The sequence below is a fragment of the Eurytemora carolleeae genome, unplaced genomic scaffold (assembly GCF_000591075.1).
Source record: "Eurytemora carolleeae unplaced genomic scaffold, Eaff_2.0 scaffold1216, whole genome shotgun sequence".
Classification (NCBI taxonomy): Eukaryota; Metazoa; Arthropoda; class Copepoda; order Calanoida; family Temoridae; genus Eurytemora; species Eurytemora carolleeae.
The window spans coordinates 1-52077 of record NW_019397106.1 but is presented as its reverse complement, the minus strand read 5'-3'; the positions used below and the strand labels follow the sequence as shown (position 1 = coordinate 52077).

The 52077-nt window shown below is 31.4% G+C and overlaps 5 protein-coding genes across 18 annotated transcripts; 1 reads left to right on the top strand and 4 right to left on the bottom strand.

Annotated features, from left to right (window-relative positions):
- The first annotated feature begins 4650 nt into the window (after nt 1–4650).
- On the top strand, nt 4651–14423 carry LOC111711894 (uncharacterized). Of its 5 annotated transcripts, none has more exons than XM_023486357.1 (14): nt 4651–4732; nt 5111–5152; nt 5212–5244; nt 6208–6241; nt 6631–6655; nt 7037–7098; nt 7778–7851; nt 8972–9071; nt 9164–9211; nt 10429–10518; nt 11156–11169; nt 12184–12276; nt 12777–12859; nt 13924–14423. In XM_023486357.1, exons 1-14 carry the CDS (start codon nt 4652–4654, stop codon nt 13961–13963), a joined length of 819 nt encoding a protein of 272 aa, XP_023342125.1. In that variant the 5' UTR covers nt 4651; the 3' UTR covers nt 13964–14423. The 5 variants fall into 5 exon arrangements, with proteins under 5 accessions (XP_023342125.1, XP_023342124.1, XP_023342126.1 ...); XM_023486356.1 differs by having other exon boundaries at nt 11156–11202; XM_023486358.1 differs by lacking the exon at nt 13924–14423 and adding an exon at nt 13068–13172 and having other exon boundaries at nt 11156–11202.
- Nucleotides 14424–14478: 55 nt separating this feature from the next.
- Nucleotides 14479–30379, bottom strand: LOC111711893 (solute carrier family 35 member G1). Of its 6 annotated transcripts, none has more exons than XM_023486349.1 (15): nt 30089–30379; nt 28334–28425; nt 27468–27541; nt 26074–26166; nt 24528–24606; nt 23967–24064; nt 23835–23888; nt 23517–23620; nt 23340–23415; nt 22469–22587; nt 17503–17602; nt 16923–16982; nt 15893–15962; nt 15097–15194; nt 14479–14655 (listed from the first exon to the last, which is right to left on the bottom strand). In XM_023486349.1, exons 1-15 carry the CDS (start codon nt 30122–30124, stop codon nt 14576–14578), a joined length of 1233 nt encoding a protein of 410 aa, XP_023342117.1. In that variant the 5' UTR covers nt 30125–30379; the 3' UTR covers nt 14479–14575. The 6 variants fall into 6 exon arrangements, with proteins under 6 accessions (XP_023342117.1, XP_023342119.1, XP_023342123.1 ...); XM_023486351.1 differs by having other exon boundaries at nt 22469–22581; XM_023486355.1 differs by lacking the exon at nt 30089–30379 and adding an exon at nt 28864–29150.
- A 5365-nt stretch (nt 30380–35744) lies between these two features.
- On the bottom strand, nt 35745–39844 carry LOC111711897 (uncharacterized). 4 transcript variants are annotated; one of them, XM_023486371.1, is made up of 7 exons: nt 39668–39731; nt 38778–38879; nt 38211–38319; nt 37130–37182; nt 37002–37064; nt 36786–36894; nt 35745–35970 (listed from the first exon to the last, which is right to left on the bottom strand). In XM_023486371.1, exons 2-7 carry the CDS (start codon nt 38864–38866, stop codon nt 35866–35868), a joined length of 528 nt encoding a protein of 175 aa, XP_023342139.1. In that variant the 5' UTR covers nt 38867–38879; nt 39668–39731; the 3' UTR covers nt 35745–35865. The 4 variants fall into 4 exon arrangements, with proteins under 4 accessions (XP_023342139.1, XP_023342137.1, XP_023342138.1 ...); XM_023486369.1 differs by lacking the exon at nt 38778–38879 and having other exon boundaries at nt 39668–39819; XM_023486370.1 differs by lacking the exon at nt 39668–39731 and having other exon boundaries at nt 38778–39168.
- Nucleotides 39845–39972: 128 nt separating this feature from the next.
- On the bottom strand, nt 39973–42899 carry LOC111711892 (uncharacterized). Its single transcript, XM_023486348.1, has 4 exons — nt 42886–42899; nt 42742–42767; nt 41812–41931; nt 39973–40903 (listed from the first exon to the last, which is right to left on the bottom strand). Exons 1-4 carry the CDS (start codon nt 42897–42899, stop codon nt 40671–40673), a joined length of 393 nt encoding a protein of 130 aa, XP_023342116.1. The 3' UTR covers nt 39973–40670.
- Nucleotides 42900–42932: 33 nt separating this feature from the next.
- Nucleotides 42933–49587, bottom strand: LOC111711899 (uncharacterized). Of its 2 annotated transcripts, none has more exons than XM_023486376.1 (9): nt 49437–49587; nt 47559–47649; nt 47089–47137; nt 45845–45912; nt 44423–44527; nt 44284–44363; nt 43918–43954; nt 43794–43832; nt 42933–43036 (listed from the first exon to the last, which is right to left on the bottom strand). In XM_023486376.1, exons 1-9 carry the CDS (start codon nt 49490–49492, stop codon nt 43010–43012), a joined length of 552 nt encoding a protein of 183 aa, XP_023342144.1. In that variant the 5' UTR covers nt 49493–49587; the 3' UTR covers nt 42933–43009. The 2 variants fall into 2 exon arrangements, with proteins under 2 accessions (XP_023342144.1, XP_023342143.1); XM_023486375.1 differs by lacking the exon at nt 42933–43036 and adding an exon at nt 43472–43572.
- Between the last annotated feature and the right edge of the window lie 2490 nt (nt 49588–52077).

The following is a 52077-nucleotide window of genomic DNA, read 5'->3' as shown; positions in this document are numbered from 1 at the left end:
TAGGGGTTTTAGACTCTCTTTTCATCAGATATTTCAAACCCTAATAAATTCAATCAAATCTCGAAGAAAAGACATTTCATGGTTTAAGATTCGCAGACAGGAAACTATGATTTTGCGTGGTTACGAAGAGGGTTGTGCACTGTGTGGGGGGGGGGGGGGGATAAATGAAAGTAAGATGCTGCACAATCAGGCCAGTAGGTATAAAAAGCCTTTTTTTTTCAAAAAAAAGGTTAGGCCATTTTTTTCTTAAATGTTGCGAAAAAGCTCTGAAACCGAAAAGTGTTTTAAAATAGGAAAAGAAATTGTTCTTATTTAAATAAAAACTAAAATTATAATCTCAAGAAAGATTTGTAAATTCAAATCATCATCTACATTTTTCTGAGAAAAAATTAAAAACTTTAAGTAATTTTNTGCACTGTGTGGGGGGGGGATAATAAATGAAAGTAAGATGCTGCACAATCAGGCCGGGCCAACAATACAGAAGAGAGGATCGACTAACATTTTTAGCCTCCATAGTAAAAGGTGTTAACAAATCTTAACCGGGGGGAGATGCATTCGTTTTTTCTATTTGAGTTTAATCACATGTTGGTCTGTAATACAACAATTTTTAAACGTACAGAGATGTCAAATTTTTATCTATTATAAATCGCACTTTATCTTCATATTTATCAATCTTTTAATATAATTGATCAAGGAACTCATATTTTTTAAATTCATGGTATTCTATATTGATTATCTAAACGAGGATTAAGTTTCGAAGAGGAACCATTTTTAGAATTTTAACAGATTTCCATGGATTTAATTTTCGCGGATGAATTCGAATATGGCGTTTGGCGAGGATCCGTAAGAAAATATTTGCTATATCTATTAGACATACGTCTTAATCCTAAGGTCTACATAAGATGGAGAAATGGAGACCAGAAAAGACCAGAAAAAGCTCAAACAAAAACTGAAAAACAGTCGAAGCGCCTTATAAAGCCTAGTTAAATAAAACTGGTAAAAAAATCTTGGTTAATCTTCGTTGTTGAAAATTTACCTTAGAAAACAGAAAAATCAATTATTGCTATGTTAATCAATTATTGCTATGTTAATCAAAATGTAAAACAAAAAGCTTGGGAAAAGATCAGCATCCCTGCAGGATCATTACCCTTCAAGATTTACCTCGATGATTACCCTCTCAAGATCTACCTTGATGATTACCCCTCAAGATCTACCTTGATGATTACCCCTCAAGATCTACCTCGATGATTAGACCTCAAGATCTACCACGATGATTAGCCCTCACTATCTACCTCGATGATTACCCTCTCAAGATATACCTCCATGATTACCCCTCAAGATCTACCTCGATGATTACCCCTCAAGATCTACCTCGATGATTACCCCTCAAGATCTAGCTCGATGAATCGATCTTTGATGATGGAAATGAGGAATTGAAAATAAAGGTAAGATAAAGCTGGTCGATTTGCTTCACGTGTTCATGACCTAACCAAACCTGATTTGCAGGGTTTCCCTCAAAGTATGATACAGTGATAACCAGAAAACTCTGAAATATGAAGACGACTTCTAAAATTAAATTACACCTGAAAATTGTACAAAATTTAATACGTATCAAGAGAAACTATTTGCTTTGTGAATATTACTGTAATGTCGTCTTCATATTCCATTGTTTTCTGGTTATCACTGTAATATAATGACGACCTTCAATTATTTAAATGTAACCACACAAATGGTTGACTTTGATCTCTTGCTTCGAAAAGTATAATTTTGTTTAAGAATGTATAAATGCTGCAGGAGCAATGTAACTGCGAATGTTACGCAAACGGAATAAATTCCGTATATTTTACAATAAAGTTTTTTTGGGGGTAATCTTGTGTTTCATGTTAACAGGATTTTCTGTACGATCAAGAGTCCTAGGAGTCCTAGGACCGAAGCTAATGAATTTAAGCTACGTCGGTAAATTGAGTCGACGGTAGGCAGTTCAAAATCATTAAATTCGGTCCTAGGATCTGTAGAGTTGTAAGAAGTATACAATAATTACTGTAGTTAAACCGCTCTGCTAGCTGGCTACAATACATTCTTTGCAATATCATCTTAGTCTGGCAGATGCGGGGGAAAGCGAAACAGTAAAAACCGCAGAAAGGAAGTGTAAAGAAAAAGAGTGAATTCTGCAGAAAAGAAGTGAAAGTGTAAAGAGTAAGAGTAAATTCTGCAGAAAAGAAGTGAAAGTATGAAAAGAAAAAGAAAATTATGCAGAAAAGACGTGAAAGTGTAAAGAGAAAGAGTGAATTCTGCTGAAAAGAAGTGAAAGTGTAAAGAGAAAGAGTGAATTCTGTTGAAAATAAGTGAAAGTGTAAAGAGAAAGAGTGAATTCTGCTGAAAATGAGTGAAAGTGTAAAGAGAAAGAGTGAGTTAGGCTGAAAAGAAGTGAAAGTGTAAAGAGAAAGAGTGAATTCTGCTGAAAAGAAGTGAAAGTGTAAAGAGAAAGAGTAAATTCTGTTGAAAAGAAGTGAAAGTGTACTGTTCTGCAGAAAGGATAGAGAAGCAATGAGTACCGCAGAAAGTAAATGTAAAGAGAAACAGCGAGTATGAAAGGAAATATAAAACAAAATAGTAAAGACCACAGAAAAGAAATGTAAAGAGAAACACTGAATACTGCAGAAAGGAAACATAGAACAAAATAGAAAAGACCACAGAAAGGAAGTGTAAACAAAAATATTAATTACTTTTTTAACCCTATTCCTGCTGGGGGGGGGGTCAATTTGACCCCCCCCCCTGTAGTTTTTTTACATAACTCAAAAAGTATTGGTCTGAGGCTGTTGAAATTTTCTGACTTTTCTTACATACCCAAAGCCCTCCCTTTAGGCCTAAAACCGGGCTTTAATTCTAACTGCCTGAGTCCTCAGCTGGCACTCTGCCTGAATGACTGCTTTTGCCTGAAACAAACTAAATCTTTGTTTTGACCCACTTTCACTTGTCAGATTTTGATAAAATTTAGCTTTTTGGAAAGCCTATGACATAAGAAAACGGATTGCACAAGTTTTGTGAAAAAAAATTGCAAATTTTTTGCAAACAACCTGTCAAAGGAAATTTGCACATTTTTAGTTTTTCTTGATTAAAAAACAGGTTAATTAAAATTTTGCAAAAATTTTTGCATATTTGAAATGGCATGGTCAAGGGCTTTTCAAAAATGTATAATTTGTCATTTTTTGGACAAATTTTTTTTGCAAACATTTTTACTATAAAACTGAATTTAGCGATAAAAAATTCAATTTTCGCAAATTTGCAAATTTTTTTGCAGATTCTAAAAGTAGAGCACAAGAGCTTTCTAATGATGTATCATTTGTCATATTTGGACATAAAACATGGGATTTAGAGGGGGGGTCAAATTGACCCCCCCCCCAGCGTATCCTGGTTTTCAAGTACCCCAGCAGGGATAGGGTTAAGTAGTTTAAAGTGAAAATTAAAGATCACAGAAAGAATTGTAAAGCAAAACAGTAAAGACCACAGAAAGCATTGTAAAGTAAAATATTAAATACTATTAAAATTAAAGACCACAACAAATGTTTTAAAGACAAACAGTAAAATCTACAAAAGAAATTCTAAGACAAAATATTAAAGACCTTAAAAACCCAAATCGTTGAAGGAAATGAGTCTTTGCCACAAACTTTGCTTTTCTAATCCCTATATTTTTGCAACTCAATGTCACAACATTTGATATTTCAAACGATGCATTCTGCTAAATCCATAAATATAATATTAAAGGTTTGCATTATCAGGTTGCAAAGATATAGGGATCACAAATTTTTAGTTTGTGGCACAGACTCAATTCATTTAACAAAGGAAATGAGTTTTTCAACAAGCTCAAATTTTCTAATTCCTATATTTTTGCAACCTGATGATGGAAACCTATAATAATAAAAAATTATGTTATTAGATCTAACAGAATTCATAGTTTGAAAAAACAAATGTCTACGACATCGGGTTGCAAAGACACACGGATTAAAAAATTGAGTTTATTACAAGAACTCATCTCCTTTCCCAATTGAAAACGCAGAACATCTATAATTCTAAAAAAACAATGCTGAGATAATGTTTTAGACGCCCGTTGACTAGAAGACTTGATATAATTAAATCAAAACCGAAATTGTGAATCTACAATACTTGTATTCGGCCTGTACACCAATCCTTACAATCCTTGTATTCGTTCTGTAAACCAATCCTTGTATTCGGCCTGTAAACCAATCCTTGTATTCGGCCTGTAAACCAAGCCTTGTATTCGGCCTGTAAACCAATCCTTGTATTCGGCCTGTAAACCTACAATCCTTGTATTCGGCCTGTAAACCAAGCTTTGTATTCGGCCTGTAAACCTACAATCCTTGTATTCGGCCTGTAAACCAATCCTTGTATTGGGCCTGTAAACCAATCCTTGTATTCGGCCTGTAAACCAAGCCTTGTATTCGGCCTGTAAACCAAGTCTTGTATTCGGCTTGTAAACCAATCCTTGTATTCGGCCTGTAAACCAAGTCTTGTATTCGGCTTGTAAACCAATCCTTGTATTCGGCCTGTAAACCTACAATCCTTGTATTCGGCCTGTAAACCAAGCCTTGTATTCGGCCTGTAAACCTATTTTTACTTATTTTCAGATAAAATGCAGCGGCGGGGTTTAGTGCTTCAAGTTCTCGCTTCATTATTTTGCTTCTTCATTATATCAAACAGAATTAAATTAAAGGAATGAACAATTGGCAACAAAAATTCAATTCTATTATTTCCAACATTTTTTTTAATTTTTGATCAAATTTCGTGTCCAACCACAACAAATGGTAAAAAATTTGTAAATTTTTGAAAAAGTTAAATATTAAACCTTTTTTGTATTATTTTTGTTTGATCTTTAATATTTTTAAAGATTATTATGATCTTTAGTAATTTTAATACAATTTTAAAAAAAGCATTCCTAAACGTAAAAAACGTTATTTTATTAAACATTAAGAAAGAGACTTTCCTACGCTCCTCTAATTTTTTTTGACTTTCTGAAATGGATTAATTAATAAATTTGTAGCAGTTATAAAAAAGACATAGAAATGTTGTCATGAAATCATGATATTTTAAGGAGATTGAATTTTTTCCTGGTTCAAGTGATGTGGATAATAAGGTTTAAAAAATTACATTTTTATCCATTTTTAATGATCTTTGCAATCAGATTTATTTCAGTGTTCTTGTGGTGAAGCTCTTTCTGGTACTCAGGTTAATTTATCAATAATAATTTTATTTTTATTTTAAAATAAACTTCTAAATAAACTCCGCGATTTATAGATATATATATATATGTTTAGACACTAGGCATGAAATATACGTTATCAAAAAATACGCTTCATCTATATTTTTGAGTTTACTGACATAATTTTTTGCTTAAAGATTTTGGTGAGATTTACCAAGAGTTACGTATTTTCATAAATTGAATGTTTGTCCAAAAAGGAATTGAGTTTTTGATACCAACATGAAATTTTCTAATTTCTAGAACTTTGCAACCTGATGGTCCATACTTTTTATATTTCAAACTTAGATTATCTGATCTAATAGAATTCATAGTTTGAAATATTATCTAATTTTACAATATTGGGGTTTAAAGATGTATGCAGAGATCAGAGTTTGTGGCAAAGAATCAGTTCCTTTCTGGAGTATAATTGATGAATATCTAATGGCTAATGGGAGTGTTTTTCTAATGTGAAATTGATCAATTTTAATTCAAATACAAGAATATTTATATTACATATAGTTTAAATCATACAGTTTAAATCTAGAATTTCTCTAATCTTCAGCTTATAATGGCATTGTAGAACTCTATAAAAAACAAGTCATTAGAGCAGAAAAGTATTATTTCAATGAATCCCATTTATAGACATTTGAACCAAATAACGACTTTAAATTCAAACTCTTCTTGATGTCTCAAGATAAACGGACTACTAGGTGTCTGAAAAACTGAATTAGTGACAAATTTTTATATTGTGTTTAAAGAAAAAGACAAAGATTCAGTGCCGTTTTTATTCGATCTCATTTCATGGTTTTTGAGAAACCTTTCATGTTAAGCTTAAATATTTGACGTCTATATTTAATTTCTCTTCTTAATTTAACAAAAGTCCATTCTGGTAAAGTTCTACAACTGAATAATTTGAATATATTTGTATTTTATAGTTTTGAATATTTCAGCTTGATGCTATAGGAGGCTGGATTTTAAATGAAGGAAAATCAGAATCAATAATTTAATAAAATAAATTGTGTTTTCCAACAGAGCAGATCGAAATTGCTAGTTCAAAATATCTCAAATCTTTTTCTAAATGGAAATAGACAACCTCATTTTTAAGATTCCTTGCTTTAAGCTTATTTCTAATTCAATTTCACAATTTGGGAAACATTGCGTACGAAAAGCTATTTCTAAGTTTTCTCTAAAACTCTAATTATTTATTAAGAAATATCGACTGATTACATATCGTCGTTTTAGTTTTAATTCTAAATGACATTATGAGTATACTCGTATTTTATTCAGACCCAAGAAATGTTTTAATTTAATTTAATTTAATTAATTTTGATCCATTTTTTCATTTATCTAAAATGATTGATCCTGGTTTACAGAAACAATTCGAAAACATCATGTCAGGTCAAAAAATACATTTTTAATGAACGATTTTATTTTTAAAGAACTTTTGACGGAATTCCATTTCCAAGTTACTCTCCGTGCAAACTTATAGGCTTGAAAAGAAAGCCTAGATAGTTTGAATAATATTAAACAAATAATAGGTATTCTAGGTTAATTTATATATTTAACAAGAAAATTTACCAATGAAGTTGATTCATAACGGTCCCATAACAACAGGTTTATCTGAGTAGTTTTTCTACTCTCTATCTACTTTCTATCCTCTTCCTTTCACTCAGTGAGCTTGTGAATCGGACATGCCACTCTAAACATGAAGCACATTTAATATAACATCTATAGGTTGCTGTCAATGAAATATTTTAACTAAAATCAACCAATATTTAGGTTTGATGATGGTCTTGGTAGAGAAATATTAAGAATTGTTAGAGAGAAAACTCCTGGAAAAGGTAAATTATCACATTTAGATAAGATATTTAGATAAGTAATAGGCTTGACATAAAAGTTTTGATCGAAATTATTGTGTGCAATAAAACACTATTTGAGGAAATGTTTCTGACACAAATCATTATGCTAAAGAATGTGCCCGACATGAAACATTATGATAGAAAATATTTTGTGACATAAAAAGTTATGACGTAGTATTATTGTCGGACATCATAGCTAATCTTTCAGACATAAGGTATTCTGATAGGAAATATGCTTGACATAAAATATTATGGTAGGAAACATATTCGCCATTTTATAGTAGGGAGTAGGGACTGTTATAAAAAAGAGCTATAGAACCTTTTTAATAAGATAGAAACAACTTTTCTATTTCTGAATCGCCTAGAGTTGGAAGGTTTGGCCGGATTACAAGCAAGAGACGGAGTTTAACTCATAGAGCTATAAACAACTTGTGTCCAAGGTTCTTTATTAAGGTTACTAACTCTCGATGCGCTCCAATGTACGGAAAATGTCGTCTCCTGAGTACATGGACAATGAAATCCGGAAATTACATCACTAATTCTATATAACTAGTTAAGCAATAAATTAAGCAACCTTGATTGTGTCCATTCTAAATTTCCTAGTTCAGATTCAGTTAAATAAAGATCAAACTTCGTGTGATAGATTACCGTGTTCTTCTAGAGTATGGAGAGCGGATACGACTAGGAGATATAGGTGCCGGAGTAGGACAGTTTGGAGAATGGATCAACTCACAGGTTCAGCTCAAAAACGTATAGTTTATACTAAAATACCCCAAGCTGATTAAACTTACATATACATGCCATTTTTAATTAAAAAATTTAACTGTGTAAATCTGCATTTTTCGGAAAAGGTAAATTCTTTTTAAATCGAAAAAAAAATATTTTTCAAAGATGGATATTTAAATAAACCAGTCTCAAGCTAAATATACCGAACTGTCACATCGATTTCCTTGTCCTGTAATGTGTTAAAACCTTACGCTATCAGTTTGCCGTGAGTTATAAAGATGTCGGTTGATCTAGGAACATTATTTATGTTAAGAGGGACTGCATTTTATGAATTGAACTGCCTACCGCCGGTTCAAAGTTGAACCACCGATTAAAACCCTTCCCGGCAGTAGATGGTTCAACGACGTTGTTCAATTCATTAAATTTAGTCCCAGGATCATAAAATAATGTCTGGGAGCTTATATTCTTTTTTTTTCAGGGGGCTTATAGCACTGGTTTGGGGGAATATCTATATACCTATAGTTGTTGACCATAAATACAACTTATTAACCCCCCACCCCCAACCTCCGTAAGTCGTCTTTATCAAAACCTTCATCAGAGAAAAACCAAACCAAAGTCTCCGTTCAAATTTATTTATACTCTCCAACAAAGAAACAACAAACAGTGAAACGTTTTATTAAGCGAAAGATCAAATTCTCAAATAACTTTTCAATCTAAAAGTTAAATTATAAATATTTAACTGCGTTAATGCATTGTTATTTAATCTATTATACCTGCATTCTATTGTAGGTTTGAAATATAGGGATTTTCATGTATGTTTGCAACTATCTGTGTCCTGAGTTGAGGAGATTAGTCAACAAGGCAGCGAGCCTACCTATCATTAAATCAACCAGACTATCAGTCTATTTTCACCGACGCCTGTAAAACAATAGTTTATTTGTATTCTCTAGTATGTAGCTGATCTGATAGTACTAGAACAATATCTAACTAAATCTTGCTTTTGACTAGTTTTGAGAGTAAAACTTATGCCATGATAAAATGAACCGTATAAAAAACCACTGCACGCACGCACTGTATCCAAGGTAACAGTATCTTTGTACACTCTGCAGTACAGTACATATTTATGTAGGAAAATATCTCCGTAGAGTGGACTGGTCTGGATGGTGGGAGTAATGTAAACACATTTTGTGGAAAAAATGTTTCTCTCCGGGACCAGAAAATATTCAAAGGTATGTTTTTTTTTTGTAGACAAATTTTGTTATGGTTTTCTTATAAAAAATGTTTAATTTTTCACATTTTTTTAAAGCTATTTTTATTTTAGTTCCAAAAGTTTGTTTTTTTGATGCAAGTATACACGCTAAATCTGAAGGTGACCTTATTTTAAATCTTACTAAAGTGATAGTAAACACGTAAATTCAAGTGAACCCTCCAATGATAGAGTTCAGGATCAAGTACAGTGAAACTCTTAATAACGAATACATCGGAAGACTTTATCAAATGTCGTCTTGAAAAATTTTCAATGAGTTTTATACTTTATTACGTAAATTTCAGTATTTGCGAAAATAAATAAATATCCATGAATATGCGGGAACAGTTTCAAAGAGTTCCATATAGTCATTTAATTAAAAAACTAAATATCTGCAACATTCCATTATCAGAAAGTGAAGAATACGACATTTGATGAATTCTTTCGATGTATTCGTTATTAAGGGTTTCACTGTAGGAATTTTATATTCATATTTTTCTTGAAAACTGATTTTCAATCCAGAAAAACGAGGTTATTTTCACTATTATTAATCAAATTGTGGTTTTTAGCCGGTCCCGTTTTGAATCGGGCCCTTCAAGGAAAGGTCACTTGAAATTACGACCACAGTCCCTTTAAACAACAAAAAGGGTCATTCAGGGGGGTATCAAGTCCTGTACAGGGGGGTATTTAAGGCCTGTACAGGGGGTTATTTAAGACCTGTACAGGGGGGTATTTAAGGCCTGTACAGGGGGGTATATAAGGCCTGTACAGGGGGGTTCCCCCCCCCCCCAGCGGGAATAGGGTTTATACAGTTGGACTTTTGTTTTCATTTTATGGGACAGGGTATCCCACGAAACATGACAGTAGGAAAACGATTTGAAAGTCGTTCTGGATATTTGAATTTATTTATGACATTTTGCATGTCGTCAACCTACTTTAACATGCATGATTCTTAAAACAATAACCACAAAATTCTGCTAGTCGTGGCATTTTCCAAAATGTGGTCTGCCATTTTTGTGCTGTCAATATTACTAAAGATATTATGAATTTCGTTTAGATTTCAATATTATCAAATCAAGCCAAAAGTGCTGAAATCTGAATGAATATCTTCATATCTCAGGTAATATTGAATTCAGAAAAAATGCCAACCCACTAGTAAATGCCTGGACTATAAGGGTATTTTGTGATTATAAACTCTATTGAATTCTACTTCTAAAATAAGGTTGACAAATAAATGCAGCAAATTATTTCAAAAATCAAATTGCTACTGTCAAGTTTCATGGGACACCCTGTATATTATAGTTAATTTTTTTTTAAAGACTTTGAAAATGTTTGCCTAGATTTGGTTAAACTCGGAGCTCCGTTTGATTGGGTGATAAGTATAGAGGTTGGAGAACATATACCTTCTCAATACCAATTAGCTTATATAGGGAATAATTATAATTTTGAATCATCTTTTAAGCATTTGTTTTTAAATGTTGTGAAACAATTAACAAATTAAAAATTGAACCAATGAAACATCTTCTTCAATTTGTGGAATATAGTTAAATTGATTTCAAAGCATAATACAGTTAAACCCTAAATGAGCCATACATCGAAAGAATTAATCAAATGTCGTCTTGAAAATTTTTCAATGTTTATTTTACAATTTACGTAAATCCCAGTATTTGCGAAAAAATCCATATAATCATTCAATTAAAAAACTAAATATCTGCAACATTCCATTATTAGAAAGTGAAGAATACGACATTTGATTAATTCTTTCGATGTACGGCTAATTTAGGTTTTAACTGTATATTAAATAAAAGATTTCTTTAACGAAAAAAACAGCAACAAGTGTTTAATATCTACAACAGTTGATGGAAGAAGACATTCTAAACTATTCACCAACAGTCATTTTTCGATAACACCCACCCTGTAGTTGCTTATTTACCTGACGAGTAATTTGAGAACTTTCGTAATTCTTTCATTATTTAATCATTAATGCTAAAACTCAAAATATAATAAGTTGTTTATGTTCAATAAAAATCTAAATACGCAAAATAAAAACATAATTTTTCGATACAGATAACTTGATACGGGTAAGTATTTTCGATACAGATAACTTAATACGGGTAAGTATTTTCGATGCAGATAACTTGATACAGGTACGTATTTTTTGGCCCATTAATTGTCAATTAACAATAGCATTGAGCGAGGGAGGGGTGGCTGCTCTCGGGGTTTTGGAATCGCTCCAAGGTTATTGGAGTTGCTCCTAGGATTTTTGAGTTGCTCCCAGGGTTTTAGAGTTAAATGTGAAAATGTATCCGGCCTTTTAAGAAAAGTCCATTAGAAATGGTAATTTTAAACCTAAATTGAAAAAAGGGCTCTGCTACCCCTTTATTACTGTCTTTGTTCAGTTATTTGAAGGGCAAAATGGCAAATTTCAGTCCAAGTAGATCATATAGTTTTGATTAGGCAAACGGACGATTTTTTTAGCTTATACATTAAAGATTATTTGTAAATGTAAACTAAATATGTTTTTAGCTTGATACATAAAGGTTTCATTTGAGCTTGTTTAATACATCTCAACATCTTTATAAGTTATCTTATTTCCAAGTTTTTTAAAAGAAAAATCCAATTTTTCGCTCAAATAAATCTTTAATAGATTGGTGCCATTAAAAATGCCCTCAGGGTTTTGGAATTGCTCCCAGGGTATTGAAGTGCTCCCAGGATTTTGGACTTGCTCCCAGGGTTTTGGAGTAAGATGTGAAAATTTATCCGACCTTTTATGAAAAGTCCTTTTAAAAGGGTACTTAAAACCCCGTTTTTTAAAGTCTTTGGAATTGGAATAATTTTGTCCTGTTCTAGATGAGTAAGATTGGAATAATTTTGTCCTGTTCTAGATGAGTGAGATTGGACTAATTTTGTCCTGTTCTAGATGAGTGAGATTGGACTAATTTTGTCCTGTTCTAGATGAGTAAGATTGGACTAATTTTGTCCTGTTCTAGATGAGTGAGATTGGAATAAGTTTGTCCTGTTGTAGATGAGTAAGATTGGACTAATTTTGTCCTGTTCTAGATGAGTGAGATTGAAATAATTTTGTCCTGTTCTAGATGAGTAAGATTGGAATAATTTTGTCCTGGGCAGTACCAGGACAAGGAGGACAAGGTCATGTTAATGAAAAATCCAACAAAGCTGTTGTTAAGGTACACAATATAGTTACACTAAACTAAGACTTCGTTGCGTACTGCAACGATCTGCAATACACTGACCGAATAAAGAATGAGTGTAGTTTTTAATATACTTTCATAAATACTTTAACTAAAGGATACTTAAACTGCATGCAAAACTAGCCAGTATTAAATATGCCCGGGCTGTATTAGAATAAACCAAATCATTTTTTTAAATGTCATCCTAAATACATTCAGAGAAACATTATGATTATTTTTTACTTAAATACTTAAAACGTAGAGCTAAACAAGAAATTATTAAAGGACAAATTTGAAAAATCTATGTTAAAGGGTTCGAAAGATAATCATGAATGTTATTTCTGGCAAATTAATACCGTTAGGTGCAAATATAATGTTAAAGTTTGAATATTTTCAGTTATTTGAAAAATCTATGTTTAAACGGTTCGAAAGATAATCATGAATGTTATTTCTGACACATTAATACCGTTAGGAACAAATATTTTGAATATTTTCAGCTATTTGAAGATCGAGGTTTGTTTTATTTACACAAAGTGTCAGACAGTGTAAGGAGACGGGTTGACCGGTTAAACTGGCTCAGGTAAAATGCAATAAGGTTTTTTTAGATTGAAATTTTTCATGAGGTTAAGGTGATTATAATGATGATGAGAGTTTATATTTTTCATGAGGTTAAGGTGATTATAATGATGATGAGAGTTTTTATTTTTAACACAAACCTTAAAACAAATATTTATAGATTACAAAATATTTTTCCATGATTTTTGATTTATTATTACAATTTTTTTAAGATGGTGAGAGAGGATCTGTTCCACTCATAATTTTAACTAGCTGGGGTGCTCGAGGAATTAAAAAAAAGATCTAAAGGAATTGAGTCTTTGCCACAAACTCTGCTTTTCTAAAGCATATATCTTTGGATTCCAATGTCGTAGACCTTAGATATTTTAAACTATGAATTCTGTTAAATCAAATAATGTAAGTTTGAAATATCATAGATTTACGACATTGGGTTCCAAAGATAAAGGGATTATAAATTCAGAGTTTGTGGCAAAGAATTCCTTTCGAGTTTTAATGAAAAAAATTCTGATTTAAAAAAGATCTAAATTTCGAGTTTTGATAAAAAATTTCGAATTTTGAAAAAAGAATCTATGAAAAAAAGAATCTATTTTTTAGCCTCCCCCCCTGGGAACCCTCGAAAATGTTCAACCGTTCAAAAATTTCATATATATATGAGTGAAGAGCTGTATTATATATATATCACATTTTTCTGTCATTTTTATCAATTATACATTTGGGAGAAACATTATTTGTATAAACTTATCATATTCGTTTATGACACTACGCTCCAAGGACTCTAAGCCTTCTCTTAAATATTGGTCACTCCCGTCACTCCCTTTAAGCCAACACTTTTTAATATTCACTACAAAGGATGGGACTTTAATGTCGGCCTGCAAGTTTAAATAACATGATCAAATAAATGCCTATGCATGATGGGGCAAAAAGTAATTGCACAGCTGCACCGAATCATAAAACGAGAAATAAATGACTAAATAAAAACTGTTCAGTCTTTTCTAAAGGCCCATTTTTTGGGTAACCCTGTATGATGTATCCAAATAAAGACGTGTGTAACTAATATATATTTTCTAGAAAAACTGTAATGGTGTTCTCTAAAATGGATGGACTGTAAGATTGATTCAACGCTTCCAGACTCCAGAGTTGTAACACTTATTAGTTTTAAAATGTGATAAAATTCAAACTACTGTACATGACAAAAACTCTACTGTGACATTTTATTTATTTATATTTACATCATATATATAGTACATCGCATAAAAAATATACATTGATTAAAACTTCAGTTTGATACAGTGTCCACAAAATATAACAATTAAGAGACATTTTAAAAGGGTCTGGTTTTTCTGTTTAGAAGGAAATGCGATTTATAATTTTTTAACTTCGGTATAAAATTTAAAGAACAAAAAGAACAGATTTTTGCTTTAAGAATTCAAAATCTAATGTCGCGGCATATTTCGAGAAAATGGAATTCCTTGTTCTACTTATATACAAGAAAATGTCATGTTTACTGGAACACCCTGTTTGTAAAACTGAAGAAATAAAATATTGACAAATAAAAATACATAAATATTGATTCAGTCAAACATACTTGATTTGAGTAAAGTTATGATTTAATGTGTTTAAATGTCACCGGATACCGAATTTATTGAAACTGTTTTCAATGACACCTTTTATATAAATTAGAAATATTCATTGCATTTATATCACATTTGATTAATACATTTTATACTTTACTGGCGGTATCTGGTCTCAGTTTTCTCCAGTATTCAAGTATCTGACCTTCTAGGGCTATACCAACAACACCTGAAATAAAGTTCATTATTGAACATTCAAGATTTTGAACTTAGAATTAAAATTGCAAATTGTCATACATAAATCTTTACTACTGTGAACATTTGCATTTATATTCAAGATTAGGTCGACTTTAAAGTGTCAAAACGCCTTTGTCTTTTATTTTATCTTAAACTTTTTTTTTTGGTTTGGCCCTATAAAGTAGTTCATTTTCACTTTAGATTTAAAGAAGAAATAAGCAAAATTCTACACAATTTTTGCGTGAGAACTTGCAACCTCTGGATTACTGTAATGTAATACAACTTCAGTTTTATTGAAATTCCGAATAAATTTATTGGTCTCAAAATGTACAGAAGGTTTACGGATTGATCAGCTACAAAATGCTAATATTTTTACTATAAGTAGGAGAACAAAGCACCCTGATTTGTAAATATGAATATTTTATTAATTTACCTAAAACAACAAGACTAGCACCTAGGGCGGATAAAAGAGAAGGTAAAACAAAGAGTATCAAGGATTCAGCAACATAGGCAAATACAATCTCTAGAGCCCTGAACAAAGAGTATTAAGGATTCAACAACATCAGTAAATACAATCTCTAGAGCCCTAAACAAAGAGTATTAAGGATTCAACAGCATCAGTAAATACAATCTCTAGAGCCCTAAACAAAGAGTATTAAGGATTCAGCAACATAGGCAAATACAATCTCTAGAGCCCTAAACAAAGAGTATTAAGGATTCAACAACATCAGTAAATACAACCTCTAGAGCCCTGAACAAAGAGTATTAAGGATTCAACAACATCAGCAAATACAATCTCTAGAGCCTTGAACATAGATTATCAAGGAATTAGCAACATCAGCAAATACAATCTCTTTATCCCTGAACAATGAGTATTTTAAGGATTCAGCAACATCAGCAAATATAATCTCTAGAGCCCTAAGCAATGAGCATATTTCTTCCTTGTGGTATTTTTAAGTTCATTATGAATCTATATAAAGGTAAACGTACTATTCAATTACAGTGTTGACAAATATAAAGCAGAATGATTTTATCCTTTTAAAAAAATCTGCTACTCAAGATTATGTAATTGATGAAAATTATGATAATAATATGTATAGTATTGGTGACAATACAATTGTCTGGGGTATATATTTAGCCATATATAACGGGAACTTTCCGACAAGAAAGAACGAAGACGATAAATATTCCATTATATATTGTTCACCACTGTATTAATAGCTAAATACCTCAAAGAAGAAACTATAGTAGGTGAGACAAGTTGAAGAGCTCTGGTCAAACTTAGGTAAGCAATCATCCCTTAAACATAAATATTCTCAATTAAACATTTTACATAAAATTGGTTAATTTTACATAAAATAGGTTAATTTTACATAAAATTGGTTAATTTTACATAAAATTGGTGGTTAATTTTACATAAAATTGGTTAATTTTACATAAAATTGGTGAATTTTACATAAAATTGGTTAATTTTACATAATATAGGTTAATTTTACATAAAATTGGTTAATTTTACATAAAATAGGTTAATCTGATTTCGAAATCTTTATAACTAAACATGATGTAGGTAAAGGAGTTACGAGATTCAAAATTCGAACAAGTAATTCAGTTCTGAAATGAAATAAACTTATCCTGATTTCTTTCATATGCTGAAATATATGCGGGATGGTTTATGAACTGTGAGTGTTGATAATTTCAAGAGACATTTAATTTGTGCAGGGTTACCCATCAAAGACGAGACTTTAATGATGACCTAAAACTATTTAAAAATGAAAATATGAAAGTTGACTTTGTAATGTTAAATGTAATCAAGTTTATAAAGATGAGTACATTCTGGGCGAAGGAATTTAAGAAAAAATACTGAAGAAATTACTTACAGTCGTCTATGAAGTCTCATATTTGATGGGTAACCAATAATAGTGTGTGTTCACTGTTTAATATTGTACTATATGTACTATAGATTCAAGCTTTTACCCTTAAGCTTTTTTACAATAGTATTGGCAGTGACAAATCAATCTAAAGGTTTGCTACCTGATATTGCCAATCTTAAGGTTTTCTACCTGATATTGCCAATCTAAATGTTTTCTACCTGATATTGCCAATCTTAAGGTTTTCTACCTGATATTGCCAATCTAAATGTTTTCTACCTGATATAATCTAAAGGTTTTCTACCTGATATTGCCAATCTAAATGTTTTCTACCTGATATTGCCAATCTAAAGGTTTGCTACCTGATATTGCCAATCTAAAGGTTTGCTACCTGATATTGCCAATCCAAAAAGTACTCCCCACATTTCAAGTTGAACCTCTGCAATGAAACCTAAAAACGGAGTCAAGAATAAACAAATCTTTCAAAAAAAGCATACTTTGTATTGTTTGGGCCTAAAACGATCGCAACGAAAAAAAAAAAAAAATCTGTTCATGTCTTATGACGAAAGATTAAAGATAAAAAAGTGTAAATTCTGCAGAGTAAAGTGTAAAGTGTAAAGTGTAAAGTGTAAAGTGTAAAGTGTAAAGTGTAAAGTGTAAAGTGTAAAGTGTAAAATGTTAAGTGTAAAGTGTAAAGTGTAAAGTGTTAAGTGTAAAGTGTAAAGGGTAAAGTGTAAAGTGTAAAGCCTGCAGTGTAAAGTGTAAGGTGTAAAGTATAAAGTGTAAAGTGTAAATGTAAAATGTAAAAAGTAAGTGTAAAGTGTATAGTCTGCAGAGTAAAGTGTAAAGTGTAAAGTGTAAAGTGTAAAGTGTAAAGTGTAAACTGTAAAGTTTAAGTGAAAAGTGTACAGTCTGCAGTGTAAAGTTTAAAGTGATAAGTGTAAAGTTTACAATGTACAGTATTAAATCACCTGTAGCAATCATACACTGTGAATTGAACTGGGCTGATATAGCAGATATTAATATTGCTAGAACACCAACATAAAGAACTAGAACGGTACTCGCTACATTCTAAGGAGTATATTTCAATTTTCAGTTCAAAGTCTATGCAATCGCCTTAGATGTACACCAATACAATAGTTTAGCACTTTGTAAGTCTTGCAATTGATTTGTGTTTTCGGTATTGTAATATGAACTTTTGAGGTACTGTAATATGCACTTTGGAGGTACTGTAATATGCACTTTGGAGGTATTGTAATATACACTTTGGAGGTACTTTAATATGCACTTTGGAGGTACTGTATATTATGCACTTTGGAGGTACTGTAATATGCACTTTGGAGGTATTGTAATATACACTTTGGAGGTACTGTAATATGCACTTTGGAGGTACTGTAATATGCACTTTAGAGATACTGTAATATGCACTTTGGAGGTACTGTATATTATGCACTTTGGAGGTACTGTAATGTGCACTTTAGAGATACTGTAATATTATGCACTTTTTAGAGGTACTGTAATGTGCACTTTGGAGATACTGTAATATGCACTTTAGAGATACTGTAATATGCACTTTGGAGGTACTGTATATTATGCCCTTTGGAGGTACTGTAATATGCAATTTGGAGGTGCTTTAATATTCACTTTGGAGGTAATGTAATATTCACTTTAGAGATACTGTAATTTTCACTTTGGAGGTACTGTAATATGTACTTTGGAGGTACTGTAATATGCACTTTTAAGGTACTGTAATATGCACTTTGAAGGTACTGTAATATGCACTTTGGAGGTACTGTAATATGCACTTTGGAGGTACTGTAATATGCACGTTAGAGGTACTGTAATATGCACTTTAGAGATACTGTAATATGCAATTTGGAGGTACTTTAATATTCACTTTAGAGATACTGTAATATGCACTTTGGAGGTACTGTAATTGCACGTTGGAGATACTGTAATATGCCATTTGGAGGTAGTGTAATATGCACTTTGGAGGTACTGTAATATGCACTTTGGAGGTACTGTAATATGCCATTTGGAGGTAGTAATGTGCACTTTGGAGATACTGTAATATGCACTTTAGAGATACTGTAATTTTGGAGGTAGTGTAATATGCACTTTGGAGGTACTGTAATATGCACTTTGGAGGTACTGTAATATGCCATTTGGAGGTAGTGTAATATGCACTTTAGAGATACTGTAACATGCACTTTGGAGGTACTTAAATTCTTACTTCCTTTATAGGTGCTTTAGTGGTAGTTAGTGGTTACTGTAATATGTAATTTGTAAGTACTGTGATGCGTGCTGTTTGGGTAATGTAATATGTACTTTGTGGGTACAGTAATATGAACAATGTAGGTATTTACTTTGTAAGTAATATAATAAACTTTAACAATTACTTCTTATAGGAATTTCAAAATGTAATTTTTAGTTCAGTAACTCGTAAAATTTGCCAGTGCTGTATTGTATAATTAGTGTGTACTACATTTGTACTTTGGAGGTTTCGTAAATAGCACTATGTGTGTACTTTTTAGGTGTTGTAATATTAGTTTGTAAACTGCGGGAAATTTTTACTTTGTGCAGAAACTCCATGATATTATTTGAACAGAGAGCTGACAAGCATGCATGCATACGTAAATAAACACAATTGTTAAAATCAGAAATCAAACTTAGACTCAAACAGATCTAAAACAATTACTCAGAAGTTCAACAATTCATGATTTGCAAAAGAACCGCTCCGCATAGTGTAGTCGGATAAGAGAAATGAATAAGAGTTCAAGTGTTGACCCTTTCTATGTAGAGTAGCGTGACCAAGGTTATAATGCAAGGAAAATTAATTGCAGTTGCGTATACTCTGCGTTTCATATTGAGACCAGTTCTTTCTGGGCGGAATTTTTAAAAAAGAATAGATGCATCAGTGTTCGTTTAGTATCCTAAGAGGTTAAAAGCATAAAATTTTTAAATATTTTGATAATTGACATAATAGTTTCCAGTGACCAGAATATTTCATTGATTTTTTATGTGAAAGATGGATCCCATGTCAGGCTTCGACATCCGTCTTGTGTTTACATTACCGCCCAGAGGCAGTACACTGCAGTACAAAAGATGCGCACACCTCTGAAATAACTTTCCTTGCATTAAAACATTGAGCATGACCGCTGACCAATTAAAAACATTACACCTTTAACCTTTGACTGATCCAGGATGACGGACTTATCCTTATATAATTATCTACAGAAACTTATCATTACATAATCATCTACAAAAACTTATCCTTTTATAATTATCTACAGAAACTTATCCTTTTATAATTATCTACAGAAACTTATCCTTTTATAATTATCTACAGAAACTTACCCTTATATAATTATCTACAGAAACTTATCCTTGTATAATTATCTACAGAAACTTATCCTCATATAATTATCTACAGAAACTTATCCTCATATAATTATCTACAAAAACTTCTCCTCATATAATTATCTACATAAACGGTTGAATTGTTAGACAATTTGTTTGCAAGCTGTTTTTACATTCAAGAAAATAATATCTACATTCTACAGATGATGTAGATAATCCACATACAGAGTGTCCCACGAAACATGACAGTTGGGGAATAGTTTTGAATGTCTTCATGTACTGTAATAGATGAAGACTTTTTTAGTTTATTCCGTTAAAAATTCCCTTACTCCGATGCATGTTTTACTTTGAAATCATTTTTACTATAATATGACTGCCTTATAAAATCATTTATTATGTTCTCTTTTCTATTAAACAACTTAACAAATTATGGAAGAAGACATTTTAAAATATTCACCAACTGTTTCGTGGAACACTATGGAACACTATAGAACACTATGGAACACTATGGAACACTATATGGAACACTATGGAACACTATGGAACACTATGGAACACTATGGAACACTATAGAACACTATGGAATACTATGAAACACTATATGGAACACTATGGAACACTATAGAACACTATGGAACACTATGGAACACTATGGAACACTATGGAACACTATGGAACACTATAGAACACTATGGAATACTATGAAACACTATATGGAACACTATGGAACACTATGGAACACTATGGAACACTATGGAACACTATGGAACACTATGGAATACTATGGAACACCATGGAACACTATGTAGTTCACTGTATGCAAACGTAAACTCTGTTCAGTCAAATGTTTAAAGGATACTGTTATAAATTGAATATTCCCTTGTTTGAGTGGATGGGAACTTGAAATTATGTTGACAGTTCCTTTAAGAAAATACTGATTTTTCGACAGATAGACAGAGAGAGAGCTAGTTCTAGCTGCGGCGCTCGGTTTCCCAGCCTGTACTAGCCGCAGCGCAAGGCCTAGAAAGTGTCTTAACCCAACATAACCCTAAAATAAATAATAATCTTTCTCTGTCTTATAATTCATATAATACCACCTTGCTGACTTTGGCCGCTCACTGATATTTATGGTTGAATATAAATCTAGTACATGGTTTATACCCACAAGGAATGAGATTCAAGATACCTCTTTAAAGATTTTCTGAAGACTTTTTTACATTTATAAGTTATCCTGCCGCTAAAGCTAGCCATGTTCCCCTTTTAGATTGTCATATTTAAATTAGAGTGTCAGGTTGCTGCAGTAAGGTCCCACTTTTAGTGGGTAAACCTGTACCTTACTTAATACTTTTCATTTGTATTTTAAAATAACGCTGTGCAATAAGACAAAAAGTCTGGGTTTCTCTAATAAGTGTCTACAGATCGTGACCTTGAAGCTTGAGCTCACGCATTTAATCTTAAGATTATGTAACTTAAACGTATTAAACTGAACACTTCTTCAATCTTTGAGACGTCATTAAAGTAAAATTGTTAACCCCAGGTATAAAGGAAACTTATTGCTTTTCTCAGCTGTTAAAAAGAAGTATTCATAAAACTGTATCAAGAACAACAACGTATCTTCGAAGAGTAAGTGCACTTGAAACCTTATAAAAAATATATTAATAAACTTTAATTCTGAATGGATGAAGGAATTTTTAGTTAAACTTTTTTCTTCTCAATACTTTCAAATTGTTTGAGTTTTAACAGATGTAACTATTTGCAAAACATAGTTCTGTTTTTTACAGCTTTCAAAATGCGAATGCATTTTTGCAACATGTTTTGCAGAGAGTGGGGCAGAAGAGAAGTTAGATATAGTACAGTTAACAAACTACGCGTTTAAGTAGTAACCTCAGAATGTTGAAGTAATAAATAAGGGATGAGCTAAATGAGGCAAAAACTTAAAGTTTGTGGAGATTTAAGTTTTTATATCCTTCAATGTATTGAGCTGGAATTTACGAAATAAATTATAATGATATGATACCCAATTTGAAGTTTCCAGTTCTAATTATATTTCCCTTAAAATGCACTCATAATATCTAACATTCTTTACAAAATGAATACATATTTTAAAGTTCTTAACTAATAAATATTATAGATGCTTTAAAGTACGTTTTACAAGTCTGTGAAACTATTGTGTACCTTATCATTCTTCATCACTTCATAGTGAATTTCATAATGAAGGTGCTATAAAGTAATCATCGTGCTATAAAGTTAAATTAGCTCTACGTTATAGCACGTGTGCTATAAAGCTTTGATTAGTTTCCGGATTTTCTCAAAAAAATTAGAATATTTCCGTCTCATAAAATTACCTATGACATTATTATTTTGGTTCGCGGTGTTATAAAGTTTTTGAACTTGAATTTTCCCTATATCTCGAAGGTTCTCGCCTTTTTAGATTATAGTTTGTCCCTCGCTAAAGCTCGGGACAAAATTAAATCTATAAAGGATTGAACCTTCTCGATAAAGAGAAAATTTCTGTCCAAAAACTTTATTACACTGCAAACCAAAATAACAGTGTTACAGATAGTTATTAAACTTTACCTTACAAGCCGGTACAGTGATATTATGGAATGTTCCAGTTAATACAGCTGCCATAGCAAACCCTGCCCCAGTCCAGTAGGTTGTGTCATGAACCACCTCAGGTGTCCCATCATCTAAATCTAAAATATATTATTGGAAACCCTGCTTTAGTAGATTGTATCATAAACCACCTCAGGTGTCCTATTATCTAAATCTAATATATTATTGGAAACCCTGCTTCAGTGGGTTGAGTCATAAAACACCTCAGGTCTCCCATTATCTCAATCTAAAATATATTATTGGAAACCCAGCTTCAGTAGGTTGTATCATTAACCACCTCAGGTGTCCCATTATCTAAATCTAATATATTATTGGAAACCCTGCTGATCAGTAGGTTGTATCATGAACCACCTCAGGTGTCCCATTATCTAAATCTAATATATTATTGGAAACCCTGCTTCAGTAGGTTGTATAATGAACTCCACTAAATTTAAAATATCCTAGACTTCATTAAAGGAGGATTTTTACCATTTTAAAAAGCATTTTGAATTAATTTTAAGGCCATGCCGCAACGTGACTTAATCAAATAAGAATGTATTATTACCCCCCCCCCCCGTGAACCAATTTCATTTAGAAGTTTTTGTATGCAGATTCCTCCTACAGTGAGAACCAGAAAACTGTGGAATAGGAAGAAGACATTATATCAGTACTTTTAATAATAACTTATCAAAGTTAAATGGGACTGTTTACACATTGTTGTGTCTCATGTTCAATGACCTATTTAAAGTCATAACTTGAGTCTAAAAATTGTAGTTTTTTTGGTGCTCAATGTTTCAGAATTCCTGATTGATTATAAAAAACATCAATTGAAAATGTGCATGTTTGGTTATACCTAAAAATGTACTTTTCAATACATCTTCAGTAGAGTTGATAAACATTTCTTCGGAGGAACCATTAATCGTATCATTCTGAAACATGTGATAAAATCAGATCTTTAAAAGATCATTTACAGGTTTTTACCCTAAAGACGAACCAGAGCGTGTACAAACTACAAGTACGTGTACTGTACCTGAATCTGAAATGAAGGGAAGACTAATGGAGGTTTACAAACAAGCGTAACCCCGGCTAATATTGATAATCCCATCATAATTCGTAACATATTGAACCTCTCTCCTAACAACAACAGAAAATTAGGAAAATAAAAGAAATTGTGTCTTTGCCACAAACTCTAACCTACTATACCCAATATCTTTCCCAAACTGGTAGTGTAACCCTTAGATTGTTTAATGGGTTGCAAAGACATAAGGGATTAGAACATCAGAGTTTGTAGCAAAGACTCAATTTCTTTTGTTGAAATTTTTAGAAAGTTATTTTTTGCTGAAAATACCTAGAAATATTGCTGCTACAGCCATTGTTGCAAGAGGACTAGAGAACATTATAACTAAAAATAGATCATTTAAAAAAGAATCATCTTGAATTCGTCTTTGATTTGAATAAGAACTTGAGTTTCTGAACTAACCTAAAGCATCCGCCACTGGCATTAATGATACACATATTAAAGCTGAAATGAAGGATAATCCTCCCAGAACTGATTGAAGAATTACAAAACAAAATATCCTGGAAATACATCTTAAAGTAATGTTGGTATAGATATTGATAGAATAACAAAGCAAATAAAAATATCACAAAAAATCTAAATAAAGTGTACTGCAAACGTAGTTTTAAGTGACCCTTCATACATGGAATATGTCTGATTTGCAACGGTACAAAATCTTATGTAAAAGCGTAAAAGATATCATCGATTTTTATTCAGAAAAGTGTTGAACTGTTGAGTTTAGACAATTTTTTGTTATCTCCTGCTGTATCAGGAATATATATGCACATTGCACAACCCACTTTTGATTGAAGAGAAAATCAATTCAGGAGAAATAACTAAAGTTAGAAAACGATCGATAACTCCGACGAAGGTTTACTGAACTCCAGTGTGAAGATCATACTTCTTCAATTAATTTGTGCAATATTTAATATCTTTTTAACAAAACAATAATATTTAAATCTATAAAATTGATCAATTCCTAACCTGGACTCTGTTGGTAGTATCTGATAGTTTTTAGATACCGAGAAACCCAAAAGCAGGAGAACCTGAACCAACCCTCGCACTTAATTAGAAATAGTAATACAGGGTGTCCAGTGACGAATTCAATATCGTCTTTGTTATGAATTAGCATTGTAATACCCAATTTCAAAAACATAATAGTATTATGTCTGCTAGAGTATATTTTATGAAAACGGTGAATGGTTGTAAAGATGTGTCTACAATGTCTTTGCAAGATAAACAGTGAAGACGGACAAGTTTACTCTGTTGGTATACTGTAATTTTAAACGTTTTACTAAGTACAACCGTATGCAGTCAATACATAAACAAACAAATTGTAAACATAGCAGAGAATTATTTAAAAAGACGATATCGAATTCGTCACTGAATTCCCATGTTTATTGGGACACCCTGTAGTTATTATTTTGTTGATGTGAAGTGAAAATCTATATGTATAAATTTGTAATCTCTGTTTGTCTGTCTGTCTGTTTGTTTGTCCAATCATAACTCAGGAACAATCGGACCGATTAAATTTTGATTGGGGAACTCGAGAGACCCACGGGAATGTACTTAGCTTAATTTTGAGATTCTTAGTTGAGTCGGTCGACTTTTATCACGAAAATTTAGTGCGGGAAAACGACGGGAGGAACTTTTAGTAACCTGGGCAGGGCTGGGTTCACAAGCTAGTAGTTAATAATATGAATACTTGAAATCACTAACTCATGTAAATGAAAATGAAATAAGAATAAAAAAATAATCCTATTGTTAACATATTGTAAGTTCGTGACTGATATGAGATGTTTATCTTTAAAATCGGTTCAAGGGTGTCACTAAATATTCCCGTAAACACAATTACATTACGTTCTGAACTTAAATTTATAAGTAACCCATACTGTTATCCAAACATTCCTTTTGCAATTAGGGTGCAGGACATTTTCATGTTTCTAAAAAACGCACTGATCCTTTAGGATCTATGTAAGAACCTCACAGGAAAAAAGTTTCTTGGAAAAAAACCTGGAAATAAAAATTAGTACCAGAAAAAAAGTCCTAGAAAATTAAGTCTCAAAATAGTGTGCCTTTATTTCCAGAGACTTTTTTAGGACTTTTTTCCACAGGACTTTTTCAGTGCCAAAATTTAGGACTTTATTTCCGAAAACTTTTTTTCAAAGAACTTTTTTGCCGGTTACCGATCGTTTTGTTGACATTGAGTCCTTTCGTTTTTTGTTTTCAAATGTTTAAAACTGACAGTTTATTTAATTACCAATCAGCATTAAATCAACATTAAAGAATCATATAAAGTGAACAGTACAAACAATGGACGGGTATGAGAAAATCATGGCGTATACAGGAATTCGTCTAAGGGAGAAATTACTATGAAATTCCAGGGGTGGGGTTTGAACTCCCATCTAAATATCATAGTTTTCACTCTTCAAGAATTAGGGCCTTAGCCCGAATGGCCCCTCCTGTATACGCCTCTAAAGAAAATAAATCTATCTGTTAGTAAAATAGAAATATTTCTTTTTCTACTTACCTAGAACTGCATCGCCTGGTACTACGTTGAAATGCTTGATGATGAAATTATTTGCTGTAAAAAGTACTCCAGACAGGATAGATAGAAATACTCCTAAATAATAAGTACTCCAGACAGGATAGATAGGAATACTTCTAAACAATAAGTACTCCAGATAGTTTAGATAAGCAATACTCTTAAATAATAAGTACTCCAGACAGGATAGATAGGAATACTTCTATACAATACGTACTCCTGATAGGATAGATAGGAATACTCTTAAACAAAAAGTACTCCAGACAGGACAATTAGGAATACTTCTCAGCAATAAGCTCTTCAGATAGGATGGATAGGAATAATCCTAAACAATAAGTACTTCAGACAGGATAGATAGAAATACTTCTTAACAATAAGTACTACAGACAGGATAGATAGGAATAATTCTAAACAATAAGTACTCCAGATAGGATATATAGGAATAATCCTAAACAATTATTACTCCAGACTTCTAAACAGTAAGTTCTTCAAACAGGACAATTTGGAATACTTCTAAGCAGTAAGTACTTCAGACAGGACAATTAGAAATACTTCTAAACAATAAGTAGAAAGATAGGAAGACTCCTTAAAACATCGATACTGTATTCTTTATTGTTCAGTAGTGTACTGTACTGTACAATACTGTACTGTACTGTACAGTACTGTACTGTACTGTACTGTACTTCATTGTACTGTACTATACTGTGCTTTACTTTTACAAGATTAATCAACATTATATTATAATTGTCTCATGTTAAAATATTGTTTCATTGTTTTTTAGATATTTTTTGTTTATTTTGTGGACGTTTGAAAGTAAAAAGTAATTTGCGATCTCTGCACTGCTGTGCATGAAAGAAAGTTTTCTGTTGCGTCCGAAAGCGATGTTATTTTGTGTCTACTGAGTGATGTTGTTTTGTGTCTTCCAAGCGATGTTATTTTTTGTCTACTAAGCGATGTTGTTTTGTGTCTACTAAGCAATGTTATTTTGTGTCTACTACTAAGCAATGTTATTTTGTGTCTACTAGTACTAAGTGATGTTATTTTGTGTATACTACTACTAAGCGATGTTGTTTTGTGTCTACTAAGTAATGTTATTTTGTGTCTACTAAGCGATGTTATTTTGTGTCTACTAAGCGATGTTATTTTGTGTCTACTAGTACTAAGCGATGTTATTTTGTGTCTACTAAGCGATGTTATTGTGTGTCTACTTATAAAGTAAAATCTGCCCTCGGATGAAAATCTCAATCTCGTGTTATTATTGCCCCGATACATTTGTCTGCAGATTCTAAGAGCTTATTTTGAGGGCGTAAACTTACACCCCCCCCCCTTCCCCGTTCTCCATCTGTATAGACGATAGATTTTATATTTTAAACTCCTACCTTGATAAACCCTGATTTTTCTGGGGATTTCATTTTCCGGTGTTTTTAACGACATTCCTTTTGGAGACAGCTTCCTATGTAATCCAGTCGTAAACTAACTTTGACAGAATAAAAGTTTAGAAAGCATCTCAAGTTTTAAGATTCATCATTTGAAGGGACTGTCCTTGTAATTTATAAGCGACCCGCCATTCTAATAATTCGATTCAAAACGGCATCCTTTAAACCGTTTTCCTGACCATCTTTAAATGAAGGGTCACGTGACTGTACGTGTACAGACTACAGCCCCTTTAAGAGTTGCAGCTGAAGAAAACAGAAAACCTTAAATGAATGATAAGCTAAATCGTGTACGTGCAATTATGATTTAAGAGAAGAAAAAAAACAATTTATGCAAAAAAACATTTTTTGCGTAATTTCTATGATTACATAAGTTTCAAATAATGTATAACACTTCCGGGACTTTCTTCATTCAGCATGGAACTTCACTAAATTTATAATAATTCATTCAATAATAATAAATTAATTATAACCGATTTTATATTAAAAACAGAACAGAGTTTTGACGAAGTGTAAAGTTTAATAATTTAGTTATCACCGAAAATAAGTGTGTAACTAGCTATACAACTTTAATCATAGTTTACATTGACGCAAAAAGTGCATTTTTGTTTCCAAAATGCATTTTTCATTTCAAGCTAATTAAGACCAAAGATGGAATTATATTGACCCCTGGATGTATCTACTAGAGAGAAGAGGCGTACCAAAACAAAAATGGCAAAAAAATGGCAAAAAAAAGCTTTTATAGGGTCTTGAGGGAAAGGCGAAGGTCAATCAAGAAAAATGTAAAATATTAAAAAGTTTGACATAGATTCCTGTTTTCATCTGAATTACTACTGCTGTTTCCCGCTAGAAGTCTACTGTTCTCTATATTTTGTTCATCCTGTTCAGTATTCAGTGCTGTTCTCTGAATCATTAAAACATTGAAAAGGATTCTGGTTTATTGTCCAAAAATCTTAAATTTAATAAATACAATAACAGAATTTCAATTCATCTTAAAAGAAAATGTATTTTTCTCTTTGATAAGATGCTTTTATTGGAAACCAAGATTCTACAGAAATTAAGCATTTTTTAGATTGATTTTAATAAATATTGTTATTCTTTTAAACCAAAATTATATGGTTATTTTAACTGTGGACACAGAATTCTTTAGCACTAAAAAACGCCAAATCTATTATTATTTTATCAAATTCTAACATGTTCAAAATACTTGCATAGATAAAATCTGCCAGATAAAATAACCATATAGTTTGAAAGTGATTATAATCAAAAATTGAGAGATTAGAAAATCAGAATTTGACTCCAAAATTTAAATGTTTCCAATTTTAAATAAATATGTTTCTACTTTCGTAGTTGGCCATAGAATATTTCTTCATCGTCAGCCTGAGGACGGGTTACTGCTTTACTTATACATCCCAGTTCTATTTTCAATTAAGAATCTGGTAAATTATGGATCCAATGAACCAGGCAAGAAAAATCCTCCCCAAAAAAACTCCTTTAAACTATCGGATAAAAGACCTTAGTTTGATCAATACATTATTAGAGAAAAAGTCAATAACACAAAAAGAAGCAATTTCCTGATTATTTAAAGGGACTGTTCACTTGTTTGGGTAATTTGAGACTAATCTAAATAGCCTCTATTAGCTATTCATTTGTATTAGTCTTACTTTTCAAAGACAACTGTGGTCTGAGAAAAAGCCGATGTATCATTCAGAATTCTAGCGCAAAGGTATGGTACCTTTGCATTTACACTATTTGATGCGTTTTGTAATAGTCATGGATATATTTCAAAATTTTCAAATATTGATATTAGTATCTAAAAATAGTTAATTGTAGATATAATTATTTTTTACAAAATTATTTTAGAATTGTTTATGTTATTATAATTGGAATCTAGGAACCGGTTAGTCTAAGAGAGAAAATCGTCTTTGTATGAAGGTGTTAATTTGTTAAATCATGTTTGAACACGGAAATCGTTAATTTCTTGTTAATTCTAAAATCAAAAGTTTTTATATTTTCATAATGGCTTACAGGGTGTCAGTGTCTATGAAAGGTATGATATCTTTGCGCAAAGGTATCATACCTTTACGCTGGAATTCTAAGCAATAAATCGGCTTTTTCTCCGGTCATAGATATCTTTAAAAAGTAAGGCTGATCCCAATGAATAGCTAATAGGCTAATTAGCTTACCATGAGATTACAAAAATAAGTGAACGGTCCCTTTAATTGTAAAAAAATATTGAACTGTTACTTGTCTCAAAAATGTTATTTCTACTCACATTGAAGAACCCATGATGTATGTTTGTATCATCGAACGTTCCGTAAGCATTACGAAAGTAATTTTGGGATATAAAATTTTGCTAATTGTCCCAACCATGCTGTTTATAGTTTAGAACATTAAAGTTCTGATTTCAAAATGCTTTGGTCGTTCTATATTCCGATCTAAATGTTAGGGGTTTTCCCAACAAAATGAGCAAGATAAAACCCTAAAATTATACTAAATTTTTAGTGACCTGGTGTGTATTTGCTAATAAAACAGACTTGAGTTTGTTTTGAAATTATTTGTTTTACCTGTATATACGAATTTTCCAGGTTGGGTTTCGACATTTTTCCTGTGTTACAAATTCTTAAAACGTTTAAAATGCTTCTCTAAATTCTATTCATTTTTTATCTTTTTATGTATCTACAATCTAGATATATAGAAAATAGAATTAGATCACATTGAAATAGAAAAAAGGACAGGGTTAATATGTTATTACTTGTGTCACTTTGTAACCTCGTAGCTCACAAGTCACAAGTATGGGGAGAGAAACGGAATTGACTTTAACACAAACGCATAAGCTCTTTCATTAGAGGAGTTATGATGGATTTTTCAAACAACTTCTTTCAAATTTCTAATTCTTTTTTTAAATCCAATTGCCGCAGCAAAACATTGAATACTTTAATAATCTGTTCTGTACTTCAAATATATATTTTATCCAATGAAAATGTTGGAAACTGATATCGAACATTGTTTAAGAAAGTTTTAAGGTTTTACTGTTTTCTCTCAGTAGATTATTTTACAGAACTTGGAGGAAGAATTCTTGCTGTAGACAAATTAGGGTTTCTTTGATAGCACCGTTTAACAGTTTATTGAAGGATTACATTTGACGAACTGTTCGAAATCTCAAAAAAAATGTCAATTCCGGGGAAGGCTTGTTTGTAAAACGAAAAATTAAAAAAACCTATTCCAACAATAGAAAACTTGTTGTTTTTATCAATAGAAAATATCATATTTACAATTAAAAATGTTGCTAGCGAAAAACTTGACAATCGAGAATTTGCGTATAACGCTAAGTTGTTTCTAAACTTAGACAGATTGTTTCAAACATAAAACTGATAATCTGTTTGCGTATTACTAATTTTAACTTTAACTGAAGATATATAAATGTGTTCGCAGTGCAGAGTTCGAAGGAAAACTAATAAAATTGGAGGACAATTCCATGTCTAAGGTTTGACCTTATCTAGAGCCCACAGAACTGCAGAGGGCACACTGTAGCAAAATATGTAGATATATACAGGGTTACCCACAGAACTGCAGAGGGCACACTGTAGCAAAATATGTAGATATATACAGGGTTACCCACAGAACTGCAGAGGGCACACTGTAGCAAAATATGTAGATATATACAGGGTTACCCACAGAACTGCAGAGGGCACACTGTAGCAATATATGTAGATATATACAGGGTTACCCACAGAACTGCAGAGGGCACACTGTAGCAAAATATGTAGATATATACAGGGTTACCCACAGAACTGCAGAGGGCACACTGTAGCAAAATATGTAGATATATACAGGGTTACCCACAAAGGATGAGACTTTAAAGAAGATTATACGAAATTTATACTGTAGGTTTCCTTACATTTATGATTCTCTGCAACTGTAAACTTGTTTCTTTCTTTTCCAACCCATCAAATAAAACATTTAAAGACAATATTCAGGATAGAAGACATAATTGAACCTTGAAAGCCTGTTCCTTTGAGGGTAACCCTGTATATAGAGAGGAAATAACAATCAACAGATTTTAGTTATCACAGTTTTCATAAGCTTCAAAAATTCATAATACATTCATTCATGACTAACATTTAAAATAACCTGATTTGCATTTATTCATTCGTTTTTCTAACGCTTTATCTTTAACTTGTAATGTGCATTAAGTTGGTTTATTTTTTGGACGTTTTTTTGCCTTTAATTTCCTTCAGGATTAAGATTGGACAAAGTGTAAGAAAAGACAATTGTTTATTTTAAACATTTTCCTTCCTTATCTTAAGTAAAATTTTAACGATGAAAGAAGATATGTGCAAAAAACGACCAAAAACTATTCAAAAACGATGCAAAAATGAACGTGTTGTAACATCCGTTGTTGGGTCGTTATTTCGTTTTTTAAGGATAAAGATATTGAAATCTCAAAATTCATTATTTTTCTGAAACAATTAACAGCAATACACGCACCTCTGACCCTTTAGTAAAAGTAAATTCAACCTAAAGTCTTACCGTGTCAACCTTGTTGTCCTATTGAGTGTCTGCTTTATTTACCCAACGTCCAGGCGATACAGTACAAACTGGGACCGGAAAGGTTGACCCGGTTCGGAAATTCAAATGTACTACGGCCAAAGAGAATAGACTATATATTAGAGTGGAATTTACTAGAAAAAGTGTAAAACGGCCATTTTGTTGTACTGTTTCCATACTGCAGATGTACTTCACATATTTGCGCCATATAACCTTTGGGCCCTGGAATATCATTTTAAAGAAAATCTAAAAATTAATATTAAAAGAAAACCAAATTATGAAATAGGCTGGTTTCATAATTGACCAATGATCATTTCACATAGACTATATGCCTTTCACTTTACAAACGATGATTTTCCGATATAACTTTAAATCAACTATGTTGTTTTTTATTCATCTAATTCATTTTATAAAGTTTATTTAACAGCTTTAAAAAAATCGAAATTGAAATGGATAGTCTATGGAACATACTATATTAATGTACTCTACTGCATATAATTTGTGAACATTTACATGATTTGTACACTCTAAACTCCCTTTCAGGCTTAAAGGGACTGACAAAATTCATACCAAGGGTTTGCTAAATTCCATTCTAATATATATTCTATTCTCTTTGACTACGACTGCCCGTGACTATCACTATATATTACTATCACTGAGACACAATTCGTTGACCCTATTCCCTCTGCCTAGGACTTGGACTCTTTTTACTTCAATAACCAAGAAAATACTGAATTTTGCAGGAATCGAAGCTTTTATTGCACAAACCAGTTATTTCGTAACAAATGTGAAAAAGTGTCATTAAACAACATATGCAAAATATTACATTTTTTAAAAGCTCTAGTCTGAGCTTAATCCAGTATGCAAAAATATTTGCAAAAATATGGAGGTGTACAAATTCTGATTAGAGGCGTTTGTGAAGATAATTGTGCAATATAGATTTAGTCCTGCATAGTTTGAAAAAGGCTTTCAGTTCAGGCGCGTGTTAGTGTACTACTGTACTACTGTACTACTGTACTACTGTACTACTGAAAAATTGTGAAACACGAAAAGCCATGCAATACTTATTTCTAATACAGAGAAAGTAAAGAATGTAAAAGGGTGTAAAGAACAAGCAAAGCTCAAGCATGAATCTCTTCAGTTTTCTCAAAACTAACTTTTTTTAAATAATTCCCTGCAAGCTTGAGGATTAGTTCAAACAGCTTCTCCTAAACCTGACCATATTTTGTATATTTTTCAAATTGGTCCCCATGTTACTTTTTGCTGTACGATGGTTCATCAGAATAATTAATCTAATAAAAGAAGGGAAAAGGGTAAGCTTCTCAAAATACAAAATAAACCCATCATTTCACAAGACAGTTAGAAATTTAAATTTCCAAATAAATTATTTCAGAAAGCAGTCAATTTTTCTTTAATTTGAAAAAAAATAATTCTTTACACAAAATAATGGAAATTAAATTAAATTTTATGCCAATTTTCTCCCTTTTTTCTTCTTTCTTTCATTTTTTTTTTTTTTTTTTGTCTCAGAAAGTGTGCCCCCCCATGTACCCCCCTTTGGGGTTAAAAAGGGTGAGGGGACGTGTCCTTTTGCCCACCCCCCTAGCTATGCACCTGCCTTGATCAGTTCAGGTGGGTCCAGTGGGGGTCATATTTTTTGGATGAATTAGGATCGAATGTAAGTATTTAGAAATTATACGTGCTTAAACATTTTGAACATTTGTAACATGTGAGAACTTGAAATTTTTCGTATCTTAACAAGCTAATCTGTGTGTTTTAGACTTTTTAATATTAAACTTGAAAATAACTGATCTTGCTCAAAACTAAATATGTTCTAATTATATTTTAAGTCTTAACAAATCCAGGTTTTTTGTTTTTTATTTCACAACAAGTCAAAATTAAACATTTTTCTTAACTTCAATGATTAATTTTTACCTAACAGTACGTACAGACTACAGTACGTGTGTTGTATGAAAGATAATGCAATTTTATTACCTCTTTATGTGGTTTTTTCTCGTATATAAAAGATTCTATCTATATATATAATAGATGAATGATTGAGAAAGACAAGATAAGGGCCAGATTGAGCTGTTGAATTTTCATGTAAATTATGCAAACTTGCAAAGTCTGATGAAATCTGTATTGTGCGAGATTCCTCAAGCTTTTTGTTTTTTGTAATTTTTATATAACTATTCTTTATGTGGAGAGCATATATAATAAAAAATGGAATATTTTTTATTTTGCAGCCTTGCAGGTAGGTAGGACATTTTAGGCAAATCATATATTATGAACAGTAAATTATACGAAATAAAAAATGTTCAACAAAACGTTGATTCCCATGTTTATTGGGACACCATGTATCAAATAGATCAAAATCTAAGGGTTTAAAAAAATTACATCAACTGAATCTTCAGAGGTAAAAACTTGTTCAACTAAATTTTTTTATTTATTTACCTTTGAAACGTTATATTTTATAAAACTGAATATAATTTGTTTAAACGTCCCTTACTTTTTAACTTCACAATGTGTATTATCTCAATAGCAAAATTACTTTGTAAATGCACACATATATATTGTAACAGTGGGCGAGTTTTGTTGATCTTTTACGATCAGCAATTCAAGGATTTTTTGGATCGCTGAGATCATAGCTACCAAGGGGAATCATGCCCCCTTACCCCCCCCCCCCCATCTTTAACCCTACGGTTGGACTTTAGAGTCCTATTTTGAATCCTAACGGATTTATTTGAGTTTGCATTTGGATTCTATAAATAACCCAAGCGACGCCGAATTTTCCGTTATCTTGAAGACCCAAGCGTTGGGGAGGGGGCGGAACAACCCCGGGGTAGCTAGGGTTAAATGCGATCCTAGGATGGAGCAAAATCGAAGGAGGACAGGCAGTTGAAGACCAGCTCCCTATGTGTAGGTTCCCTTGAAGAATTCCCCTATTTGATGAAACTGATTTGATTCATAATATTTAGTTTGTATAAGTGAAACGATGAAAAAATGCAAAATGTAAAATGTCCCCTATTTGATGAAACTGATTTGATTCATAATATTTAGTTTGTATAAGTATCGTTCGATTTAAAGTTTGTATCTTTTGTATATAAATATATTGTAAGAAAAAACGAAGCGTTGAATATTTGAGAAACTCAGTGCATTGCTTTATTGATTTTTATTCATATACAATAATATATTGCTAAAACACACATGTTAATGTTAATTTAGCATTTTATACAGGGTTACAGACTCCAGTCTAGGGTTTCCATCGAACGAAACGTTGCGAAAATTTTCGGTCGCACTTTGCAAACTTTTTCGCGAATAAAAGCGAAATTTCGCGAAAAAACCCTAGGTTACACAAAATATGATAATTTAATTAAGTCACGAGGCGGCTAAAAGTTTTAGTTTACTATTCAACCTTTACATATATTTTTTTCAGCTAAATAATTAAAACTTTGCGGGAATTATGAATGAATCGTATTTTTCTGTAACAAATATGATTTAATTTCGACAATAAATGTTATCCTTCACTCCCTCCCTCCCTACCTGTACCTCAGTTCCTCAGAGTATGCCTCCTCCCCTCTCTGCAAGTCTGCACTCGTTTAACTAAAAACCTTAGAAAACCCTCGGATACTTAAATTTCACTCGAGTTTAAAGTAAAATTGTTTTTGTTATTGATATTTTTTAAATGCACTTTTTTATTTTGTACTAAATAAACTTCCAAGAAAGACATTGAATCCCCCCCCCCTTAAGTCACAGTACATGGTGAAACAATTTTTTGCAAGAATACATTTATTTATCACAAATCTTCCCGATTATTTCTCTTCTTCCGTTCTACTTCTATAATCTTTCTTGCCATTTCTGCTGCCACTTCTGCACTCATTGACTTGGTCCCAGCCACTGTCTACAATATCATGAGATAATACAATTTAGAAATGGAAGGGCCATACTTGACCTTTAGGATGCCCCACGAAACATGACAGTTGGTGAATAATTTAAAATGTCTTCTTCCATAATTACTTAAGATGTTTAATACAGAGCGTCCCATATCATATTAGATTATCTCTAATCTTTAACGACGAAATAAACCCTTAATACTCGAAAAACTCATCATTTTCCGCAAGAAAATTATTATATAAGCCTTATGTTATTTTTCAAATTTTCTTATTAGTCCCGAAAATCGCAATTTAGACCTGTTGACGGTCTAATATGATGTGGGACACCCTGTACCAAAGAGAATTGAGAATATTTAAATGTAGTCATATTATCGTAAAATTGATTTCAAATTAAAATATATTTTAGAAAAGCAATGCCCAAAGTCTTTAATATCTATTACAGTATAAGGGGAAGACATTTCAAATTATTTACCAACTGTCATGTTTCGTGGGACACCCTGTAGCAAATCAGCCATCCAGTTAAAGAAGGTTTTAAAATGCAGGATTTTTGTTTGAATTTTTTTTACAGCGTAGGTCAGAAGTGGAGTATAGCGAATTTGATTAGGTCGAAAAATACACTATCAGAGCTGATATTGTGGAAGACGACATTAAAACCAACTTTTATCTTCTCCAAGCTGTATGTACAAAAAAATCAAACACAAATCCTTCCCCTTGATCTATCTTTCGCCAATTCTTTACATCAACCCTCGTTTCTCAGCTTTCAGTTCTCTCTTTTCCTAATCCATCCGACCCATGTGTACATCACCGATTAACCCCGTCATACCCGTTTCCCTGATGCACAGTCCAAGCACTTCTCAGTGATAAGGTGACAGGTATTGAGCGCGTAGCAAACATTCTCGCGAGCACTGGACTCAGACCCTCCACCAAAAGTACTAAAGAGGCAATACATTGTTTTCTTTGAAAACTTATTAGAAAATTAGAGTTTGTGGCCAAAGCTCAGTAATATATTCTATTCCAGCAGCTGATTAAAAATACTTACTTATGGGATTTGTACCAAGTCCAGTATGCACAGTCATTGTTCATTGTACAGAACTGGTTACATCTACAACCAAACAAGAGGATTATGCAATAGTTCGACATTAAACTATAAATATTAACTAGACAAACCTTTCCTTGCTCACAATGTTGAAACCTTCTCCTGCTATTGAGTTGTTTGTAACCTAAACATTCTTGTTAAAAAAATATCATATTGTAAGGTAAATTTTAATCACGAGTTGTAAAATTTTGGAGAAAATTATCATTTGGTCAAAAAACGTTCAATAGATAAAAACAAATATGTCGCCATATCTCCTTTACAACTATAGGTAAATAGTCAATCGTAACTTAACCCTAGGATTAATTAAACGCATCACCAAAGTTGGAAATTAAATAATTGTGGCTAAATTATATACAAGGAAGGCCTGACTGAAAACTAAGAAGTGAATTCTAATGATGTTTCTAAATGTATTGAGTCTCTGGCACAAATTCAAATTTTCTAATCACAATATCTTTGCTACCTGGCGGTTTAAACTATTTATATCTCAAACTCAGATTATCTTATCTAACAGAATTTAACTTGAAATATTTAAGGTCTATGATATTGTGTTGCAAAGATATGGGGATTAGAAAATCAGATTTTGTGACAAAGACTCATTCCCTTTGTTTTGTTTCAGCCTCTGTACTTCAGAAAAAGGGAAGTTGAACTGCTTCTCACTCATTCATAAACTTCAAACTCAATTTAAACGGGAATATTTGCAAAAAATGAATGGAGGTTTTATTGATTTTCTATTCCATATATCTTTGCAACCCATTGTTGTAGACCCTTGATATTCCTAACTGTGAAATCTGTTAGATCAAATAATCTAAGTTTGACATATTAAAAGTTTGAACCATCAGATTGCAAAGATATTGGGCTTAAAACGTTTGAGTTTGCGGCAAAGAATCAATTCCTTTGGTTTATATCGCTATTTAGCATTAAGCGTGATCACAATTTTTTCCTTAATCAGTAGTGTTCGCATCAAATTTGGTCCGGTTTAAGCCTATACCTCCTTTCATTATGTGCAAACACTCCCTTCCATACATTTAGTAGAATTCAATTAACTATATGAGAGAATTACATTAAGCTAAATGTAACAATTAAAAATTTCACTTATCTCATTTAACTTATAGTAAAAGAGCGGGTTTCAACAATTTATTTTTTATCACTTACATCACAAAGCTCACTGCTCTGAAGTGCCATATTTCTACCCAGTGCATCAGCATCACGCACACTGTAGATTAAAAGGGCGGAGATCCAGAAAAAAGAGGTCAGATTACACCTTTAAAGAATTATGTTTTATGTGCTAAAACGTCTTTTATATTTACTGTTAGTAGAGATGGTCGCGTTCGGTTTTTTCATTCCGTTCGCTCATCGATCGTGAAAGACCCATTTCGTTCGTTTTTTCCAATCGTTAAAAAAAATCGATTTACTTCAATCTCAATAACAATTATCGTGTTTTATAAACTTCGTGCGTTCTGGTAAAAACACGTTGGTTTTTTCCGCAATATTTTCGGAAATTCCTTCATCAAATAATTTTTATCGTTATTTCAAGCTAATGATTTGATTTTATTCTTTCTACTTAAAAAAAAATATATCGGTTTTTCATTTCTCTGAACGATCCAAGTCGTTCGTCCATCGTTCGTTTTTTTCTGAGCGACGTCACAAAAAATTATCGATATTGATATTGTATATTGCCGGTTAGTGCTTTTAAAAAAACTATAATTCAAATATGAATACCACTGTGTTTTGTTGAACATGGTGTTTTCTGCTTCAACCAGTCGACAACCACTGATTGAGTAATGGGGTTGTTTACACAAATATCTCATTTACTAGAACATTCTAGAATTCCAGAGTGTTTATCAGCATATTTAGAACTTTTTACTCTTATTGTTTTTATTTTACAGACATACACATTGGTCACTGTTAAATTTTGGTCAATAACTCCCCCTGAAATATATTTGCTCTAACAACCAGACAGTTGTGTACGTGTGATTAGCTTTCTCTGTATTTTTTATTCATACTCTTTTTACCCTTCTTCGTTTAGAACCAGAAGAGAAAGCTAGACAATATTGAGAAAAGTTAAGGACTGGCCGGGACCACACCATTTTCTACGATTTAAAATTATACTCATAACTATAAATATAGTTATTCAACTAATTCCGTTTTCGTATTTTGTTTTTTTTTCTGTTAAGCTCAAATATAACTTTTTCAGCCTTGCTTTTAAAATGTTTCACTAATTTTTTAGACATTGTCAACTCTGAAGTGTCGCAACGCCTTGAGCTTAGATTTTACTGCTCTAATTTGCTTGCGCTTTACTATAGTCCTTTACATGTACATGTATATGCACTATAAAGCTTTGGTTCTTCAGAAGTAATTGGCAAAATTCTCAACGATACATACCACCGGTTCAAATCCTAAATCACATATTCAAATTTTCATAAATCTTTTACTTTGAATCGTTGAATCTTTGATTCGGCGCACGATAAGTAGTTTATCGACCTGGGTCAAATTCATTATATAAATATACAGTCCCAATTGTTAAATGGCAACTTTTCATAAAGGGGAGTATAAACCAGTTTTCAAGTAAAATCCCTCCCCCCCCCCCCCCCGTCAAAGAGTGTCTTGACCTATTCACAACAGTCTTCATCTTTCCAGAAATGATGGAGATATTGTTGTTTTTCTTTCTTGAAATTTGTTGAATTCCGAACATTTTCGTCTTTGTATCTGCAATCATAAATTCGGAAGTCATGTTATAGAGTACCCACGATTGAAAAAAGTTAATTTCAGCCAGAAAAATAAGGACATATCATTCTAATTTGTCTAAGGTTTAAAAAGACCAACGTTGCAAATCAATAATTCAACTCTATAAATTGGCAAAAATATCCTTGAAAAAAAAATTCCAAATAAAAATGGAAAAATAGTTTTGGCGCAATAATGATGTCTACGAAATTGGATATTTTTATTTCTAATCTCAAGCAAAAATTTGATTAAGTTTTTAACCGTACATACAACTTATAGAATTAACAAATATCTACTGCATTTTTTTTTTTAAATTTAAATTCGAAGTTTGAAATTAGAGTAAGAACATCTTTATCAAATTAAACAAAAAAATTATTTATTTCTTATTTTTTACGTCTGTATAAACATGGCAATACTTGATTGTTTAAGTTTGATATATCAAAGACGAATCATATTATTATTGTTGGATTGATAAATTCTACAAACAACTAATCAACCTTTTCTAGGTGTAAATATCAAGAACAAATATAATGTCCTCTTCTTTAGTTCAAAGAAAGTGAGTTTTTGCCAAACAATTTGATTATTGGATCTAACAGAATTCATAGTTTGAAATAGCTAAGGTCGACGACATTGTATTGCAAAGATATAGGGATTAGAAAATCAGATTTTGTGGCAAAGACTCAATTCCCAATCAAACAAATTGTCATGAAAAGAAAACTGAGGTTTTTTTAAATAAAAGAGGTGGTGCTTCTGATAGAAAGATCATTTCTCCTTAATTAAAACTAAAATTTTAAACCCATTAATAACAACACTACGTTTTTTGCATGTCAAAATCATTAGTTTTTAACCAAACACTCTATAGAGCTTTAAATAAGTTTGATTGTAAATTTACTAATATGTATGTACATCTACATCAGTAAGAATCTGTTGGTTAAACTGTTCATCTATTCGGCTCATCTGGCTTCCACGGCTCATTCTACTCCCTTTACTTAATCTGCTTGTTTTGCTCCCTAGGCTTGCATTGCTTTTATGACTTATTTTGCTCGCGTGACTTAATTTGCTGGCACGACTGATGTGACTTCCTTCGCTTATTAAACTGATACTACTGAGGTTTGAAGTGCTGCCTGGTAAAAAGCAAAATTAGGTATGTGTTTATAGGTTTATATTATTTGTGAAGTTAAGAAAAGAAAGAAAAGTCTTAAATACAAACTGAAATTTTCAAAAGCCAGCACCTTTGCAACCTGATGTAGTTAAACCCTTAATATTTCAAACATTATTTGATCTATCAAAATCCATAATATGAAATATCTGAGGTCATACGACACTATGTTGCAAAGATATTGTGGTTTGAAAATTTGAGTTTGTTGCAAAAACTCAGTTCCCCTTTTTTATTTTTATTTTGGAATAATATTGTATTCTATTGTTAATATTCTACATTGCGAAATGATTCTAATTTGTCTGAAAGTAAATGATATTCCTTTGTAAAAAATAAAAAATAAATTTTTATTATTTATTATTTTTTTTAAAAGGGGCGGCATTAAATGAAAATTGTTGCATACCAAAAAACCAGCTTTTTATAAAGGAATGTATCATTTACTCTCAAACAAATTAAATGATACTTTGTACAATGATACAATGTATATTATCTATACAATGTAAATTATCTATACAATGTACATTATCTATACAATGTACATTATCTATACAATGTACATTATCTATACAATGTACATTATTTATACAATGTACGTTATCTATACAATGTACATTATTTATACAATGTACATTATCTATACAATGTACATCATCTATACAATGTACATTATCTATACAATGTACATTATCTAACTAGATATTAAATGTTTTCCCATTAAGTTACAGCTTCCCTTTGTTTCATCAATTCCAAATACTTTAATTGAAATATCTACTGACAGCTGAAACATTTATTTAAATAATATATTTTCGGAGTTTTTAACTCTTCAGATAATTTAAAGCTAAAATATCCAATTTTATTGATACGATAATTATTCACCTTTAAATCTGACGTTTTTAGTGTTTCCTTCATTTTGTTTAAATCCTAGAAAACTGGGTTTTCTCCAGGATACAAGAAGCCACCCTAATGATCCTATTAGGAAGAGTACGCAAAGTACACCTAGATTATAATGATCCTATTAGAAATAGTACGCAGATTACACCTTGAATGATTATTATCCTAATAGGAAGAGTACAGAAAGTACAGCTAAATTATAATGAGCCTACTAGGATGAACACACAAATTACACCTAAATTTGAATGATCCCATTCGTAAGAGTACAAAGAGGACACCTAAATTAGAATGATCTTAACAGGAAGAGTAAACAAAATAAATATAAATTGTAATAATCTTATTATGAACAGGAAGAGTACACAGATCACCTAAATCATAACTAACCTATTAGGAAGATCCTAATAGGTATAGTTATAATGCCCCTAATAGAAATAGTACACCTAAATTATAATGATCAAATTAGGAAGAGTACACAGAATACACAAAAGTGTAATGATTCTAATAGGAAGAGTACAAAAAGTAAACTTAAATTATAATGATCCTAATAGAAAGAGTACACAAAGTACACATAAAGTGTTATGATCCTATAAAAAAGAATACACAAAGTACACCTAAATTATCATGATCCTACTAGGAAGAGTACACAGAGAACACCTAGAATATAATAATCCTATTAGAAAGAGTTTACAGAGTACACCTAAAATATAATGATCCTTTTAGGAATAGTACACAAAGAACATCTAATTTTTTATGATTGTAATAGTAAAAGGTCAAAGATTACAGATAAGTTATGAATTACAATGTATTAGATTAAATAATCTGGATGGAAATGTTTCTATTAACTTTAAACTATCCATGTTGTGGTGAAACTAACAAAATATAAGATGATAGAAAATAACAAATGTTTCTAATAACCTGCAACTATCCATGTTGTGGTGGAACTTACAAAATATAAGATTAAAGAAAATAACAAATGTTTCTAATAACCTGCAACTATCCATGTTGTGGTGGAACTAACTAATTACAAGATTAAAGAAAATAACAAATGTTTCTAATAACCTGCAACTATCCATGTTGTGGTNAACCTAAATATTTTCTGGTAAGTGAATCCTAAACATTTCCTGGTAAGTGCATCCTAAATATTTCCTGGTAAGCGAATCCTAAATATTTTCTGGTAAGTGAATCATAAACATTTCCTGGTAAGTGCATCCTAAATATTTCCTGGTAAGTGAATCCTAAATATTTCCTGGTAAGTGAATCCTAAATATTTCCTGGTAGGTGCATTCTAAATATTTCTGCAAATTGAGATTTTGTTCTTTTACATCGAAAAATAAATCAAATTAAAAAGAAATAAATCTGCAAAATTTTTTGATTAAAAATTAAGTTATCAAATTAGAAATATGTATTAATACAAATGTGAAGAATATTCTATGCCTGAGTGAAAGAATGCTTGAGCTAGTTTTCATGCAATCAAATCCTAAAATCAATGCAAACGCAATATATATATATATATTGTATCTTCTTAATAAATATTTTTTTATCTTCTTAATAAATATTTTTTGTACATTCTTAATAAATATTTTGTACCTTCTTAATAAATATTTTTTATCTTCTTAATAAATATTTTTGTACCTTCTTAATAAATACTTTTCACAAATCGGCACTCTCCACTAAAACCCAATATATGTCCTTCAGATCTTTTCAGTGTAAGCATTTAGTGGTTGCTATACTACAATATTCACACTCCTAGAAACCGCACTCTCAACATCTATCGAACTCTTTTTAAATGGTTTAAAACAGTCTTTTTAGAAAAAAAAACTTATCGTTCTATAAAAAAATAACTTATTATTTAGTTACGTTTAATTTTTACAATTTGTTATCACGCTATATTCTGGTACTTTTATAATATTTTGAAATAAAAATGTTCATTTAGAATAAATGTTTAATTGTTCTTTTCTTAAACTTACTTTCATGTAAGCACCAACAGAATTATAGTCCTCTTCTATCTGAAATAAAAGCATAATAATTCACCCCACTTTGTATAAAATTAAAGTTATTTTTAAGACAAATTTTATTAATTTTCAAATTTACCTCTCCTCGCAAAGAGCATCCTATAAGCTGAACTTCTCTAAATAAATATTATTTTTAAATCAGAAAATTTAGTATTTTTCTCAACAAATCTTATTTTAGAGATATTAATTTTCATTTCATTTAAAAAAAGAACCCTAGTTTTCAAAATGCGTTCTATCGTTTTTGTACGTTCAATCTGACAGAGCCAGTTATTAGTTAATTGAATAAAATCAAAAGTGTCTGATCTTCGTCAATTTTAAAGATACAACAAAAATAGACGCGACATTTCTAAAAAATCATTAGCTATCAGAAATCAAGAAGGAATGTTACTCTTCTCTTGCATTCCGCCTGGAATACTAAGTTTGTTTAATCCCAATAAAAGTTTACTTGAAAGGTCCCATAGAGCCACCAGAAATACTTAAAATTTTGATTCTCAGAAACTTTCCTCTTATTTGTCGATTTTGAATCTAAAATAGAAAAGATCTGATTTAATTCTTCATAACATTATATTAATAGGATTCCAAACCTTTCCATTCCAAACGAATTCACGTTTGACGTTTGCTCGAATTTTGAAACTTCTACCTCCAAAGTTGACAGAAATCAGATCAGCATACCCAGTAATCCACGTGTACTGAAACAAAATTAAGAAAATCATGAATTTGCAACACTGGGGTTTACATGTGTTCGGGTTTCTTCTTCTTAAAATGTGCTATCGAGTTTGATAAAACTCAAGGAAACTGAGTTACAGAAAGCTGTTAATTGGAGCTGTCGGGAATCTTGAATAAAGATGCTACGTGGTTTGAAGCAATGAAAGGAGTATTTTAAAAAACCTTTTTTTAAGGGATAAACCATGGGAAACTAGCGTCGTCATTCCTTCTTTTACTTTTGAAAAGAAATAAATGTGTTTGCCACAAATATTTTTCTAATCCTTAACTTTGCAACCCAATGTCGTAGACCTTTCAAGCTATTAATTCTGTAAGATGAAATAGTCTAAGTTTGAAATATCAAAGGTTTTCACCATATGATGTTGCAAATACAAAGGGCTCAGTAAATGTTAGTTTGTGGCAAAAAATCATTTCCTTTAGCATAAATTATAGTCATTACTGATGTATTCATGAAAATGTTGAGATATATTATTGGAATTTAAAAATCCTGAACGAAGTTTTTTAATTAAAAGATGCATGAATTCAGACAGTTTCTGGACATCACCCTAGGAATAATATCTAAATTTCCTAGAAATTAGATTCATTCTTTGCATAATATTCTGAGACATTTTTGATTACCTGAGAACTTTAAAATTTTAGAAATCTGCGTTTGAATTTTATAAATTACTAAATAAAAAAAAATTTTGAATAAAATTTTTTTAAAAATTATTGAAAAAAATATTTTAAATTTTTCTTAGCCTATAACACCCCACGGCCATTTATGAGTGTCTACAAAAAAATTCAGCCCAATCAGTATTGCCGGCTATACGCAACGTATATATGAATGTCCTATTTTATTATATAATAGATTACGAATTGTTCCAAATCACATATATACAGGGTTACCCACAAAGGATGAGACTTCAGAGACGACTGTTCTAAATTTATAAAGCATGGTTCCTTATATTCATGATTTCCAGCATGAACTGCAAAACTTGTTATTTTTCTTTGGCAAATCGTTTTTCAGCCATTAGAAGATTAATTGTAAGGCAGAAGACTTAATTTAACCTTCTGTTTTAGGTCGTCTTCACAGTTTCCTCCTTTGTGTATGTAAAATCCGCAATGTCTCAACAAACGTGAAAATATTCCAATTTGTGCGACGCTCGATCGTTCGTTTGTTTAATCTTAAAACTAAAAAAGCGCAGATCAGATTTATAACAGATTGAAGACGATTATAATATTATCACGTAATTACAATGTTTATTGGGACACCCTGTACTGAACCTCATGATAATAATAATAACCTGGTAAATCTTGAGACCAGTCAACACAACATCATCACGCAATTGAAGGGTTAATACTGAACCAGTTCCTTCAATAACAGACTAATTTTGTTGGAAAGTAAGAATCTGAGTGATGTAAAAGTCGTCTTTGCTTTCACTTCAGTAAGTTTGGTACAGGGCTACCCAAAAAGGATGAGACTTTAGAGATGACTTGATTTTCTTTCATTCTTGGTTTTCTGCAACTGTCAAAGTATTTCTTTCAATGACAAATCACTTAACAACTTAACCAGAAAACTGTGGAATAGAAAGACGACATTACAGCTTTTCTGAAGTGCATTTGATGTTATTTAAAACAAATAGCTTTACTGTGAAAGTCATGAAATTACTTATAAAGTAAAATGGGTCTGTTTACATTGCACAATTGCTGTTCCTCATGTTTTCTGGATATCACTGTATATGTATGACAGAATTTAACGTTCGGATCGTTGTAACTCCAGAGTTTTAAGCATAGATAAATAAATAAACATAGATAGCTTATGTACGCAAAATCACCAAGAATTGTACACTCCGCGAACTCATTCTTCTAGGGGTCAAAGTGTACTTCAATGATAAGCGGGGTGGTTTGGTGTTTTAATGAATTTCATAATTATTAAACCACTAGTGAATTTTATTTTGAGAATATCAAATTATTTCACTGAGAAATATATCATATTGACGAGAACTGAATAAGGACATGAGAAGGACTAAACTAACTTAAATTTCTCTCTACAGAACTCATGCACACCACAAGTACTCAATGACATAAGAACAGCCAATGTTCACAACCGACCAAGCTAATCTATATAATAGGAATATTTTTAAAACATCTCTGTACATTTATATCTTTTAAGATAAAAAAATGTCGTCTTATGCGCAATCTATCTTTATCTATGGTTTTAAGTCGGCATTTAAGTCCTATCCTTTGTGGGTTTCCCTGTACAGTGTACATAGCAATCCTGGACAAAAACAGTTCATTTACTTCTATTTTGAAATCCTGTGTGTATTCACTATTCAAACACAGTGTTGAAGAGATTCTTAAAAAATTACATTGTGTTTTCTTGAAGAAAATCAATATTATTTTGCGTAGGTATCTGCATACAATCATTGAATGATAAACTTTACTAAAAAATAGAAATTATTATTTAAAGTACAAGTCATCAATAGACTTTTTTTTGTCAAAATTAGATTTGTTCGTTTTTTAAAATTTTCAGTTTTTTAATTCTTACCATTGTGCCCCGGATGCCAATAAGTGTATTCTTTTCCATCAAACGCATTCTGAAATTTGTTTTGTGTTCATTAGTGATTTGTTATCGCAGATTTCTGATTAGCTGCGGTTATACTGAAGGTATAGAGAGACGTCTTATAAATCATATTTGTTTTTCCTTTAATATTAATCTAATGGTCGTAACGTGCTTCAAAAAATATGTTTAATACCAAAACCTTTCCATAATGTGTTCTACCTTCTTTATATCTTAAAAAATATATATAACGTTTGAACAATTTTATTTTGTTTAAATTTAAATCTGAACCAAACAAAATTCTTAAACTCAAAAATGCTAGTTAACATTTTATAAATTCCAGGACTTGAGGATAATATTGTTTGTAAAATCATACTTGAAAATTGGGTTGACGAATATTATTTGAAAGATCAGAGACGATATTTAAATCGTCTTCTAACACTCTGTATAGTGTATACCTGACACTCTAGAGCTGGCATACTGAAGGAAGCTGTACAAATCCAGTTTGAATCCAAAGCAGTAACATTCAGTATTTTTGTAGAATCACAACTAAAAAAAGAGAAATTAAAGTGTGAATAGGAAGACGACAGCTTTGACAGTTGAGTTTGAATAAGTGGTAAACCTATTTACCAATAATAAGACGACATTCTAGTGCAGCTTTCTATTCAGCTTGCATGTAAACAAAGGGAAGCTGTGAGTTTGACATGCAAATAATCTTTGCTATAAAAATAATATTTTCTTATGTCACAAAATTGATTGGTCTTATATGTACTGAAACATCAGTTGCGGTTAGAAATTCAGTGCTTCGCTCTGTAGCCGAAGAGAAGATTCAGCTGGGGAGTACTGTGCAAAATTAATGGTGGCACCACACCTTTAAAAAAACAAAGGAAATCTCGCTAGAAACAAGAAAAATAGAAACATAGAAAGAACAGAAAGAAGAATCCTTAATCACCTTAATCAAAATCTATACAAATGTTAAGACCCCAAAAAGGAAACTCGGGAGTTTCTTTTAAAGGAATTGAGTCTTTGCCACAAATTCAGTTTTTGTAAAACCTATATCTCTGCAACCTTATAATTTAAACCTTTAATATTTCAAACTTACGTTATTTGATCTAATAGCATTCATAGTTTGAAATATTAAAGGTCTTCGACATTGGGTTGCAACGATATTGAAATTAGAAAATCAGAGTTTGTGGCAAAAACTCAATTCCTTTCGGGCTCAATGACAAGAAACAAATGCAATTGTGTACTGTACGGTGTACACAAGTTTATCTTAATAAGTTGATTTTCAACCTCGTGGTGAATCTTTTGCTTAAATGTTGTTTTCCTACTTCACAGTTTCACGGGACCCAGTATACTATTCATAAAATTGAAGGAAATTTTTTAGAATGCAAAAAAATAATATTCTGAAATTACAAAATTTAAATGATATTTTGACAGAAAACTGACCAATACAGAATACTTTCTATTTCATAACGGCATTCTTTAAACCTGTATCTAAGCATCTAAGCAACAATAAAAAGATATAGTAATTTTTACTAAAACAAAATTAAATCTTTCCATTTTCTTCTTTGTCTTTGCTGCATAAATCCCAAGTTATTCTGTTAGAATTACAACATGTTTGTATTATAACGGTTTAATAAATACTGATGTGAATCGAGCATGGAACTTTTCAAATGGAGGGTCCGTTCAAATCATTTTAACAGTTTAAAACATGAATTTTGAAATATATGATTAGATAATCTAATATGTATGAAATGGAATTTATTCAAAGAGAATAGAATATAAATTAGAGAGGAATTTACTAGAAAAAAGTGTAAAACGGCCATTTTGTTGTACTGTTTCCATACTGCAGGTGTACTTCACATATTTATGCTATATAACCTTTTGGGCCCTGGAATATCATTTTATAGAAAATCTAAAATTAATGTTAAAAGAAAACCAAATTATGAAATAGGCTGGTTTCATAATTGACCAATGATCATTTCACATAGACTCTATGCCCACTTTACAAACGATGATTTTCCGTTATAACTATAAATCAAATGATGTTTTTTATTCACCTAATTCATTATAAAGTTTATTTAACAGCTTTAAAGAATTCGAAATTGAAATGAATAGTCTAGGGAACAACTGTATTAATGTACTCTACTGCATATAATTTGTGAACATTTACATGATTTGTACACTTTGAACTCCCTTTCAGGCTTAAAGGGACTGAAAAAATTCATACCGAGAGATTCTCTAAATTCCCCTCTAATATATATTCTATTCTCTATGGATTTATTATTTTGAATTTGTAGATTTGTTTTATTTCTGATTCTGCTTGTGTTTACCTCTGTCCTGAAACTAAATGAAGTAGATAACTAAAAAAGAGAAGAAGGTTTAACATTTTGAAAGTTATTTTATCATATTTTCACAAATTGTTTGATTACAAGCTGCAGTCTGTGCTAATGGGGAGCTAAGCGTAGACAGAACTGTTTAGCAGCGGTATTATTAGAAAATCCAGTTTAAAATGTTTATTCTTAAAAACACTGAATACGCTCTAAACATAAACATTCAAGATTATCATTTAAGCCTGGAATAGTTGGAATTATTTAGAATATTTCCGGTAATTAATATCTTCAGGATTTATATTTGAAAATAATTTCATATTTAATCAACATTTTCGTATTATTTAATATATATATAAATATTAAGTGGAGTGCCCGGCTTTGCCCATTTCTATTTTATTACTCAAAGTTACTCCCACCGTTGACCCGCGCTTGGAATTAAATCATGATTTTAGCTGAAGTTCTCGGTGTTACCCGTGCAATTTCCAAATTTTCCAAAAAACTTTATGTTATCCGATATCACCTCCGGGTACCCAAAGCCGTCTATACGGAAGGATGTTCAGTGCCAGGGGCGTACGATGGGGGGGGGGGCCGCGTCATATCCCAACACACACAAATACCCTTAATATACTCCCCCTCCTCCCTCCCCCCCTTCCCGGTCCTGTAGTCCTATTCCACAATCCGACCATGATCTGAAAATGATTTGGCAAATGTTATGAATTAAGTTAAACTTTTCAGAATTTTAGAATTTATTAAATGATTCGCCAAAGTATTCTAGTTTTCATTGCGCTCTCATATTTACCTCGAACAAACAGACATTGTATAATACACAATTGTTGTCGCTAAGGCACAAGATTCTGACGATGAACAGATAGACAAGGTATAACCCACAAATCAAAATCGATAATGCAGAAAACTCTTTATTTCTGGGGTCTTAATGTTAATGGTTGACAACAATATAGAATACACCTTAATACCCTTGAACACTCTAAACTATAGAGAACAGACATTGAATATACACAAAATAGAATACACATTAGTACCCTTGAACACTCTAAATTACTATAGAGAACACAAACAAACAGACATTGTATAATACACAATATAGAATACACATTAGCACCCTTGAACACTTTAAACTATAGAGAACATGAACAAGCACCGTTAAATGCGAACAAACACCCCTCGAACACGAACAAACACCTTAAACACGAACAAACACCTTGAACACGAACAAACACCTTAAACACGAACAAACACCTTAAACACAAACAAACACCTTAAACACGAACAAACACCTCAGACAACTCACAAACATAGAAAACATCTTATATACAAAGTATACATCATATTACTGAACCATCGTATAGTTTAAAGTTTTTACTCCTAGCTGTGCTTATAATTAGTTCTGCAGTTTACCCATGCTTTTTATACCATGCATAGGCTTAAATCTAGCCGTGCACACTCTAATCCATTTATCTTTCTATCCTCATCTTCTTTTTATACCATTCATTCACACCTTTATATGTTTATATCTATCTTTCTATCTATCTATCTATCTATGTGTATATCTATGTACAGTAAGAACAAGAAAACTCTGGAAAAGGACAACGACAATTGAACTCAACTTATGATTATACATGATATTTGTTATTTTAACTTGGTACTTTTCTGGGTCTGTCTTTTCTTGAATATCTTTCTATCCTCATCTTCTCTTTATATTCAAACTTTTATATGTTTATATCTATCTATCTATCTATCTGTGTTTCTATCTATGGATAATTTAACCTAGAACTTCGGGGACACCAAAAGAGTTTTTAAAATGTCATTTTCTAAATCTACTGATAATGAAATGCTAAAGATATTTAGTTTTCCAATTGAATAATTATATGAAAATATTATAAAATGTTCCCTCATATTTCATGAATATCCATTTATTTTTACAATTACTGAGATTAAGGTTTAATAGTAAAAAAACTGTAAGAAAACTTCTTTAAGTTCTGGAATAAACTGTAAATCATATTTATATAAACCGTTCTTATTCTAATTTTGTACTTTTCTAGTTCTGCTTACTTCGATTAATATTAGGTTCATCTTTTTAGTGTGTCATTTCCCCCCTTTTTAATTTACAGGTTGATATATGTATCTGTATAAATGATCTTTTATCGTTTTTTAAGGTACAAAGATTAGAGATGGGGGCGTTCGATTTTTTTTTCAATTTATTTGTTGATCAATTTTCGTTTTTTAGTCGGTCAGTTAAAAATTTTAATAATTTGTTAGTTTTCAGAATTATCGTTATTTTCCATTTATTTTGCTTGCAATCACTCAATTCAATGGTTCGTTTAGCGAGATCGTTCATTAAGTAAAATTTTTTATTCATTAAAATCGTTCATTCAATAAAGTTGATCGTTAAGTAAAAATAAACGAGCGTTTTTCAAAAATTCCTTCGAAAAAAACCGTTTGTTCAGTAATAAAAACGCCAGGAAAAAACGATCGTTTTGTCACAATTTCATAAAAAAAATTGTTCGCTTTAAAGTTAAACTTATCGTTTTTTAAAGTTCATTCAAAAAATTATTCGTTCAGTAAAAAAAAGAGAAACAAAAAAGAGTTTTTTTTATGTCCAATTCTTTAAAAGGTTTTAAAT

What these genes read in the sequence shown, in the direction of transcription:
- LOC111711894 (XM_023486356.1), top strand. Translation starts at nt 4,652, where the DNA reads ATGCAGCGGCGGGGTTTAGTGCTTCAAGTTCTCGCTTCATTATTTTGC. An exon ending in CAAGTGATGTGGATAATAAG is followed by an intron (nt 5,153 to 5,211) that starts GTTTAAAAAATT and finishes GATTTATTTCAG; the next exon opens with TGTTCTTGTGGTGAAGCTCT. An exon ending in AAGCTCTTTCTGGTACTCAG is followed by an intron (nt 5,245 to 6,207) that starts GTTAATTTATCA and finishes TGAATATTTCAG; the next exon opens with CTTGATGCTATAGGAGGCTG.
- LOC111711893 (XM_023486349.1), bottom strand. Translation starts at nt 30,124, where the DNA reads ATGTCGAAACCCAACCTGGAAAATTCGTATATACAG. An exon ending in AAAAATCAGGGTTTATCAAG is followed by an intron (nt 26,167 to 27,467) that starts GTAGGAGTTTAA and finishes CTTATTATTTAG; the next exon opens with GAGTATTTCTATCTATCCTG. An exon ending in TTTTGGATTGGCAATATCAG is followed by an intron (nt 15,963 to 16,922) that starts GTAGCAAACCTT and finishes TTTATGTTTAAG; the next exon opens with GGATGATTGCTTACCTAAGT.
- LOC111711897 (XM_023486369.1), bottom strand. Translation starts at nt 39,789, where the DNA reads ATGACTTCCGAATTTATGATTGCAGATACAAAGACGAAAATGTTCGGA. An exon ending in AACATTGTGAGCAAGGAAAG is followed by an intron (nt 37,065 to 37,129) that starts GTTTGTCTAGTT and finishes GTTTGGTTGTAG; the next exon opens with ATGTAACCAGTTCTGTACAA. An exon ending in ACTGTGCATCAGGGAAACGG is followed by an intron (nt 35,971 to 36,785) that starts GTATGACGGGGT and finishes ATGATATTGTAG; the next exon opens with ACAGTGGCTGGGACCAAGTC.
- LOC111711892 (XM_023486348.1), bottom strand. An exon ending in CACAACATGGATAGTTGCAG is followed by an intron (nt 41,932 to 42,741) that starts GTTATTAGAAAC and finishes ATTATAATCTAG; the next exon opens with GTGTACTTTGCGTACTCTTC. An exon ending in TAAAAACGTCAGATTTAAAG is followed by an intron (nt 40,904 to 41,811) that starts GTGAATAATTAT and finishes GCTTTTTACCAG; the next exon opens with GCAGCACTTCAAACCTCAGT.
- LOC111711899 (XM_023486375.1), bottom strand. Translation starts at nt 49,492, where the DNA reads ATGTTAAACCTTCTTCTCTTTTTTAGTTATCTACTTCATTTAGTTTCA. An exon ending in TGCCAGCTCTAGAGTGTCAG is followed by an intron (nt 47,138 to 47,558) that starts GTATACACTATA and finishes AACAAATTTCAG; the next exon opens with AATGCGTTTGATGGAAAAGA. An exon ending in CTGTTGGTGCTTACATGAAA is followed by an intron (nt 43,573 to 43,793) that starts GTAAGTTTAAGA and finishes TGCGGTTTCTAG; the next exon opens with GAGTGTGAATATTGTAGTAT.